This window comes from Scomber japonicus, chromosome 6, assembly GCF_027409825.1.
Source record: "Scomber japonicus isolate fScoJap1 chromosome 6, fScoJap1.pri, whole genome shotgun sequence".
NCBI classification, from domain to species: Eukaryota; Metazoa; Chordata; class Actinopteri; order Scombriformes; family Scombridae; genus Scomber; species Scomber japonicus.
Window position 1 is genome coordinate 18,955,809 of NC_070583.1, and position 72,089 is coordinate 19,027,897.

At 41.2% G+C, this 72,089-nt stretch overlaps 2 protein-coding genes and 1 long non-coding RNA gene across 5 annotated transcripts in view; all 3 read left to right on the forward strand.

Moving 5' to 3' along the window:
- The first annotated feature begins 9,993 nt into the window (after positions 1 to 9,993).
- On the forward strand, positions 9,994 to 10,930 carry LOC128360177 (uncharacterized). Its single transcript, XR_008321480.1, has 3 exons — positions 9,994 to 10,025; positions 10,613 to 10,722; positions 10,866 to 10,930. It is a non-coding gene; the product is annotated as an uncharacterized LOC128360177 (long non-coding RNA).
- A 1,471-nt stretch (positions 10,931 to 12,401) lies between these two features.
- Positions 12,402 to 47,248, forward strand: cdon (cell adhesion associated, oncogene regulated). Of its 2 annotated transcripts, none has more exons than XM_053320544.1 (19): positions 12,402 to 12,899; positions 28,211 to 28,349; positions 29,642 to 29,920; positions 30,445 to 30,591; positions 30,916 to 31,059; positions 31,145 to 31,435; positions 31,531 to 31,800; positions 34,915 to 35,195; positions 35,689 to 35,863; positions 37,067 to 37,192; positions 37,816 to 38,019; positions 38,619 to 38,800; positions 39,935 to 40,040; positions 41,930 to 42,052; positions 42,764 to 42,955; positions 43,898 to 44,193; positions 44,339 to 44,418; positions 45,604 to 45,860; positions 46,546 to 47,248. In XM_053320544.1, the coding sequence occupies exons 2-19, from the start codon at positions 28,277 to 28,279 to the stop codon at positions 46,698 to 46,700; spliced, it is 3,381 nt and encodes a 1,126-aa protein (XP_053176519.1). In that variant the 5' UTR covers positions 12,402 to 12,899; positions 28,211 to 28,276; the 3' UTR covers positions 46,701 to 47,248. The 2 variants fall into 2 exon arrangements, with proteins under 2 accessions (XP_053176519.1, XP_053176520.1); XM_053320545.1 differs by having other exon boundaries at positions 37,067 to 37,183.
- Positions 47,249 to 68,288: 21,040 nt separating this feature from the next.
- Positions 68,289 to 72,089, forward strand: part of bcl9l (bcl9 like) — a 32,366-nt gene continuing 28,565 nt past the window's right edge. For both annotated transcript variants that reach the window (XM_053320542.1, XM_053320543.1), the window contains exon 1: positions 68,289 to 68,765. The gene's annotated coding sequence lies outside the window, so the exon portion shown is untranslated. The remainder of the gene's footprint in view (positions 68,766 to 72,089) is intronic.

Sequence of the window (72,089 nt, forward strand, 5' to 3'; positions counted from 1 at the left end):
GAGCGACTGTTCTTAATATCTTAACATGAGGCAGATTAAAACAGAAGAGATTAACTCCATCAATGTGTAGTCCCTGAGAATTTCCTCTATCCCAAAATGCTCGTTCTGGGACACGTAACCTCTGTGCGTCTATCTCTACATAGCCTATGAGTGTATGAGGCCATAAAATCAGCAAGGAAGACACATGCAGGACTGTGTTACCTTGTCACCTCCTCAAAAAAAGCCTAAATATTTCTCTACAACATACAAACATTTAGCTTAATCAATACCATCTGCAGCCAAATGATTGCACTGTAGGTCCAAAAGTCTAGCATTTATCTCATTATCTCCTAAATTTTTCTGACGACGTGACAGCTCTCCTCCACAAACAGACTATACAGTAGCAAGCCTTTCATTAGAGTAAATATATGTGTGCAACCACAGCATAATCAGTAAGGAAAGTTAGTGCTGCTGTGGCTTGAGAATATTTATACTGTGCAGCTCAGGCTGTGTAGACAAACTGAATAAATTAGATTTTTAAAACTCCAAATGGATCTTGTTTTATTTTGATAGCTGTAGAGAAGGCAGAATTAGATCATGTATATGAAGATTATTTTTGGTGTTTGGGCCAAAGAAGGCATAATTGGATATAGATAAACAGCTAATTTGCACCTGTAATTACAATTAGACTAAAATGGCTCAAATGACTCATTTCTTTAGTTAATGTCCTATAAAAATGCTAAAATTCCTTTAGAAATAAGACCTACCAAGACAACATCATGAAGTTACAGACATACAGAGATTTTCAAATAATAGGAAACCAATATAGAATCAAATGGTGCCAAGTTCATTTTCTTTAAAGTCATCTACTTAAAACTAATACTATTTTTTTTTTAAATATTTCAGCTCTCTGACAGTGATAATTCTGGTAATTCTCTGTCTTTTAGTTTTCAAAAATATGGTAACTCATTTCAGTTGGCATGGGAATACTTGAATGCATTTTCAAATGTTTGACAAAGTGAAAGACATTTTTACCTCAACCTATACATTGACATTAACAGCCTGGAGTCCTAAAGCTAAATAACTACTGACTGCAGTCACATTGTGGGAAAATTGTTCTTTTTGACAGGGCTAGGTCATGTTTGCAATGCTCCTCTGATCCTGTGAGTAGATCTACTGTGAGCACCTGTGGTGAGATCAGTCACTATCAAAACAGCCATGTGAGGCTGTTATGACACTATACCTCCAGCAGCAGCATCAGATGGTCCTTCAATTGGCGCTCCTGTGATTCTCTCTCACCCTGACCCCAAACAGTCCTGTATCACAGCAGTGAACCTGAGATGTCTCAGTGTTCCCCGTTGTGCCATCAATCCACCCCGAGACTTAAAGAGCTCCAGATCTCACTTGCCTTGTCTCTATTTCAATCGATTTGTCCTGGCTGCTCAGTTTCTGTCCATATCTGACACTTAAAACAAGCGTGATCTGTGATACTGACTGTAAATCTGTACAAATGTTCACTGAGTTATGTGAATGTCTTGTTTGTCTTGTTTGCTCCACACGTTTATAGTCTGCTTACTTATAATGTGAGAGGCTTTAAGGACCCAATCTGTATTCTGACCCTACACAGAAAATTATTTATGTGTCCGAGCTAGAGTAAAATAAAATAAATAAATAGGCCTTTTTTATTTGTGTGTTAAAATGAGAGATTTTATTTGTGTCTACTGTTACTTTGCTTATTAAATACCTTTAAAGTCTATTTAAATGCTCAATCAAATTTAGACTGATAGCAGGGTCCACAGCTGACATTTGAATACTGGTTCACAAATTTGTTCTTTAAGGTTGCCAAAGTGATTCAAAGAAAATGACATGTTCTCCAACATTGTTGAGATGTGACGACAGAGTTCCTCAGAAAAGGAAATAAACTTTAGTGGCCGAAAAGACTTTGTTGACATGGTAAAGCATTTGCAATAAATGAGGCTTTGCAAAACTTTCAAAAGCAATGAGTGGCCCACCTGTACACACACTGTGACAATAGCAAAACGATTCAGTGCTTCATTTAGGTTGTGATCCTGCAGTCATTTATGTAAAGACTCACTAAATTTCATCTCTCCATTTCACTGCACTCCATTTCATTTGGAGTATACAACTCTGCAGTGACCTCAGTCCATCAGGGCAGAACGAGGGAGGAAGTCCAGTGAACTCATGCTGGGCTGGGACATTAACTGTGGGAGCACACAAGCCATGAAATATATGCCTCTTTAGAGAGAGCTTTTTATCCGCTTTTAACAGGGCTGTAAACTGCCTTTCAGTGCCCTGATCAGCAGACCACAGGCACAGTGACACCAGCTCAACAACAAGTGTCTGCCCACACTGCTGGACAAAACAGGATACAGGAAGTCGGATTCAACTTTGGGGTTGAGGTGACTTTTGTCCAGCAAGCCTAATTTGAAACACCAGCCTTTTCAGACAACTCTATCTGGCTCCCACTTGTACTGTCTTTCCACCTGTCCCCAGGGAGCTGCGATTTATGGAGCACAGCCTGCGGGATGGAGCAGATTGTTCACGGATCTAGCTTGTCTCTCTGGTATGAGTGGGAGAAAAAGGAAGAGATGGGCAGAGCTGGGTGACATGACTGAGAGTAGGAAAAAAACAAAAAACAGAGATCATTATGAAGACATCAGTCTTCACTTCACATCTGCCCAAGATTTCCACAAAACCCATCCTGTGTCGGGGGAAAGTCACTCCTCTGGGACTCTGGGGTTTGATTGAACCTAACAAATCTCTTGTGCCTTGTCACTGATTAGATAGCGGACTTTATCACAACATGAAGAGACAAAACATGCATCCGTTTGGCTACATATAAAAACAAACACAACATGGGAAATTTTTAAATAGACATGTACAGTTAATCTGCACATATAACATCACAGCACATGTGCTTCAGAAACACACACCCAAGCTTTCTTTGTTTACTGTTACACACACTTTGTTTACACTTAGTACATTTCTTGCGGCTCCACAGTGATTATCTGTTGATATTTTGCAGTGATTGTGCTCCTGGGCCCTGCTGGAGGCTCTAAGGCTCAACATCTGAAAAAGCCGAAGAGAGATAAATGCTATCTTCCCTGGACGGTGTGTTTGACCAGTGCGACGCACAAACAAAAGTGATACCTCTCTCAAGATGAGGGCACTGTCTCTGTTGGGAGACAGAGGCAAGAAGAAAAAAAAGAAAAAAGATGAGGGCAGCGGATGCTCTATCACACCCTGACATCCTGTCCACGGCCTCCGTTGTGTTTGCAAAATTCCAATCTCTGCATCTTTGCTTGAATCCTAACAAACAAACAAGCATGATGGCATGGCAAAATGTCCTCTGGAGGATTACACTTTACCACTCGAGGCCTCAACTGATACCACAGGATTTTGTTTGTGGATTATTTTAGCACCTGTGGGAATGCCATTATCCATATATACATTTTGGGCATGCGCTCTCCTTGAAGTTGACAAATGTGCTCTGCAAAAGCGGCGTACAGGAATGCATGCTGACAGCTTCATGGCCTTGTCTAAAACAGAGTCGGCATGATTGATGGTGTCCCTCCTGACAATGCCAGCTGGTAGATGTTTGTGTATTTGCACATTGACATCTATATGTATATGTGAATTTGTGTGTGTTTGCACAGAGAGATTACCAGAGATTCCTTTTCTTTACCTCTGTCCTTGTCTCTGACCTCTTCTCAAAAGATTTCTGGTGCATTCCCAAGAGCTGAGTGAATCCACAGATGTACAGTGGAAATAAATTAGGCTGTGGTAATTTCATTATGCGATGGAATAATGTTAACGTCCACTGGATTGTCTGGGTACTGAACCAGGTGTAACTAATTTGTTTTTATTATCTATAGCCTTGTGAAGACCCTGTGAGGTCTGAACTGGTTGATGGCCGACTAAATACAGACTTTTAATAGACATTTTATCTCTGGACATGCTTTACATTTCATCTTCAAGAGGTCACTGAGGTTCCCTGGATTTACTACATTTGAAACTAGTTACACACTTGACTTTTGTATTTATTTTAGATATTTCTTTGCGTGTTGGTTTTGAAATAAAACAATTACTACAAAGCAATTACCCTGTGGTTAAAGGGTTGACTTTTAACTCTTCTTTTAGAGTTTCACTGGATGTAAACACCCTAAAATTAAAGCTGAAAGTCAACAATTTAACTCCATTCTCATTGTTTTATTTTATGTCAAATTTGCTGATGTATAGAGCCATCAAATTGTTTTAATGTCTAAATCCTGTTTCTTAGGCTCTTCTTTTATGTCTCAAGCAGTATTTAAACAGTGAATAATATCCCAATCAGATCAGAACAGTGCCCTGAATCACTGCATTGCGGTGGCACGGCTCATCAGAAAACAAGGAGTGGTCATTGAAAAGTCAGAGTTAAGTTACTTGGCAGAAGAAAAACATGCTGAATGTGGAATTCAATCTCAGTTTGCCTTTGAGGGGTTTGTATGACCAGACGGGGTGTGAGTGAAAGAGAGTGTGGTGACCTCTAACAGCTCCACGACTCCGGTCTGGGGGTTTTAAAATCCACACGCCGGGGTCCTGGAATGAACCCACAGCAGACGTCACTTCAGTATAGACAAGGCAGCCCCAATGGGAAACTGATTGTTTATTTAACTACTGTTTTATGGAATACCTAGTGACAGGAAGTCCTTAAAACAGCAGCAGTTACTATTTATATAGTCCCTTTTTGGAGTAAACACTCGCACGCCCCTCCTCCCTCCAGCAGGCACCCTGCCGTTGAGGAATGCACCCATTCACAAGCTGGTGGCCATCTTGGAAGCTTGCCTCTCACTTCCTGTTTCCATGGCTACACTCCAGTGCTACGGGAGATGATAAGCACTCTGAGTCTCGGGTCCTAATCCTGTTCATCTAGCTCATTTTCTACATCACTTCATGCTATTCAGAATGAGCTGGAAAAGCCAGTTAGCCACAACAAGCGTCACATTTTTACGCACATAATCCCTGGATTCACATTCAGAAGCAAATATACACAAAAGAGAAGATGAGAAATGTGGATACTTAAAAAAAAAAATTCTAACAGCCGGAAAACCTCCAGTTCCAAGCTACTTTGATCTGAATTCAGACCCTCAATGACTACATATGAATGTTAGGGTTTGGTATACACATGTTTGTGTGCAGCTATGGGGCAGCTGTATATTGTATTCTGATCAGCTCCTCCAGCTCTGGCTGCACCATAAATCACAAGATCACCATGAGCCTGTGGAACCAGAGGAAACATCGGTGTTAAACAAGAATGATATTACTGCACCCTTTTCCCTGCTCCATTACTCCCTAGATACCCACTACAACCAACTCCCGAATGTTTTATCATGACAGCTTGACGTCAATGCCGATTCACACGTTGGGGATGAAACTTGTAAACCACTTAAAAATCAGTAGAGTTTGGTGTAAGTGATGAATTGCAGGAGAGGAGTGGAGAGGAGTAGAATAGTTTTCATAGTTTCACATGATGAATACTGTACAGAAATGGACTGTTAATGTAGCCTGTTACATTCAGAAAGCATGTATTTGGATGACACAACATTTTATTCCTATGCAAATTACTCATAATAACACAAATAGAAGAAGGTGTTATATATTCCTCTAATGATGAGCCAAACTGTGTGATCATACAAAGATATACAAAAAATCATACATTTGGTTTAAAAAAGTGTCATTATTGTAGCTCATCTTTGTGTGAAAAAAGTCATTAATTAGATTCATCTGTGTCTTAGATATAATATAAGTTTGGATACACTCAGCTTGAACTTGTATAGCTTGTATATGAGAATATTTTGACAATTCATTTTTACCTCAAATCTTCCTTTAACATAATACATTTCCAGAAATGTGCAGTTTTTCCATTTTATCATCATTACTTTTTCCATTAAATATGAAAAAGGAATCTAAGGGTAGTAAGAGCACATTATTGTATTTGTGTTTTATAACTTATTTAAAATTTGGTAAAGTCATAAGCAACTACTATACAGTAACAACCTTTGTGTTAAACTCCTTAGAGTTTTACTTTCCACTCTCCTTGTATCCAGGCAAAGCAGTAGCTGCATTTATGTCTGAACATATTTTGTCGAGCTGTGGACAACTCAGGCAAAACAGGGACCGTGTGAAAACTGGAATTTAGACAGTTTTATGCCCCGTACAGTTCTCAGAGAGACATGATATCAGACGGGAAAAGCTTTAAAGATGGTCAGAGGATGTCCCGGGTCATCACCATGTCAGGAGGGACCCTCAGGATTGTTCTACATGGTAAAGCCCAGGGAGATGTGTGAATAAGTGAGATGTTACAGACTGATGAAATTCCCAGAGAGCCTACGATGGATAATGTGATCCTACCACAGTGATGCAGAAACCAGATGGAGAGGGGTGCCTTCAAATTTCTCTTTCTCTCTGTCTTTCTTTCTTTAACACATCCACAAACACACACACACACACACACACACACACACACACACACACACACACACACACACACACACATCACGGCAGCCACATACCCACACGTACAGAAATACACACACACACACACTCATTGCACACACCTGTCTAAGTCATGAGATATACCGCACCTGTGGGGAAATCTTTTTAGTCTATGCTGTAAAATATTGTGATTTTTCTCACTCTCGTATATTTCTTCGCCCACACAGTTTTTCTTGTCTCATTCAAACTTGTAAATGGCTTAAAATAATTGTGCTTGTTTAAGCATCTTAGAAATTAAATATATGAACATTTTTTAAATGGACCTGCTCCATGCTAAAACACTTTATGAAGAAAAATGGAAGATGGGGTTTTTCATGGCATTTTACGATCTTACACAACATCTGCTTTCAATTTAATTACATAAATCTGGGTGTCAGATCAATTAGGGCTCTGGTTTATTGTCCTGCTGACCAATCCACAAACCATGACTAGCCCAAACAGAGGGATGGCACTCCTGTTATCTGGAAGTGCCTTTTAATAGCACTAGGAGTCAGGCGTCCCTCAGGCCCCTGCTGACAGAGTCAACACAACGGAGTGCTGCTTTGCAGGTCATAAACACTCTGTTGACAGTGGTTGGGGGCTATTATCCTCAGAGCAAAGGGCAGCAAGCTGGAGGTACCAACTCCAAACAATCCTAGCCTGCGAATTTGGGACACAAAGCCTTTGTTATCATGTCTCCTGCCATTTCCATTCCTTTAACTCCATCCAGGTATCATGCAAGGAAATTCAATCTTTGAAATCTGTATATGTGTAAACTGCTTGTGTTTTACAACCTCTGCATGATCTTTAACAAGTAATCTGGTATTGCCTAAATGTGTTGTAATCTATTGATATTTTTATCAGGTGTGCTATGACTAAGGAAACAGGCCTCATATCAGTTAAATGTGGGCCAGAGGTCACTGCTGCTTTGTGTGCTTAATGTTTCTGCTGCTTTTGCTCTAGGTGAGCAGCTCTCTGAGGCTGCTGTGGCTCGACAGTGTGAAGCTGGCAGTTCTGCAAAGATAAGTGAGTATGTACCCCAGGGGGCCAGAGACAGCCGAACCCTCAGTGGATGAGAAGTGTCTGTGCTGTCAGCTTTGGTTCCCAGCGTGGCCTCTCCTCCTTGGTCGCTTCTCCCGCCCCCACCGAGCCCCTCCCTGGCCTTTTGTGTGTGGACTCTGCTCCCTGTGGACTCGCAGCTCTCTGGCCTTTCACATGCGACTGTGTCCAATCACCCCACTCACCCCCCTCTGAACCCAGAGCCTCCGTCTCCATCTCCAACCAGCTCCTGACCCTGAGAGGGAGAGAGAGAGAGAGAGAGAGAGGGAGAGACAGAGAGAGAGAGGTTGTTGTCACTTAGAGACCAACCTAAAAGAAAATGAATCACTTCTGTTAAAGACGATGAGGGGAAAAAGTGAAAAACACCATATAAAGGGTTTATAAATTGTGACTGATTATGATTATTAACAGTCAGTACACTATGTATTTATAGTAATAAGATATTAAGAAAAACAACTTTTGGGTTGCAATATTGTAAAAAGTCAATTTATTGGGTGCTTATCCACCTCTGCCATCAGGCCTGCTGTGTTTATTAATTGGTTATGTACCATAGTCCTTTAAAGTAGCTGTAATTAAACCCCTTCTCTTCTTAAAAAGCCTTCTCTTGATTCAGGTGTTTTAGCCAACTATAGACTTATATCTAATCTTCCATTTCCCTCTAAGATCCTTGAGAACGCAATCACCAATCAGCTGTATGACAATAGTTTATTTGAGGATTTTCAGTCTGGATTAAGAGCCCATCACAGCACAGGGGCTGCAGTGGTAAACGTTACATATTACCTCCTATTTGCATTAGACAAAGGACTTCTCTCTGTCTTGTTAAATCTTAATGTTGCATTTGACACCATTGACCAACATATCCTGTTATATAAACTGGAACATTTAATTGGCATTAAAGAAACCGTATTAAGTCCTATTTATCAGATTGATTTCAGTTTGTACACATTTAAGATGAATCCTCCATGCACACGAAAAGTAGACAAGGTGTTCTGGTGCTTGGTTCTGTGAGTGGTTCTGGACCAGTACTATTCACCTTATCACCTTATATAAGCTTCCTTTAGGCAGTATTAGGTAATAGTCTATACATTTTCAATGATATGCTGATGATACACAATTATATTTGTCAATGAAGCCAAATGAACCTAGATGAAACATAATTTTGGCCTCCAGCAACACTGTGAGGAATCTGGGAGTTATTTTGATCAGGGTATGTCCTTCAGCTCCCTCATTAAACAAATTTCTGCCTTTTTTCGCCTACAAAATGTTGAAAAAAAATCAGGCACATCCTGTCCCAAAAAGATGCAGAAAAACTAGTCCACACATTTGTTACTTTTACTGCAATTACTCATTATCAGGCTTCCCCCGATTAGTCTCTTAAGACTCTCCAGCTGATTCAGAAAGCTGCTGCATGTGTACTGACTACTAGTAAAAACAGATCACATTTCTCCCATATTAGCTTCTCTGCACTGGCTCAAATCCTTATCCTCAGATTCAAAGCCCTTATTGGTCAGGCACCATCATATCTTATAGAGCTCATATAGTACCCTATTACCATGCTAGAACACTGCGCTCCTACAATGCAGATTACCTGTGGATCCTAGAGTCTCCAAAAGAGCCTTCATCTATCAGGCTCCTCTCCTGTGGATCCATCTTCCAGTTCAAGTCTCAGAGACAGGCACAATCTCTATTTATTTTTATTTTTAAATTTTTTTAGTTTACACATACACACATGCAACATGAAATGTGTTGGAGAAGTGCAAAAAACCCTCTCCAAACCCTCTTATTCCAGGCACTCTCCAGTGTGAGGATTACATTAAAGGAAAAAGAGAAAACTAAGATTGTTAAATTTCATAAACAAGTTTTTCCAACACTTTTCCTATTACAGGTAAAATTGAAATTGGTCTGTAGTTGTCAGACAAAGCTGGATCACCATCTTTGTATACCATTATGATTTTTGCTATTTTTAATTAATCAGGAACAACACCTTTTTGTAATGACAGATTGAAAATATGAGTTAAAGGCAAAAGTATTAGATCCTACCAGAAGACTACCATAAATATTATCAAAACCAAGTGATCTTTGAGATTGAGTAAAATCTCGCCCTCTCTACATTCAAGAATAAGCTTAAAATGTTTCTTTTTTGATAAAACTTATAGTTAGGGCTGGTTCAGGCTTGCCTTGGACCAGCCCGTTGTTATGCTTCTATAAGCCTAGACTGCCATGGGGAACTTCCAATGATGCACTGAGCTCCTCTCTCCTCCTCTCCCTCTCTGTCTGTATGCATTCATGTACTATTAATGTTACTAACTTGGCATCTACTTTGGAGTTTTTGCTCTTCTCGTCTCATAGGTTTTGTATGGCTTGATATAGTGGACCGCGTGGTTTCAGACTGTGGGCTTCCGTGGATTGTGGTTGCAGACTGTCCTGCTTGATGCTCATGCCAAAGAAAAAGTGTAATGTTTGTAGTGATTTGGCACTATATAAATAAAATTTACTTGACTTAATGAGTTTACTTAAGTGTAATAGATGTCATAAACTGTTAAGATTTACTACTAATATTAAAAAGTAATTACACAACAGCATTAACAATGTGCTTTACATAAGAGTGAGGGTGGTGGTGATATGCCAAAATACAGTAAACATGAATAAGTTATCAATAAACTGATTTAGGTATAGGTACTGTGAGGTCAGACCTGTAGAGGCATTTGTACACACCTGTGAAAAGGATTTTTTTTTTTTTTTTACAACTTGGCTAACCAACAGCTTATTACTGCTTTATTTATTATAGAACTAAAACTCAGTATGCCTCATTAGAGAGCAGTGCTGAAAAGTGAATTGACAGTACCTAGAGAAAAAAACTAAGAAGAAAGAAAAGCATACGTCACACTGACAGAAAACTGGCACAGTTAAACAAAAGTTAAAAAAGAAAAATAGCAGGACTGTCCACTTTCCGTGAGTGAAAACAGTTGAAGCATCCATCTTTCATCAGGCCCATCTCCACCACCTCCTCCATGTTGTTTTCCCTCTTCTTCTGTGTCAGAGGTTTGCTGGTTTGTTGGCTTTGGCCCTGACCGCCTGAAGGCCCTCAGTGGGTCGACCTCGTCTCTGGAGGATTGGATCACACCTTCCATAGGAGTCAGCTGTCAGATGGTGAGCTACACCTGCTGTCTGAGACAGGGTGGGCCCGCCGCCACCGCCCAGCCAATGCTGGAGCGCATAATTACTGCCTCAAAGATAATTACGTTGTTTACTCATGCCCATACACACAACAGATGACTGTTTTATGCTTGCAGTTCCCTCTCCGCTGCCTTTCTGTGAAGGCGTCTCACCTAGAGATGAGGAAACAGCCAGAACCAACCAACATTTAGCCAATCCAACTAACAGTTCAGATGCCAGAAATGACCCGTAGCTGTTAGCTGTTCAAACAACCCCCTCCTACACAACCTTATGTAACCGGTGGGCTTCTGTGTTGTATTAGTGTGATAGAAAAGATGCTGGGACATTGGGATCTTTTTTTGTATGGCTGACCTTTTTTATTCTGACAAATAAACAGGGAAACAAAACCTCTATGTTAATTCTACTGCACGCTCCAGCTCCTATCATATAAATAAACAAAAGAGAGTTTAGTTTGACACAACTTCAAACTGGCAGCACTCACTCTTAAAACAACTAATTTTAGGTGCCAGTTCGTTGAAATCAATACATTTGATTTGATGACAGACATTATAGCAGGAAACAAAGATCCAAACAAAAGAATAGAAGAAATAATGGGATGGATAAGGATGATAAATGGGCCAAAATAAAATGACACCCACTTCTCACACAGGGGGAATTATACAAAGGGAAGGGGCTAAAGTCATTTACAGTAGGAACGTCAGAAGAAGAACTGAAGGAGGTGGGCCTCTGCTCTTCAACACATGGAGTTTGGAGGTCATTCCAGTCAAAAATATACTGTAACAAGATATATTTTGTTTAATTATAACAACAAGATGATCCTGTCACACTTAATTCAACTTAATGGGCCCAGTAAGAGCTGGTTTAATCTACAAGGCAAAGTGTAGTCCTCAATTTAAAGAAAAAAGTACTGCTTTTGTGTCTTTGAAGCAATGTTGGAATTTGTGCTGTTGCATTGATTCAACTATTATTATCTGAAACAGAGTCAGATTTACTCTCAGTTAGTGAAGCTTTAAATATTAACACTACTGAGTGTGTGTGTATACGTCACTGTTTTTTATTCTGTTCTTGACAATTTAAAAATAAGTAAAACCATGTAAGTACTTAAATTCAGGCATGTAGTTAATGATAAACATTTTTTGTTATCTTTGGCATTTCATTCTTCTCTTGTATGCTGACACAGATTTCCATTACGTGATTACTTTGGTGCTTGTGTCAAACTGATGTCAGCTGTAAAGATTAGAGTTGTGCTTTTCTGGGAACAAACTATTTATTCACATCTGTGTTAGGTTTTCTTATGATTATTAATTAATGCTACTTTTTTAAAACACATGTGACCATGCTGGAAATGAAAGCAGTAGGCTAACTATGATTTAATTAATTCCTACATCATCAAATTAGCATTAAACAAGTTTTCAGGTAGGTTTACATCCTGATCACAATACAGGTGCGCAAAGGAGGAAGAAGGAAGTGCCCCCCTTCTTTCTCGTTGGGATTGTAAAAACTTCTTAATGCAGTATGTACAGGCAACACTCCCCTCTGCCCCCTCCCCTCCTTTTTTCTTCGAGCCGTATTGAACTGCGGGGCTGGGACATTCCTGCTTTGACGACCAGCCTCACCGCTGCCATGATTTGCTGAGCAACTCGACACTGGCTTCAAAGATGCGTATGTAGAGGAGGCAGCGACACACAGAGAGAGAGAGACGGAGACCGAGGGGGGAGAAGAAGTGTACAATAACGGGAGAGACAGACAGAGGATACATAGAGAGTGTGTGTATGTGTATGTGTGTATGAAAGAGAGACAGAGAGAAACCGGGACGTAAACGCTTTTACTCTGAAACACGGACTTCCCTGCAGAAAACTCTCCACCACCACCTCAAGCTCGAGTTAAGACCCAGGAGAGGAGAGGAAGGTTGTCGCACCTTGGCCCCGAAGACTGCGCTGCTCTGCGGGGCTTGAAAACTCTCTCTTTCCCCACTCTATCTCTCTCATTTGCTTCCACTCTCCACGTCTGGCTGTTTTCATGTTTCTCCCGTTGCCACGCACTTTGAGCCCGAGTGAAATGGAGGGCCCCGTACGGATTTGCCACCAGAAGAATGCGTTTTGCTGTTAATACAACCGACGGCTCGCAGCTTTTTCCCTCCTGTAAGAGAGGTAAGCACGGACTGAGGGGGAGTCCCGGCCCGGCCGGCTCGCTGGCTGGCTGGCTGGCAGACTGGGAGAGGGGAAGGTATAGGCAAGCTGGGCTTCTCTGGATGGAAAAAGTGACTGTTAAGAAGCAGATATATCCACAGTGCTGGTTAAATGTGTTTTCTAAACTTTACACTGTCCTCTAAACTTTGTATTGTGGTGAAAGTGGAGACCTACTGCATGCGCCGTCTGTGTGGCAGTCTGGTAAACGGGGGCGCCCGTGTCCGGAGATGAATATTATGTGTTTCTCCCACATTATAAGCTATATCTACAATAACTTATATATAGCCTCACTTTTAATATGCTCCATACAGTGAAAACACCTACAACACACAATTTAAAATTACACCCCCCTCCCCAGATTAGTGTCAGAATACAGTGTTGTACTGTAGTTTGGACTGTTTTGATTATATCCTACACACAGAATAAGTAAATCTTCATACAAGACTGTTTTGAGCAGCATTTCTCAGTAAAGCCATACTGTGTGTTCTGCTAAAATACACCCTAAAGCATTTAAGATAGCATTTGGCCATTATTCAACCATTATCTGCTATCTTTATGCATTCTGACACAGCTCAGCTTGGTTGTCTCTGAGGTGAATGACATACAAGAAAGAGCCTAAATATTTGTTTGGTAAACAGCTCTGGAAGGCAACGCTTCAGTGCACATTTAAGTCGAAATCAGATGGCCTGAGGGCTGTATTGAAGTTGAAAGAACATTTTTAGAAATGGCAAATATGTCCCTCAGCTGACACATTGGTGTCATGGTCATAAAAGGTGAAAATGGACTGGAGTCTGGGAATATGTGAAACATTTACTTTGTTCTAATGTTTACCACTGTGCAGGAACATGGAGGTTTAGACTAATATTTGAAGTTTTATTTTTTCTCTCTCTGAAGACAGAGAACCAGTTTGGTCCCCTGAGGGTGTCGTAAATGTTGGTTTTGGTAAATCCATTTTAGAAGTGCTTTGATTTGGCAAGTGCAGAAATCACTGAGCTGAAAAGAAACTGTACCTGCCTGCTCAGATGAAGGTGCCACTGTTTAGCGATGAGGAATGTGCATTTATCTGATTTTCAGCGTGACATTAAAGCTTTAGTTTGGTCACATAAATGATAAGAATACTAGAGGTTAAATGATGAATCTTTACAGACGAGAGAGTGCAGATGTGTGAGCGTAGTCTGATCGAGATCATCAAACAGATTCAGTTTCATTCATTTCTTCAGTGTCTGTCTCTTCCTCTAATCTTTTCCATGGGGAAAATATTTCTAAAACAAAAACAAAAAATGCTAGATTAGTCAAAAAACTTCCCTCAGTCAAAGCCCAGGACTGAGTGTACAAGCTGATTTTACTTAAGTCATGCAGTGTTATGATCTGCTCTGCTGCACTTCAGGCACTTTGAGGATAGCATCATTTTTGAATCATACACAGATTTTTAAAAAGTCATTTTAAGAGAAGTCCCCATTGTTAAAATGTCATATTTCTTCATTCAAATACAAATAAATAAAGATAGTTTTGTGCTTTTGTTGCAAAAACTTTGTGAAGTACAAAACACACCATTCATTCAAAAATAATAAAAGATGCAACATAAATGTTAAGAATCGTAAATATTCAGCCAGTTATAATCCAGGTTTTTCTTGTGTGTTTCTGAACAGAAATGAAAAAGAAAGTCAAAGTAAAAGTGATAGTAATGATGTGGCTCCAGAAACATATCTCTCTCTCTCTCTTTCTCTCTCTCTCTCTCTCTCTCTCTCTGCTGCTCTTAACCCCTATCATCAGCGCTTCACAGGGACTTTTGTTACATAGGGGCAACTCTCAGAAAAACTGAACACTTAAAAGTTATTGAGAGCAAAGTCTTGAATCCCTCCTCAAATGCATGACATCCAGTCAGTGGGACACACATGGCTGCTCCCAGATAAAACACTTTTCAAGTTCAAACAGTTGCTCGCACATTGTTGCATCAGTGGGGGACAAGAAGACACTTCCGATGGCTTTCAAATCCTTTCAGTGCTCCCCAATATTGGGTGAGCTTTTGACAGGGTCAGAGAGAGAGATTTGCTCTTTGTGCTGACGGTGCTCACTTTAAAAGACAAAGCTTTTTGATACTGAGTCTGTTCCAGGAAGAGGTTTTTTCATTTTTTAAATATCAAGGTGTTGTTATTTATTTTTTGTGGCCACTTTCCTTCAACCATTTTAACTTAATTCACTCAGTCATTTCCCACATTTCCTAGAATAACTTTCACCCCCCGCTCGCAGTGTGTGCTGTGGCTGCATTGCATTCTGGTCCTGAAGTCTGTGGAAAAACTGGCTCTGTGCCTCTCCAACATTGGTTTTTCTCCGTGTGTTTGTGTACAATATCGAGCAGGATAGAAGTTCTTCTTCTTTGATTCTGAAGGACCCGGAATGCAAATATGACAGTTAAAGTTATGGTTCATATTGTAGAAATATGTCTTGCCGTTAGACTTTTTTTGGATCAGATTGTCTTCAAGTATGGCTGTTTTTTTCTTCATAAAACATTTAACAAAAAGTCTTTTGAACAGCAAAACAGATCCAGAAATCCAAGCTCCATTACCAATAGATGTTGTATTTCAAGCTGAACATACGGATGCATTCATTATTTTTAGTATAACAGAGCACGTTGTTAATGGGTGGGTTTTTCCCCCTGCCATAACTACTTATTGGGAATGTGATTGAGTCTGACAACGACAGAGGCTCAGAGTCATTCTTTAGTTTTCACAGCGTGTTTTTGTGACTCACAGGGAAATTAATAAACCATTAGTGGACCGACTCTTATCTGACAGACCCGAACAAAGCACAACGATGTCATTAAGTGTGCTCGAATAATGTTTGAGCCATTAGAGTGCTCGCTAATGATAAACACATGTTGCTGTAGGAGAACTATGTTAAGTGGGCAATTTGAATGTAAGCATGTGTAATGATACCAGCCTCTGCACTCATAATGGCTCTGATGCAGTATTATAATCACACAACCACTTGCGCTCCAACAATGACAAATGGATGTGGAATAGCAGCAGTTGCAAGTAGGTCTATCTGCGGACTCACAGTGGTACGCTACACGACACACCCACTTTATTACACGGCACGCCTGCTCGGTTAGGTTCAGGCACGAGGATTGTCATGGTTAGTGTTAGGGTAAAAACATTGGTTGGGGGTTGTGTCGACTAAGTCTGCGGAACTGCAATAAGACTCTTCTCAGCAGTTGAGGTAAAGCATGAATTTCCATAGTAACGATGATGAGGCTGATATAATTAGTCGATTAATTATTGAGAGAAAAATATTTGATAACATTTGATTATCAATTATCAATAAGATGTCATTTATAAAGAAAAAAATGCCAAATATTTGCTAGTTTCAGCTCCTTAAAACTTGCTGATTTTTTTCCTGTTTTTATATATTTTTTAGATTGAATATTATTGGTGGCTAGGGTTTTATTTTTACATTTAAATCAATTAATCATAAAGAAAAATACAATTTCAGTTGTAAGTTGCAGCCCCATTTGTAGCTATAAGAGAATGTGAGTGAATGAATATGTATGTGAGGTGAGTGTGGTAGGAGAGGGTGTGTCCTAGATGGGTGACTTAAGTACGCTCTGGCTTGTTTTGTATTTATTTAAACCAATCACAATCGTCTTGGGTGGTGGTGGTGGCAGGATGCATTGATGGTGTCCTTGTGTACTTGTGTGTGTGTGTGGGTGGGGGATCTTGTTTTGTTTGAGCATTTACATGTGGAGAGATGAGACCTGGCATTAAAATGGCAAAATCATTGAAAGAACTAAGCAGATTTACCTTTTTATGTACATCAAATTTGCCATTTTCAGTGTTTAAGTTGCTAGCTTTGAGGATATTGTTGTTGTTTGCTGTCCGGAATGGGATTTTGAGAAATGGTCACACACATGCTACTGAAATAGTCAGCCAATGGCGGGTTATACCCACAGTCTACACCCGGTGAGTCAGACTACCGTGGCCTTAAAGTGAATGGAAGTGAGTTTAAACCCTAAATTACAATGTGGTTCAGTTGTTTATTTGGTTTCCCGCTGTGATCTGTCATATTACTGCTTTTAAAGGATCAACCTTTTGTTGGAGGGAAATGTTCTGAGAGTCATAAAAGAGGTGAGAAATCTGAATTTCGAACCAACCGCCTTGTTTTTCATCATCGTCTCAATATTTTGACCAGTGGAATTAAGTCTTAATCATTTTTCTAAATCTCTGATGGCTAATCCACTTCATCTCCTTAGTATAATAAAGCAGAGTTAAGTTGACTGTTTTGTGGTTGATGTTTGACCCTCCTAACAACTATTCCCAAACACACTATTGACACATTACCCTCCTTCTTTACTCCCATTGCTCAGGGATTGAGTCATACTGCGGCGTCTTTCCCATTTTCTAATGCTGGCCTTTACCCCTGTGAGCTTCAGCTCCCATTCGTCAAGGACAGACCCACAGCTCATGCCCCATTAGATGGACAGAGGGGAGTTTTGGGCAGTTTGCCAAAGGGTCCCCCCCCATGTTCAAGGAGTCAGAGGGTGCTGATTGACAACACCCAGCAGCTATGTGCAGGGGTCGATGGGAAAAGATGGGCAGGTCAGAAAAAGAGTTTGAGTTCTTGTGACTGCTGAGTTGGTGAGTGCACCCTACAGCTGCAGTGCTAACAAAAAAAAAGACTACTTTCCACCCTCCATTTCCCTCCCTAAATTTATTCTCTGTGAATGGAATTGACTCTGTGTTGAAGTAGCCGCAAAGGTAAACGCAGTAGCAGAAGGTGTCACTCGTGTTTATACAGAGCTGTCGTTAGTAGCACCTCTTATCTGCTCCGCATTCTCACTGTCATTATAACTACACAACACATATGTCTCTCAGTGGGACCACCCCCCCCGCCCCCTCTTCCTATTTCTTCTATGTCCCCCGACTCTGACAGATGATCCAAACAGCCCAGCACTGACTCGCTCTACTATGCAAGCATGTTACTCCAGGATGTTACGGATAGGCTGCATGCTTCCACTGGTAAAGCTCCTCCGAAATGTCAAAGGTGAGCTGACTGTAGCTCGATGTATACAGCAGCTTTCAACAGATGGTCGTATTGAGTTTCTAAAAGATTCAGAACCTGGAAGGACCTGAAACTGGATAATGACTTTTGAGAGATTCGAAAAATGAAATGAGAAACATCAGGGCGTAATTGTTAAGACAAACAAACAGTTTTTGGAGCAGCAGAAACAGATGTTCTAGCCAGCCACCGAAAATTCAGCGGGGCGAAGCCGTGCAGGCTCGGAGATAGGCAGGGGATCGGAGGTCTGCTTCTTCTCTGAAGACGGTTTGTTTTGTGTTAATGTAATGGAAATACAGGCTTCAACTAAATATATATGTCTGTTCTGAATATGATAAGGGAATGTAAACCAATACCACACACATGGTGCTTTGAAGAAAAACACACTGTCTAGGCGGTCGCAGATAGTGAAAATACCTCGCCAGCAGATGGTCAAGAGCAGTTTGTGTGACACGGGACACATTTTGATAGAGAGCATGATTTTTACTGGAAGGAAAAAATGATGTAGGGAAAGATCAAATCTCGATACGTACTGAAGCTGGTTGGCTTGATGAAAAGACCAAAAGACCATGACAGGCTGAAAAACACTTTGTCGGTTCTGCTGGCTGTTTGAAGCGTGGTGCAAGTCTTTTTCTAGCCTTACAATTTGAAGTTTGTTATTTTCTGTAAATGCCTTTTTATTATGTGCTCATAATCGTCCTAGGGAATGCTTTTTGGCTCATGTAGCTATAATGTATGTGCCTTTAATATGATGCAGAACACCACATGTATGCGAAAGAACAAAAAGTTCTCCAAGGAGGGTTTGACGTGGCATTTTTTTACACAACTCAACTCGCCTCTCACCAAAAACAACTATTTTTCTCATTATTGTCAAGCAAATACATGATGAGACCCATTGTTCCACTGCCTGTGTCTCATGTAGGTTTCTTATTGATTCCTCAGCCCTAGGGAAGATTTCAGGGAGTGAACTTCTGATCCGATCCCTTGCTGACAGCTCTCACAGTTCAAAACAAAGTATTTCAGAACATGCGAGGGGATTTTTTTTTCCAGCGCTTTCCTGTTTGCAAGATTCATTTCTTTTTCCCTTCCTGAAAACTGACCCCACTAAATATGCTTGACTTAGTCCGTCACCTCAGTGTGGGCCCCAAAAGTTACTGTCTTTTTCTTTCTGAAACTGCAAGCGACCGCAGCTTTCTATTTCAAATGTTGAACCAATAAGTCACATCTGACATGGGTTTTGTGCGAACCAGAATGTGTGTGCTGTTTAAAAGCCAGCGCGAGGATCAGCAAGACTATATTAAGGCAAAAGTAGTGGCTGGCACTCCCCTCTGGCTGACAAACAGGCTACTTGTTTGAAGGGCTGTTTTTCTCCCAGATCAGAGTGTGAGGCAGTGTGGGTAGTGCCGCTGCCTGCCTCCAGGCCTGTGGTTAAGGGTGCCATTTTGGGCCATCCCTGCACCGAGATGTGGCCCCCCTTAGGGAGCAGCAGAACCTTTTTATTTATAAAAGATATTCAAAGTGAGAGGAGGAATTTAAGCCAGAAGAATAAAACATATGGATGCTTCTGCCTGCTGGATTCTTCTGTGAATGTTTGGAGATGGATCAGATACTGTGCAAACGGTGGGGCGTGTTTCTTGTGCCTCGTGATGAATGGAAACACGTCTCTGGTTTGACTGACTTGAATCAAGTAAAATAAATCACTGTCATGTCATTGCGGTGCTCTTACACAGTAGCAAACACACAGAAATCTACACAAAGAACACACTGAGTTAGTATATGCCACCGGTTCTGTATTATTGCAATGTTTCGCTGTTGTCACAAGGTTGTGTTTCTTTTGGCAGCGTCACTGGCACTACATCATCTGCCAAAAGCTCTTCTCACCTCTAACACTGCAGCACTGAGCGGCCTGGACCCTAAACATGTTGGAGAGGTTTTTACTATTTGACCCAGAGCCAGAAGTGGAAACTCGGATGATGTGTGTGTTGATGTATCACCACCAAGTTTGTTTTGTGATCTCTCGATTGCCGCACAACAAGCGTGGAGTGTTACAAGGCGAGACGGATAAACATTTAGACAAACTAAATAAAGCATTTACACACTCTGTTTAGGATTGGATATTTAGCTTTGGGTCGTCAGACTTGTACGTACAAGGGGAGCTGGTTTGTTTGTTTGGGTTTTTGCAAGAGATTTGTGGAATTGGTGAAGAAGACTAATAACCTTTTTACACATGTTTGTTTTTGTTCTGCTGGCTGGCGGCAGAGTTCAGGTTTTCGCAGACAAGACTTGCTGTCCCGTAAATCCCTCTAACCCCCCACCCTCCATGAATATACGGCCATCACTCCATTATATTTGCAGAGTCAATTCATCACTCTGAGGAATGAAAATACTCTGTGTGTACTTTCTTTTCTCACGCCTCTCAAGTGACAAACAAAGCTGAGAAAAACACCCTCAAAGCAACCCCAATTGAGTTTTTCTTTCTGCTCTGGACTTTCTTCTTACTATCTATCTGTACACTGTGTCATTTTGTTTTTGTTGCACATGTTTGAAATTACATTATTTAATATATGTTTTAGTTTGAAAGTGCTTTTGGTCAGCAGCCAGGGACCTATCAGGAGGAGACTGAACAGACACTGTTGTCTGCCTCCTTGCCGCTTGTTGCCGTAGAGACACAAGCGGTGATGGAATCCAGGAGAGCTGGGGAGGGACTGGAGACTGCACTGAGGGGAGAGGAGTGGGGGGTGGCTGGATCAGATCACTGCATGCCCATAGTTCACAGCCCACACAACAGCATTTAGAAACACAGATAGCGTCCTGACTCCCCTAGAGAAAGGTTCGGACATTTTCGTTTTGGCAAACGTGATGGTTTTTCCTCCCCTGCATCAACGCGTTTTTTCCCATCATCTCTCTAATCAAAGCTGATTTTGAGGAATGTGAATCTGTGGCCTCTTCTGCCCCAGTGCCGTGGCTTCACAATCCCAGCTCCCCTCTCACCTGGCGTGATGAATCAGACTCTTGGCACATGTTGGAGATCAGTGTTATAACACACCCAGGCCCCGCGGGCAAGAAGGCCCTCTTGTGCATTCCTCCTTTCGATCAGAATTACCTTTTTCGTCTGAGCAGACGTTCCCCTGTGGGCTCAAAGGCCTGTGAAATCAGCCGGAAGGGCCCAGAGTGCTCCAACAATGGGGAAGGGTTGTTAGTTACATGCGCTTTGCAAAAGGTCTTGAGGTGGCCTTGTATGGTGGTGATACCCAGGGATCTGTTTCCAGTGTCCGAGGCCACTATTGAGTTTCACCCCTGTGGTTAATCCTGCTGTTCAGGACCTTGGGAAACAACCGTACCTCCCCACCCTCCTGTCTCCCCCCTTCGCCGATTCCCAGGAAAAACAAGACATTGCAGAACAATCTCCAATTAAGATGGGTCTTACATACTGTACCATTCAGTGCCCACTCTCTCTCTCTCCCCTCAGTCTTAGTCTTTCTACCACCCTCCCTTTCTCTCCCCTCACTCCACTCTCTGTTTGTGTCCTCGGCCAACAAGCCTCAGGGTGGAATTAACGCTGTCTCCCAGGTCCCGGCCCTGGCACTTTGGGAGGGTCGGGCTTTGGTGAACGGAGGCGTTGGAGGGGGAGGAGGAGGTGCAGGGAGGGGTTTGAGGGAATGTATGTCCTTGGTAAACAGGGCTTTGTGGGATGTGACTGTCTGATCCCCCGGGGCCTCTCCTTTCATTCCTCCTCTCGTCTGATCCCACACCACGGCACTGTCGTCAGGGCTGTGCCGTCACCGGGCTCTGGGACCAGCTTGGCCCCGATGTCACCCTGCGCCTCCCGGACTGCTGATGCTGTGTACTCCCGCCGACTCACACACACACACCAACACACACCAGTGTCTGAGAAGCAGACTGTCCTTTAAGTAGCGATTAATTTATCTTCTACACACTCACACATACTTAAATGAGTTATTTAGGAGACTTGTGTTACCATTTCTGCAGGATGTCAGGCAGTTATTTTTTATTATGGATCGACTAAACTCCTCGAATGTGATTTGCTCCTCAATTGTCACTGTAAAACAAAAAGGACCCCCTTCTAATCCCCTTGGTTGATTTCAAATCATGCCTCTCTTTTCTATTCTCTCTCTTGCTTTCTATCTGTTTTTTTTGCTCATTCTCCTTCTCTAAGTCTGTCCTACTTTTAATAACGTCTCAGTCTTTAATCAGACAGAGTTAGGCTGTACCAGAGGCCCAGTGTTTCCATTCATTAGTTTCCTCTTTGGCCCCAGGCTGCCTCAGTGGGCTCACCCAGACCAATAGAAGAAGCCCATAATGGTCCCCTGGAGTCTCTTCTCTCGGGAGTCTCTTCCCAAGTTTCTGGGCTGAGCTGAATGTAGTCAGGCTGAATCATCAGTCAGTTTTTGGCAGACGCGGAAACGAGCTCAGCCATTATCTCTACGTCTCTATCTTTGAGCCAAAAAAAGAGGGAGGAGAAATGAGTCGAGGCTTGGCAACTTTTCACCTCCCAGTGAATGTTTCACCTCTTTATACCCCCATCTCCATTTACTCCTCTCCCAGAGAGCTTTTCTTCCTATTTTCTCTCATACTAGTGCAGTGCCTGTTCATAACGGGCTGATTGCTTGGCCTCCAGTACATAGTAGAAAAATTAATACTGTCCTGTAGATAAATTAATGAGGTGTGAATGAATATATGTATACCTATAACATGAAAGAAACTAACATTGTATTGAATGCAGATGTAAAATGCTGTAATAGTGAATCTTTTCTCATATCATGTATAATGTGGGCTGCCTTTAAAAATAAAATAGAAAAACAGAGCCTTTGAAAAAAAATGCTCCTTCTAAAATAAAGTGGATCCATCATATTGGGCTCTTAGATCGTTTATTTTCTGTGGCTTCAGTTTGGATCATTGGAGTGGGTATATTTGCTCAAAAGCTTTGTGCTTATATGAGACATACTGGTTTTGAGCTGCCCGTGGGAAGTAGCCTCAGAGTCTGTCCATTCTTGATTAAAAGCTCTATTTTCGCTGTCTATTTTTCTCTTTTTAGAGCGTGCCCTGTGAAAAAAAAAACTTTCTCCGACATGGTATACAGCTTAGATCGCCAGCTCATGCTTATGGTTTTATTATTATGGAGTATGAAGAATCTGAAGTATAAATATTTTTGGGTGAAAACAACTCATGCAGGGATTTGAAGGTTTAATGAACACTCACACTCTATTCAGTAGTTTTGACTATAACACACATCATTTAGCCATTTCAAGTCAGACCCTTTGCAATTTCCAACTTCTCAAATTTTACCCTGAGTAAGAATATCCACTCAGACTAATCCAAATTAATTTCCATCCCACTCCAACCTACTTCTGCACACTCAGCACTCAGACACAGAACTGAGCGGCTTGCTGTTTGCTTGTTTGTTCAAAGTTTATTGAACCTGTTGCGTCTCCAAATTGCACCAAATCTGACACTGCTTATCTTTGGGCCGCGAGGGTTATGGCCGCCAAGTGTGAAGTAGATTGGATGACCAGTTCTCGAGATATGTGAAGGACATACATACAGACAGACAGAGAGTCCTTGCTTTATGGTTAGATGCTGTTTCCCCCATTGCCTCTCATCTTTTTGTTTTGAATTGATCTCCCATCTCTTGTGCCTCTCTCTTTCTCTCTCTCTTTCTCTGTGGAGCTGAGGAATGTGTGCACTGCAGATCTTATGTCAGTGAGATGTGGGGCGAGTGCAGACAGGTTTGGGGTATAGCATGTGAATCAGCTTCAGTGCGCAGGTCAGATTAGACCATCATACCAGAAAAGACTTGCTCTTTCTCTCACACCCCACTGCTCCCTTACCCTTTAATACCTTTATCTCTAACTCTGTACTGCATTCAGTTCCATCTATTTGTTTCATTTTTTAAAAAACTAGATAAACCTTTCAGATTTACTGGATTTGCACCAATCCAGTATTGATTGCCAGAGCACTCAGGATTGGCCCTTGTTATCGGATCAGCAGTGGAGCTGCTTCTCAATGTTTGCCATTGGCTTTCATTCAGCTGTGCAGTCTTGTGAAGCGGAGAGGCCAGGCCCCTGCCTCAGTCAGCAGCACCAGTTGTGACCTGTTCTTCCTATGCCCTCCAGGTCTTTGATGCTCCACCGCGTTGCTTTTGTCCCTGTTTACCCAATATGACAGGGATATGGGCCAGCCCCACATGGGGGCAGATGGGACTTTAAGTAGTTCCTGCCAAGGACTCCAAAAAGGCGTGCAGGTGCTAAACCCCCCCTCAGAACCTGAACCTCTTTTCTTTCGCTGAGGGCAGCCTGTCAGGGTGTTTATTTTCTTCTGTGTCATCACCAGGAATCCCTCTTGTCCTATGAGGGGATGGATGGGACTATTCCTGTGTCCAAGTTTTGTATTACTCCCAAGATGGATAAATAAAAGTGCTGTCTCAGGACACTACAGTACAGTATGAATTCTTCTGGAAGGGAGTATAGATAAAAATTAAGTAATTGAGAAATGCAAGTTGCCAAAAGTAGACTGCTGTTTTTTTGTTTGCTTTCACACACTTAAGCCAGGTGTCAGTCAAACATTTCCTAAACATACATGCTCAGTCCCTCCACCCAAGAAATATGAACTTTTCCACTTGAACTCACTGACCCATTTATTTTCATAAACTGTCCCTGTGCCTGTATATCAGCTTTCAGCAGTCCGGAGTCTGTGTGCAAGATGTCTCTTCAATTTATAGCTGGTTGACCTTGAAAATTGCCCTGCATCTACAACCTAAGTGTAAAAACAGAGTAACACAAGATCAGATTTTGGACAGGAGGAGGAAATCTGGAGCAGGACTTTTTTTCTTCCATTAAGTAGTATGGTCTGGAGTTTTGGATAAAGAGAGCAGAGCAGTGAGGGAGTGGGCTGGCTGGCTGCAGATCAACATGGGACCAGAGCAGACGGCTCTCAGGCCGATCAGACTTCATTTTACAGGGACTTCCCCTTTGTCAAAGGGCCACTCCAGCTTTTGTCTGGGCGTCTGCTCAGGAGGAAGCAGGGCTTGGCTTTCCATGCAGCCAATGCTGCCAGCATCAAGACGATTCTCTGTGATGAGGGATACAAGATATCCTCACAGTGTCTGTCTCCACTGAGGTGGCTTCATGGTGGCGGATGTCAGAGGAAAGCCAAACAGATAAGAGGGAGGAATGATGCCCCTGTGTTTCCTCGTTGCGCCAGATCAATGGGCCAGATAGGCAGCTGTGTGTGTGTTTACACAAGGGCACCCAGTCGCTGCTGCGGTGCCCATCTGCTACGCCCACTGGGAGGAAGTAACGGGTTAAAATAAGAGCAAGAGAGTGAGGTAGATAGAGCGGTTACTGTATCAGCTCCGGTTTCTCACACTGTGTGCCAATGTACCAGTGCCTAGCTGTGCATTTTTATAGCGGTGTTGTTATTATTGTAATTATATATCATTATTCCGGCAGAGAGAGAAAGATAGTTTCCACTGATGACATGGGGGCAGTGTGCGGGGCCTGTTGCGACTCGTGGGATGGAGAAACGCTAGCCTGCAAGATGTGGGTTTGATCTGCCTGAATGAGCTTGCACACATTCAAACTGGAGTAATGCAGCCAGTACAACACATACTGTATACTAGCCTGGCTAATGCCAGACCCTACCTCAATTGAGGAGCCGTTCTTTTCCTCGTATTTGAGGCGGGATCATCGAATCATCTTCTGTACGCTACTGGAAAACTTACAACCAATCAGAGCCTGTAGGGACCAGCGTGAACACATCCTTTTTATGAACTTGCCTTCCAATGTATTTAGCACACAATCTATTGCTGCTTCGAACAGTTGCTGCACATCCGTGGCCACCATGCTGGATGTAAACAGAGTCGCTCTACAGTCGTCATCGCCTTGAGCCCCCCTCCCCGTTCTGTGATTGGTTCCCTATCTCAGGCGAAGATTTTGTCTTGGTGGCCATGCTAACTTTCTGAGCGAACTGGAATGTCGCTTGAATGAGAGCATGGGTATACCCAGGCTAACTGTATACAGTATAGTATGTTTAATCCTAAAGTCACATTACAGATTGTTCACAGTAGCAGTTCAGTCTGACATTGTTGCTACTGAGAAAGAATTTTTAGGCAAGGCAAGGCAGCTTTATTTATATAGCACATTTCATACACAATGACAACTCAATGTGCTTTTACATAAAACTAGCATTTAACAGTAAGAATTGGAAACAAAAAACATAAAAACATGCAATTTGAGAAATAAAAATAAAACCAAACATTAAAACATACAATTAAACCCCACCCCACTAATAGTAATAAAAATATAAAAAATAAAAACAAAGTGCAGAAAAATAGGAAGAATAGAGCATTAAATATAAGGTTGTACTGTAGCATAAAATAATGATTTTCTTTAAAAGGACATAGAGTGCAAATGGAAGATTAAAATGTAAAGTGCTTTAAAAGAGCTCAATTATAAGCACAGGAGAAGAGAAATGTTTTTAACCTGGATTTAAAAATATTCACAGTTGGGGCTGATTTCAGTTCTGCTGGTAGTTTGTTCCAGTTGTGTGCAGCATAACTCGTTTTTTATTATTTTAAGTACTTTTACACCTGTGTGTGTGTGTGTGTGTGTGTGTGTGTGTGTGTGTGTGTGTGTGTGTGTGTGTGTGTGTGTGTGTGTGTGTGTGTGTGTGTGTGTGTGTGTGTGTGTGTGTGTGTGTGTGTGTGTGTGTGTGTGTGTGTGTGTGTGTGTGAAGCTGAGAGAGCCGGAGGTGACCTCGGGGGGCTGGTCCAGGGCCACCAGACACCCGCTGGTTCATCCTCTCTCTGCTCTTCTCTGACCTTTGACCTTCGGGTGAGAAGGGGGCGTGAGCCAGAAGCTGGGAGAGTTTATTATTTCCTGCCTCTTCTCTCCTCCTCTTCTCAGGATGCCATCAGAGGGAAAGAGAGAGAAAAGGTGAAGAGAGTGAGGATGAGGATATGAATAAAGCATCTGTGTTTCAGTGGAAAGATCATAAAGGAACAAATGTGCTTCTAGCATCTTTCCAAACTAGTACTGGAACTGCAACTCAGTTTGTCAATCAACAGAAAATAAATCCGTGATAATTTTGAGAATGTATTGATAGGTATGTGTCATGTGTTTCGCAAAATATGGCAACATTTGCTGCTTTTCTCTCTTTTATATAATTTTAAGTCACATATCTTATGGACTGTTGGTCGGACAAATACTTAAAAAACTGTGATGGCCACTTTGTCTTTTCAAAGTTTTGTTAGAGACTTGAATGTCATTGTAGCTCTACTCAAACTGTAATCCACTGGGACCCAGCAGTCGTGCTGCAACCTTGAGGGGAGGCTAAACAAACTGACCTGCTTGATTGTCAAGCAGATGAAACAATGTCTAGATTAGAGAACTAGTGTAAGAAACCTGTTCAACTTCACTGATCCCACCCAGACATCATCCTTTTAATTTGACCCACCCTTCAGCCCCGGTCGTCCCTTCCGCTAACATCTGCGAGCCACTGAAGCGCCAGTGTGAATATCACAGCTGGACGGCCATTGTCCCTCCGGCCTCAGGCTCAAACCCTGGTTACCAACCAGGAACCTGGGATCAAAGCCTGCCCGGATTACTCTTAGAAAAAGGAGGAGGAGGTGCCACAATCGGAGGGGGTCGGGTTGAAAAGGATAGAGGAATGCTCCTAATTACGTGCCCTCCACTCCTTTTCTGTCTCTCCCTTTGGCTCTTCTCTTGTCTCCCTGAGTGTGTCTGGGCCTGCACTTCAAGCTACAGTGAACCTATGAGGAAGCAACACAGTGTGACAAGAGAGTGATATTAAGAGTGAGGCGACAGTCACTCTACAGCCCTCCATTAGCGGGAGACCTCAGCGGCCCAGTGGGAGAGAGGGGCAGGGTGGCAGAGAGGCTGGACATTCCAGCTACTGTTTAGACACTGAAGTGGGTGAGAAGAGAGGGTCAGAGGAGAGGGTGGGAGATGGAGATCAAGGAGTGTGTAAAGGGGATGTGTCGTGAAGATTAGAAGGATTGTCGTGCAGGATTTATTTGGAACCTAATAGATTTTTCCTACTAAGGTCCACCTTTTAAATCCCCCCGCTGGCTTGTTTTGCCTGATCATTTTTCTTTTTCTCGTCCTTTGCCCATGCTGTCATGTTTCTGTGCAGAGTTCTGGTTTGATGTGTTTCTCCCTCTCTTCTGTGTGTTGCAGGTTTGTTGAACAGTCGAGGGCGTGCGTGCTGGGCAACACGGCTGCTGGCAGGGGTCAAAGTGCACCATGGACAGTGGCCTAAGGGTCCTCCTGTCCACTGTGCTGTGTCTCAGCCAGTCCCTGCTTATCAGCTGCTCATGTAAGTTGGTGTCCTACTCTGAGTGTCACACGGATGGGAGTGGTGAAATCCGTTTTCCTAAAATAACTTCCTAGAAGGTTGCTGTATGATATCTGAACTGGTTGGAGTTATCAAACAGCTTTTAAGTATCCTTCATGCTCTATTCAACAAGCAAACAAGCTCTGATAAATTCACTGTATACTGCCTACCCAGCACCAAATGGGAGATAAATAGTAAGGTGAGAATCGGTGAGGTAACAGCGGGGTCAATATTGGATCCATGATTAAGTATGTAGACCAAAGCATAACTCCAAATAAATGTGCTTGTCTGCTTGGTTCTGTAATGGGAAACTTTGCTACAATATTAGCTTTTACGGTAATAATTTGCATTATGATAAGGCATGATGTGAAGTTCTTCAGCCTCTAGTATCAAAAGTCAAGTATCACAGCTTTAAATTCATAACTTGTGATATTTGATATGTTTTTTCCTACTCATGGCTTATTATACAGTTCTTACATCAGTGTTTGGTAGGTTTGCTCAGCAGAAAGGTAAAGAAACAGATAGTTACTATGATAGCCATAATGGCAGCAAAGCAAAGGCTATTTAAGCTTTTATTAAGAGAAAGGAAAATGATGTTTGCATTAATGGCATAGTTTCATATATATATATATATATATATATATATATATATATATATATATATATATATATATATATATATATATATATATATATATATATATATATATATATATCATATATATATATATCATATATATATATATATATATATATATATATCATATATATATATATCATATATATATATATATATATATCATATATATATATATATATCATATATATATATATATATATCATATATATATATATATCATATATATATATATCATATATATATATATATATATCATATATATATATATATATATATATATATGATATATCTTTTCAATTTGTATGGCAAAAACAACAAAAGCCTCAGTTCGGTTCACCCAAAATACAAAAAAGCCCCCAAACGTGTGTTTCTCACTTACTGTAACACATAGTACATAGAGTTAGATTAAGCTGTCCAGGTTTTGAAATATCAGATTTCTTTGAGCACCACAAATGAATTTCTGTTCAGCTTTCTTGAATTAAGGTGCAGGCAAATCTATCTGCATGTTTTGAAAGCAGTAGAGGTCAATGAGAATGTAGTCTTATGTGATTTGAGTTTATTGACCAATGACCACAACAATACTTATTCAACATTCTTAACCTGTTTTTTTTCTCCCCTTTTGTTTCCTTATCAGCTCAATATCTCTCTTTCCGCTCTGAGCCCACCTCCTTGGTTCAGAGTCATGGCTCTGTTGCTCGTCTGCGCTGCTCAGCAAGTCCTCCATCTGCAGCGATTTCCTGGCGCTTCAGAGGTCTTCCCCTGGACCCTGACACCCTGCCCGGCATGGAGATGAATGGAGGTTCCCTCACCATCTCCTCTCTTAAGCCCATCCACACCGGTGTCTATCATTGTGTGGCACGCTTAGACCACGGGCCGGCTATTGCCAGCCGCCATGCACGTGTGGCCATAGCAGGTACGGATGTAGAGAATTACCCTTTTGTTCATACTTCTGCTCACTTCAAAGCGACCGGGGAAAGAAAGAAAGGGAGTTGCTTTGAGAAAAGGAAGGCCATTTTGTGAGTGTGCAACACTTAAAAGAATGGCTGTCCTCAGCTGCCTGCTGCTGAGTGGCGGAGGGAAGGAAGCAGTAGGAGTATTTTACTCGGGCACCCTTCCAGATGCCTCTCGACCGGTATCCTTAATGAGCCTTGGGCTTTCCTGTGTAGTGTGTTATGTTCCTGCTGGGATGCTGCTTGCCGTTGGACACTACACTAAGGGGTTGACCCTGATCTGGAGCTGTATCAGACATGAGTAGAATCACTCACTCCAACAATAAACAAACCCAGTGATCCAACACAAACATCATGACCCAAGTAGCACTATTCGCCTTTGTTCGGGCCTGCGCTGATTCTCTGCACATATTAAAACTCCAATATTCTGCATAGAAATTGAGTTTAACTTAAAGACTTTTCCTTTTCTTTTTCTTTGTCCTTGCAGAAATATCAGAATATGAAGATGGCCGACGGCGGTCATTATCAGTGCAGGAAGGCAGCACTGTCCTTATAGAGTGTCCTCTACCGCACAGTGTCCCTCCAGCCCTGCCTCGGCTAAGGGTACGAGGGGAGCGGATAGAAGTTTCAACAGGTATGTTTTTAAACCAGAAACCAGAGTATAAATGTAAAAGTTTTTTCTTACGTTTTTTTCAAATAATTTCTCTAGATATGACGATACATGCTGTAAGACATGCTTTACTGTTAATATCGTTCATATCTCATGTTGTATTAGCACATTTCATTCCTGGATTTGACATTTATTTGATTTTCCAGAGAATATCCTTCTTCACAAAATATATTAATGTCCATACAGTATATAATATGCACCATGTTTGAAGAATTCACTTATACTGCTCACCCCTTTTGGATAAAATATTGTGCTACCACTGAAGCTGCTTTCTCCTTCTCTTTTCAGATGACTACCTAGTTCTTCCATCTGGGAACCTCCAGATTATCTCTGTTTCAGCCCAGCACCAAGGCATGTATAAATGTGGTGCGTACAACCCTGTTACCGGGGAAACCGTGATGCAGCCTCATGGTACCAAACTCTCAGTCAAATGTAAGTCAGATGACATTTAATTGAAGTATCTCTCCTTGCTTTTTCTATTATTTTTGCTAACACACCTTATTATTTTTTTGGATAGATTCAGATACTTCCCCACCTGTGCAGATAGTTTACCCCACCACCCCCGTGACCATGTTGCTGCAGCAGTCACAGCCGCTCACATTGGAGTGTATCGTGTCTGGTAGCCCTGCACCAGCGGCTACATGGTTTAAGAATGGCAAGACATTCACACTGGGGCCTTCTCACCAACGACAGCACAACAACCTTGTCTTTGTTACGGTGACGAGGGCTGATGAAGGAAGTTATACCTGTGCTGCTGAGACTGAGAGAGGAACTGTGATGAGTGCCAACTATACTGTGAATGTTCTTGGTAAGAAAAGGATAAGAAATAGTGTTTTTTGTGTTTAGACTTTATGCAACAGAGACATTAAAATTTAAGTGGCTCTTCCATCCCTCCCTCTATAGAACCTGTGTCTGTCGTGGAGGGCCTGACCAACCAGCATGTCTCTCCCGCCTCTTCCACACGTTTTACCTGCATATCAAGAGGAAACCCCTCCCCAAACATCACCTGGATGTTCAATGCTGATCCCATCACCCCATCACACCGATTTCAGATCTTCGGGTCCTCACTTGTTATCACAGAAGTGACACCGCAGGATGATGGCGTGTATCAGTGTGTACTGGACAATGGAATTAGCTCGGCACAGTCATTCGGAGTGCTTACAGTGCAATCAGGTATGCCTCTATCAGTCATGTTATAATGATTGAACATGCAGTCTATAAAATGTAAGAAAATAGAACTGAAATTGACATCTTTTAATAGCTTGTTTTATCAAATCAACAATCCAAAACCTAAATATATATTATTTATGATTTTTTTTAAAACTTCCTCAAACCAACTGCTCTCCTTATTACACTTTCCCCTCAAAACAATATAACACTGGATACAGTGTTGCGTGACACTTTGTAACACTTTCAAATCATGACTAAAAACTTGTCCTGTGGGTTTGGACAAGACATTTCCTCATTGTGAGTTTGTACAACGACAGCTGATACCAAAGGAAGCAGCTCTAGAGAGGTGACATGAATATAAATTGTTACAGAAATTCTTGGTAATGGTAATGGAAAGGGTTAAGTCCTATGGTTAAGGCATCTTACCAGGCGGGATCTCTGTAGGCCTGCACATACAGTATCTGTAGGGAGTCCTTGCACTGTGAGTGTAAGTGTGTATGTGTGTGTGTTTTTCTGAGGGCCAGTAGGAGAGGCTTGGCCAAGGCCACCCTCCTCCTGAGCCTTGAACTGAGCTTGAGTGTGAGAGTGAGCTTTGTGCACGCCGTCGGGGATAAGCCCCCGGACGCTGGAATGTAAGGAGTAGCCGTGAAGGGTTATGACGAGGACCAGACCACCCAGCTGTCAACATCATACACAACTGCCTTTTATTTATTAACACATCACAAACCCCCCTCCCCTCCACCATGACTCTCTCTCTCTCTCCCCCCTCCAAGCCTCCCCTCTATACGAGGGCCCCATTACTCAACTCGCCCCTCTATCTGCAGAATGATTTATACAACTACATGCGGTACATAGGGAGTACAAATCAGACAGGATTGGGCGGGTTCACTGCAAAACATTTGCTCCTCAACAGACCACAGGAAGAAGGATGGGATTTATCCAGACCCCATTTATGCACAAAAAACTTATGTGAAGCTGATAAGAGGGATATACCCGGCAGAGATAAACACTCGGAGGTCAGTTTGTGTTGGGTTGTTTTTTGGGTACCAGGTACCGGAGCTTATCAAATGCCTGATGCGTTTAAAGTAAATGGTGTTGCCAGTGTGTGTTTTCTGTTGTTGTAATTAGTCACAGGAAAAGCAATCTGAAATATGCTCGCTTTTAGTGTTTTGGTATCATTGTTTCCATCACTGTGACAACCACCTGCTTTCATCAGTTTAGTTGAATGTGCCACAGGGGAGATGTGGTGTGGTGTCCTTCTTCCTGTCATTCCCATTAGCACTTACTGTGCTCTCCAGTTTCCAGATAGCGGGTCTACTAGGTTGGCCAAGACTAGTGCTGGAGTTGATATTTCATCAGCTGATTTAATGAAAACTATTCAACAATTGTACTTATTATTTAAGTAATTTATCAAGCAACAAAGCCAATTATTCTGTAGTTTTATCTTCTGAACTTCTAATATTTCTTGCTTTTTTCTGTTTTTAAATCACTTTATATTTGATATTTCGGGTTTTGGACAAGCAATTTAAAAAAAATCACTGTGTGCACCTTCTGGAAATTGTCATAGGCCTTTTTTCACATATTCCTGATATTTATAAACCAAATTATGTGATTAATTGACAAAACAACTGATAACTTAAATTTATAATCAAAGTAATCATTAATAATAGTCTTAATTGCAACTGCTACCTCTTCGCCACAACCCTAATAGAAAGGAGATCTTCTGATGTCTATAAAAAATACATCCAAGTCCTTAAGTGAGTTGAGCTCAGTCCAAACTGATGCTCTCATCTCTGCCAGTAATCCTTTGTGATTTACTATCCCATTTACTCCCAGGTGTTCTTCACTAATGGACTGAGCTTTTTTTCTGGGAAGGGCCTGGCAGCATATTTCTGTCCAGGTGTAGTAGCACTTACTCAATAAAGATATATCACTCCCCTCCATCAGATGGTGAAAATGCTGCCCGTGGCCTTAATTGCCTCCTCTCATATCTCAGTGTGGTGAAGGAGGAGCCCCGGCCGCCGTGAAGCCATGACTCAGAGCCGTGGAGAGGCGAGAGTGGTGCAGGGCAGAGTGAGGGACAGAGCGGGAGAGTGTGTAGGACTGGATGTAATGCTGGGGTCTGATTCTCTCCGGTATTTTAATGGTTGGTGTGTGGAATGTGTGGCAGCTGGCCACAGTCCCAGGATCAGGCCTAGTGTTACCAGCTCTGGGCCTGATTGTTTTTACAAAATGAACCAGTGCCGCACACACACACAAATAAAACCTGCCCAAAAGTGGACTCAGTTCCTTGCACTGTGTTTTTTTGGTAAGCCTTGCTGCTTTGTCCTACTTATTCACTGTCATGGTGCTCTCTGACCTCAGTGGTGTGGCTCAGAGTTGAGAGGTCCCTGCTCACCTAGGCTGTGCTCAGCGCTCCTCCAAACGTCTGTGAAAAAATTCCACCACGAGCTCTGCCAAAACAGTGTCAGCCATAACGAGGCTCACAGCTTGCATAATTTGCCCAGGTGGACTGCTCTGGCTCTGGCAAAGATTTAATGAAAAAAAACAAACAAAGCGTGATTGTATGGTGCTGCAGATATCCAGATTTTCTTGTTATTTTATGTAGATTTTTTTTAATAGGGCTTGTTCCAAATGTAAAACTTTCCAGTGTTGGTGTATCCTCTGTGGACATGTAGTGCCACCTCACTGAGATATATTTAGGAGTGGAACAATTTATAGTGGCACAATATACTGCATACTAAAACATGAGTATATGCAGTGTGGAGCTGCAGTACTAAGTAAATGTGATGGGTTGATACTCCCAAAAGTTAATTAGTTTTATTTGCATGGTCAATTAAATGTCACCATATACAATTAGATCCTGCTGTCTGCTGTCTGATTTCATAGCTCCATCTAGACATACTTATTCATCATGTTAGAGATTTTTAGACAAATAAATTTGCTTGTATAAAAGCTGCTTTATGTCTGTTTGTTGTATTTTCAGTTAAAACCTTCATTAACGACCGGTGAAACCTGAATACCTAAAAAGTAATCAAGGAATCTAATTCAGTCACAGTTAGTTTTTATTACAGCTTTATTAAACATACTGTGTATCGTCTTTTCTCCCCCTGACAGATCAACTAGTAAGCTCCACCAGCGGTGTGATGCTGGAGGCTTCACCATCGCTCCACCCCATGCAGAGCGACGAGGGCCATGAGCGCTTCCTAACTGAGCAGGAAGGCGTCCACGACACACTCAACCTGCCCGTCGACCGCAGCAGTGACCGTCCCACTCCAGAGGCGCCTATCATCATCAGCCCGCCTCAGACTCACAAACCTGATATGTATGACCTGGAGTGGAGGGCGGGGCGTGATGGAGGAAGTCCGATCAATGCCTATTTTGTAAAGTACCGTAAGGTGAGTTGAGATGAACTGTCAGTAAACTAAGGGGAAAGTTATGAGCTGCTCTGCCTATTGTCACCCTTACTACCCTCTACTTAAAGACAGATTTTAGTGTTACCGCAAGTACATCACTTTTCCCTGAAGTGTTTTGCTGTAATTTGTGCATTAAAATAAAAAAGGTATGACCAGGACCTGGACTGAAAAGGTTGGTCATTTCCGCTTTAAAACCCTGTGTTTGCTTCAGTAATAAGCTCACTCTGACTATAAAACTGCAGCAATACCAGCTAAGACTTTGCTGGCAGCAGGACTCCAGTTTAGCTGCAGTTGGAAATTATGACAGAAATCTCACAGGCATTGTTTCGGAGGCCGTTCCCTGTTGTTATTCAGGCTTGAATGGAAGTGCGGGGGATTTATACCGCCAGATGATTCGATTTTGCTCTTTGTCATTTTAAGTCACGTGTTTGTATTTGTCTGTATGTGTGTGTGTGTGTGTGTGTGTGTGTGTCAGGTCGATGAAATGGGAACAGTGGTGGGGAGCTGGTACACAGTTCGTGTTCCTGGCAGTGAGAAGACCCTGCGGCTGTCAGAGCTGGAGTCCTCAAGTCTCTATGAAGTGCTGATGGTGGCTCGGAGTTCAGCAGGCGAGGGCCAGCCAGCAATGCTCACTTTTCGCACTGGCAAAGGTTTGTGCGACCACTGGCTTGTAACGAAAAATCCACATTTAAACACTGTTAAAACAACAGATATTTGTGTACTTTGCATTCCTGTGCGCATTAGGCTGGTTAGTGTTTCTTGTCATGACTGACCAATGGAAGAAAACCACTTTAACACCTTTTCCAACACAGGAAAAAATTTCAGCTGCCTAAAAAAATCAACAATAAATGTCAGATTTTGGTCTGTTTTGGACTCAACATTTCAGTCTGACATTCAACAGACATTCAGGAAGATATTTATTGGAGAAGAAGCAGAAACACACATCGCTTTCTCCATTGATAATAGTCTCATGAGAGTTGAAAAAATGCTAAGTACAGTGCTTTTTTTGAGTCTTCTTACTGAAGCAGAAGCAAATTAAACTGAATGACTGGAAGCAGTTTTTTTTAGTTTTTTTAGGTTTTTTTGAGACAAATAAAAATAAGAACAACCGCAAATGTTCTAAAAACTAACAATAATGCTATACCGCAGTAGGGTTAAAAAAATGTTCCTAGGTCAGAAATAAAATGTAAAATACAGCCAGGAACCACGGATATGATTGTAGCCCAAGGATGGTTCACAGAATCCAGGCCTTTTACCAAAAAATGCCAACCAGTCCAAAAGCAGGCTCTTATGTCCAGCTGCAGCTGGGAACACCAGAGCACTGCTACCACCCTAAGAACTGTCCCCAAAAAGGCGTGGTATTCTCAGTAAAATGTATCTCTCTACATGATGTTCGTTTCAAATCCTCCTCACTACCAGGAATATAATTCTGGTGGTAAATACCACCCACCCACACACAAACAATGAATTACTATGTAAAGAAGATGTTACTTTTGTGTCTTCAGTGGCCTGTTTAAAAAGCATCAACTACTAAATTATTCTTCTTTAATTTGTAGTTAAGAATCAATCTGTTAAAACAGTGGTTTCATATGCTTGTCGGGCTACTGAAAACTTAAATTAGACACTCACACACTAATCCGAACAACAACACAGTGTAGCTGCAGAGCTGTGAAGTGGAAAGCTGAGACCCACCCTGATAAAACGAGAACAGCTCCGGAAACCAGGACGAAATTTTAGATTTCAGAGGCAAGATCCGGAGCTGCTCCGTGTGCTTTTGGTGGAAGTGATATCCCTGAAGACCTGTTGGACCTCGTTTTCTTACACCCACCTTTTTTCTTTTTTCCCCTTTTTAGAGAAGAGCACCTCCTCCAACAAGAATCCCTCCAAGCCTCCCGTCGTCTCAATGCCCCCCAAAGCTCCGGAGGACAAAACCCCCAACACACACTTTGGAGTCGTCATACATGACAGAGGTAACAGAGGTAGGGGTGGACGCATTCGTTTAGCTTTCTGTGGACTCCTGTTTTGCTGCTGCACTCGATGATTGCAGGATGTTTCTTAAGACGCTATTAGGCTTTCTGTCGTGTAGGTATTACCGAGTGGATGACCAGACTGTGTTGAGTGTTTCACAGCTCAATGTTTAGAAGTGGTCTGCTTTGTTTCTTTATGTCTTGGGAGTACAAACAGTGAAATGACAGTTGACACTCTGTAATGACTGTTTGAATGAAAGATGTTGTAAGCAGAAAGCTGTGAGATTGTACACTTGACGCTTTGGGGTCAGATCTAAATGTGTTTGTGTGGATGCGTAACAAGAAGGCCTACTTTGAATTCACATTAGTCTTTTCACTAACCTTTCTCTCTCTTGCTCTCTCCTGCCCTCTCTAACTATGTGGCTAAGAGCCCAGGCAGTAAGTACACATTCCTACACGCCATGCTGCTTCACTGTGATGTGTATTTTTCCTTCTTTTTTTTCTTTCTTTCTTTCTCTGCTGACTTGTCCTATCCTTATATGAATTTGGATGCAGTGATGTTTGCCAGTTCTCGTTGCATTGTGATTTTAGTTCTTCACAATTTAAACACTGTTTTTTATTTGTTTCTGTCTCAGTACCCGAGGCTCCTGATCGCCCCACCATCTCCATGGCGACAGAAAGTTCGGTTTATGTTACCTGGATCCCGAGAGCCAACGGCGGCTCGCCGATCACGGCTTTCCGTGTCGAGTACCGGCGGGGCCGCAGTGCAGAGTGGATAGTGGCTGCGGATAATATCTCACCACTGAAGCTGTCTGTGGAAGTTCGCAATCTGGAGCCCGGTGAGCTTCCACATAGTTCAGATCTTTCCTCTACAGTTCAGTGAAGCATGACTCTTCTGCTCTGATAAGAGATTCTTGTTCCTTCCCCCCAGTAATAAAATAAAATTGGAAAAAAAACACAGATGTAAAATTACCATTTGATGCTGTAAGACTAGACTTAAAGTTTGCTTATCATTGTTGTCTTTTATTTTTCTATTTTGATAAGTCAGTCCGAGTTCAGCATCATTACTTATGAGAGTGAAACATTCATCCGGCTTATATTTCATCGACATAGATAATGATATGAACAGAGGCCTTTTTGAGACTTTACTTTGGATCACCACAGTTGTTTTGCAGCCTGGTTACCATCAAAATATTTGCAAAAAGTAGACAAAATACACTGTAGATAAAAACCTGTAATAAGATAAAATAATACAGGTGAACTAAACAAATTCATTGCTGCACATGAGCAAAGCAACAAGGATTTATATAGACTTGAGCAGCTTTCAACTGCAACTAAGTTATAACAATAACATTAATTATAAGAAACATACAACCACAACAACACCTGCTCAGCTCCTCTCTATAACATTGTCTTTTTCGTCTTATCCCTCTCCCAGGCTCCACCTACAAGTTTCGTGTCGTAGCCATGAACCTGTACGGTGAGAGTCCTCACAGCATTCCCTCGAAGCTATACCAGGTGCCACAAGCCAGCCCTCGTATCGCGGACCGCCCCGTGGTCGGACCTCACATCACATTCACCGAGGCCTCGAGCGACACGCAGATCAAGCTGCGCTGGACTGTAAGTACACCAGAGACGCATGACATCCAGTTGTGCCTCTTTTTCATAGTTTGCTGCTGTCTTCAAAGCTGTTTCTCCTCCTTCTTATCAGGCATTATAACATTTTGTTCACCAAGTTAATTAATGGGATCTCAGAAAAGCTCCAGCATTACTAAATCAAAGTCTGGTAGGTGCAATTTGAGGAAAGCAAGCTAGCAAACAGAAGTGCATGTAGAGAATTCATCCACACACATAAAAAGCAATCTAAAAAGACAAATATGAACATTGTTAGAAATAATCATACAAACGTATTATTAAAATAATTCTACTATTTTGCTTCACATTTTTTCTGTGCATCAAAGGATTATTACTTATGTTTTGGGCGCAATTACCTCCATTTAACTCAAAACAAAGTGTTTTAGATAATTTGGCTAAACTGTTGGTTTGTTTAAAACCTGACTGATCAGATTATATAAGGTCAAAATTTTGAGACTTGAATGTTTTGTTTTTTCTTTCAGCTCGCTTTCAAGTCACATCTCACAGCTGTGAGTCTAAGTCAAGTCCCAAGTCCTCATTTTTGAGGCTTCAATCTGACTCCTGTCCAAACACCACGTGTCAAATTTGCAGCTGTGGGGTAAACAAACAAAGTAGCATGACACGGAAAGTACAAGTACCTTACTTAAGAATTGAAGTACTAAGAATTGTACTTTGCAATGGGACCAGCTGGTGTCTGAAAAATTTGAAAAACTAATTGGGCATTTTAGTGGCTGGCTGGTGGTTCTTTGGCAGTGGAGACTCATTCAGACCTTTAATTGAGCAGCTGGACTGATTAGAGCTCTCCTCCAACAGAGATTAAGAGGCCCTATGTGTATGCGTTTTGATTCTGCTTTCTTCAAAGCTGTTTGTCCTCCTAACAACAGTTTGAGCTACAGATGGATGCAGATAGTTCTCCACATTTACTTAACCTCAGACAGTCAGTCTTATTATCTCCTGAACTTCAGACAGACAGTGCAATCAGGATTTCGCTCGGTGAACTGTACATCTGCTGATAGCATGGGTCTGCCATTAGTTTCTGGAAAGTTTCTTGCCTTTGTGTAGTAATTGCCCACCAGATTGTTGTAGTCTAACGTAATCTTTTTTTCCATCCCCTTCCAGTATAGTCCCTCAAGTAACAACAACACTCCCATCCAAGGCTTCTACATTTACTACCGGCCCACAGACAGCGACAATGACAGCGATTACAAAAGGGATGTGGTGGAAGGTGAGTGGAAACGCTAATTTTGATGTCTGTTTTCAGCACAGATTTAGCGTATGGATGATGTGGTGTGGAGTATTTGTCGACAGCCTCCCATCCTGTCCCTGATGTTGGGAGGGTAATGGATACTCAGTGTCAAGAGTAGGGTGTAGTGAAGAGAGGCATTTGTGCTGTTTGATTTATTGAGAGTGCTGTCCCTAGGCAGCGAGGCTCTCTAAAATCTGTTTTTAATAAATGGTTGGCAGCTAATGGCCCAGAGTTGAAATATGAGAGCAGGCAGAGGAGCGGGGCTCAGGTTGCTGCGTGGAATGCTAACAGTCGAGGCTGGTACAGGAAGGGAAGGAGGGACGTCTTTTCACTCCGCCCAACTCTTTAACATCCGAAGGTCTGGTTTTACAGGGGCTCGTCACTGACGGGGAATAATGTATGCTGGGACTAGGCACACAGTGAGCAATGATTTGGTCATTTGTCTAAGAAATCTATGGTAAAACTGGGATGTATGCAGTTATTTTATTTTTTTACATATAGCCAATGTTTCAACAGCATTTAATGTACTCCAGTATATAGCTACAACCTTCTTCCAATTGATATTGAATCTTTTAAATGCTGTTATACAGAACCTAGACTAAATTTACCTGCGGTCCCATTAAAGCCACTTATTTAATAGATTCCAAATGATCCCCCCTAGTATCAAAGGACACAGTGACGAAAAAAAACATAGACTCCATTACTTTTTTGTACATGATTGTCTCATTTTACAAAAATGTTTGACTTGACAATAATTTTAAAGATGTCCAGATGTTTTTAGTTTTTTCTCTCAAAACACAAAATCAATACTTACTGGATGTCTTTTGGAGTTTTTTTGTGAATAAAATACATTAGTTTCAATACCAATATAATACTTTTTCAATACCTTTTAAGGAATAATACGTTTTTTACAAACAGCGCCCTCCCATCATGAATGTCTTAACACAAGTAGATATACATGAACTTTGCCTAAAACAGGTTTAAGGCATAGACTATATAAATATTTAATATAAAGTTTATATACAGTCAGTGTTCAGTGCTAAGAATCTGACAAACCATCCAGCACCAACTTTAAGTATTCAGCAGTCTTAAATACTGTGTTATGGACACATTTAAATTGGCTGCTGAAAGTCTGTTTCCTCTCAGTCGTCTTTTACTTAAAATCTGTGATTGAACACACACTGGAGCTTAAAGTGTTGTTTATTTCTGTATTAAACATCTGCTACATACTGAGTATATTTAGCTGTAGCAGCAAGTTTCTTTTATTATTCCCACTTACAAGAGTTCAAATCTACAAAGGTGAAGGCAAAGGTAGAACATATGCAGTGATTTATTATACCTTATATTAAACCAAACTCAGCAAAAAGCTTATTTCAGCCTCATTTGTTGGAAATGTAGCATTTCCATGTCAGAGATTGTCGTATCATCTGTGATTTCAGAGCATGTAGTCGTGTGATTGTGTGTGGTAGTGCAGCGGTGTGTGTGTGTGTGTGTGTGTGTGTGTGTGTGTGTGTGTGTGTGTGAATACTGGAAGAGAGCCAGGACAAACATGAAGCTGCCATATATGGAGCTTGTCTAGAGTAAAGCAACTGTCTGAGCCCTCGTGGGACTGACAGATTAGGAGAGGAGGAGGGTGGTGGTTTTCGGGGGGGGGGGGGGGGTTCAAGCAATGACAGAGGGAAGGAGGTGAAAGAGAGAAAGAGAGCATGAAAGAACATGACCTCCACAATGGTGTGAAACATAAAGAGATGGAGGGGAATGAAGATAATACTGACTGGAAGTTTACACAGGATTTAAAACAACGTGAGTCACCGGCCTGTAGAGGAAGTGAAGTCTCACCTTTTATTCCTGTTTTCTTCTCTTCTCAGGTGGAAAAACCTCGCACCTTATTGGACATCTCCAGCCCGAGACCTCCTACGACATCAAGATGCAGTGCTATAACGATGGAGGAGAGAGCGAATACAGCAACGTCATGATCCGTGAGACCAGAGGTAAGAAAACACAAACTGCACATTAAATGACTCACACATCCATCAAATCTCAACTCCATCAGAAGTTCAGACATGTTTCTGTGAAGGGCATAACTTTAATGATGGGTATGATCACCACAATTACAACACATATATGTTGCTGTATTTTATGAGACCAAGAACAATGACACCCATTTTGTAGTTTAGTACTGTAGCTGTGTTCACACCTGGCATTAAAATGCGTCTTGGGTACACGTTGATATTTGATCGCTCAGACCACTATTGGAGGGAGTTATAACCACATTGTTTTAGCAGTGAGTATGTGAATGTGTTCTGGACCATATTGAAAGACCGCCTTCTTAACTGGAGTCCTCTGTGTAAGTAGGCGTCATATTAAAGTGATCCTAAATAAAGTGAAACGACAAGAAGCCACAACAATAGGCAGAAAATGGATGCTCCGACAATATTCTTAAATTTAAAGCAGACTAAGTACAGAAAACAGAAATTATGTATGTTTATTTGCATATAGAGCAAGGAAGTGAGATCCAATCACAAGTGGTCACTCGAGACGCATGTGGAGACTTATACTAATGCCAGGTGTGGACTGTCTACTTGTGATCGGATCACCCGAGACGCGTGTTAATGCCAGGTGTGAACAGGGCCTGTGTTATTTTTGTCTTCTCTTGTGGGTAAAAAGCTGTTCCTCATGTCTTCTTTCCTCCTCTGCTGCAGCACGTCAACCTCCAGGGTCGCCTAGCCAGTACCCCATCACTCCACCTGGCCCCCACCCACAGGAGCCCCCCAGCCCTCCTGGAGGACTGCTGTACCTGATTGTGGGCTGTGTTTTAGGAGTGATGGTGCTCATCCTGCTGGCATTTATTGCCATGTGTCTGTGGAGGAATCGGCAGCAGAACAATATGCACAGTGAGTTTGTAGGCAAAGTCAAAGCTGGCATCGAAAACCGAAAATATAAAGTTTCTGCTTTAAACCGTGAGAATTTGAATACAACATATGCAGTGTTCATTCCAAGTTGTACTGCAGTTCAATGAGTTTAGCACCAGCACCTCCGGTCTCATATATAATGATAGTTGGCCCCAAGACAGCGTGTGCAGCATAGTCCAAGTGATCATAGTGTATATATGGATCCCACAGCACTTGCAAAAGTATTTGCCATTGCTGGATGGATGCTTTACCAGACCTGTTGGATCTGTAAATAGGTGTTTTTTTTTGTTGTTGCTTAAAAGTGGAGATTGAGTTACAAGTGCTGACTTTTCAGAGTGAACTGAACTATACGTAGGGCTGAAAATGTTTAAACCTTAATGGTAGTTTGATACCCGAGTTTTAGTTCTAATAATAAAATGACACTTTCTGCTTTCTACCACTTAAAGAATATAGCGTTTAACATTGTCTTAACCCAAGCAGTCTTTCAAATAGTCGATATCAATGACAAAATATCTGATAAAGATAAAGATGACAAATAATCTGACAAATGTAGATATTTGTCCTTTTGCTCTATGACAAAAAAGACCAAAAAACTTTAAAAATGCCCTTTTGATGCTAAATATACACTTATTTCATATCCTGTATATGGTTAAGTGTGAAAAGGGAATACTTATATTTAGGGTATTTTAATTAGGCCAATATATAAACAGAAATAGTTTCATATTTTAATTTCTTGTGTTCTTACAGACCGATTTTGGTCTGTTCTCAGATTAGTTGATTAGAGGTTTATTTTTCATGTTTTGTAAAAAATTGTTCCTTTATGACTGTAGACGAGACAATACTCTTGGCTGGTCTCTGACTCTCCGTCACCTCCTCCTTCTCTCTCTCTCTCTCTCTGTCTCTCTCTCTCTCTCTCTGCTGTAGAGTACGACCCTCCCGGCTACCTGTACCAGCCAGCAGAGATGAACGGCCATGTTCTCGAGTACACCACGCTGCCTGGCACCAGCCGCATCAATGGTAGCGTCCACGGAGGCTATGGGCATAGTGGCCCCATGTTACCCCAGGGGTGCCACCACCTCCACCACAAGCTCCCCAATGGCTTGGCACTGCTCAATGGCTCCAGCGGCCTGTTCTCACCTGGCCACCCACACAGCCACGATGGCACCCTGCCTCACAGCACCAGGGACTGCGAGCACTCCCACCCCCACCACCACCATAACGTGAGTCCATAAATCCAGACACCATAAAGTAACCCAAATGTAGAGGCTGGGTGTCAAATTCATCATTTTACTCATGCTTTAGAAGTATTAAAGGTGCAAATTCAGTTTAGTTTGGCTAAATCTAGTGTTGGTATTCTCTTGTCAGGGTGGAGGCATGTACACAGCTCTTCCCCAAACAGAGTCATCTGACTGTATGAGCTGTCAGAACCTCTGCAACAATAACAGGTAAGAGAAGAAGTCTTTTTCCAACCATCTGTTAATGAATGTCTTTGATTTGCTGCTGACACCTAGGACTCATTATCTAATTCTTTTAAATGGGTATAAAATTGGAATTTGGAACGAAAATCTGGATGAAAATTGAAGCTTCTTACTTTTTTTTATTCTAGTGCATATTTCACAGTTTGATTTCTATTACTGGAAGCTTTTTTTAGCTGTGTTTGTCACAAGAGCACCTCATTTATAGTAATCAGTGTCTTCTTACAACAGGAAACACAACCACTTTAATATTTTTGTGGGAACATAAAATCTGGATAAATAAAAACTGCTTATTTTAATCTGGATGGTTGGGGTTTTTTTGTTTGTTTAAATTTGATGAATTTTATGGATGCTACAATGAAATGCTGGCTTAAATCTTAGCATCGCTCATATTTTGTAATCTGTTCCTCTTTTTCTCGTGACCTCACAACTTCAAAGATCTCTTCTTGCTCCAAACACACACACACACACACACACACACACACACACACACACACACACACACACACACACACACACACACACACACACACACACACACACACACACACACACACACACACACACACACACACACACACACACACACACACACACACACACACACACACACATTTCCCCTCCTGCTAGTCCTGTTTATGTACTCAAGGGTCCCCAGCATCACAGTTTACTCTGTGTGCACCCAGCCAGCAGACCTAATGAGCCCCGTATTTATTTACCTCCGGCTGCTGGGAAGAGAGGAGGTGTGGTCACAATCCAATCATGCACCGATAGAGGGACGCTGGGTTCAAGGAAACGCGGTGAAATTCGCTGCATGCAACTGTCTGCATTGGAGAAGTTCACTGGAGAGGCAAAAACCACAATGTGTCAGTTATTTAGAAGCAGTTAGACTGGACCTTTAATCTCCGGTTCAACTGTTGAAAACGTTCTTTGCAGCTGTGCACAGAGTGTTCCAGTTATGTTAGAGCTGTCATTGTTTTGTGCACTGTTAGGGGTATTAACACAAGGATTTTCTGTGTCTGGCAGAAAACCCACAGATATTTGGAGAGAGGAATAACCCAGTGATATGTGAAGCACCGCTGAGGGTTGTCAAATGGTCACCTTATAAATGAACGTGTCTCACTTCTCTTTCCATCTCCCTCTGTCTCTGTGCAGATGTTACAACAAGACCAATGGCACTTTCTCCAGCGGGACTCTGCCTCTAATGCATCGTGTGGCGTCCTGCCAGCAGGACGGACTGGAGATGGTGCCTCTGGGCCAGGTTTCGTCGCAGTGCTACGGCCCCGACAGCCACTCTAGTGACCAGGAGGCCGACCCAGGGTACCACCCAGACGAGAACGGGGAGTCTTCGCCCTCACAGCATTCTTGCTGTCTGATCGGGAACAATGAAAACTGTCCAGCAGACAACACTGGTGAGACACAAATGCCCACAGAAGCTTTCCAAGTATTTTCCCTTTTGTCTCCCCCTCAACTTTTTTTTCCTCCTTCTATTCTCCTTCTGCTGTTTTCTCACTTCTCTCAGTTATAAAGCATACATAGGTTATCGCAAAAAACATTAAATTCTGCATTCATCTTTCCACAAGACATCTCTCGTAGCCAAGAGAACATCCGACACATAACCTTTGAAAACTGCTATGGTTGTTTTTTTGTGCATTTTTTAAAGTTCTAGCCAGGATAGCTGTTTCCCCCCTATTCCAGTCTTTGTGCTAAGCTAAGCTAAAAGGCTTCTGGCTATAGCTTCATATATACCAAACAGATATGAGAGTGGTATCTATCTTTGCAAGAGAACAAATAACCATATTCCCCAAAATGTCAAACTATTGCTTTAAGACATTAGAGATAAGAAACTAATTCCACGTGGATAAAGTAAAAAAAAAAAGTACTTCCAGACCCTCGTGGTTGTACTACTGGGAAATTGAACTCTGCCTTTCGAGTATGTTTTTACATCACTACCAACCCTCAGGTTGTATACAGACAAACAATGCAGCATCACCACAAATTACACTGTGGGCCGCTACAGAACCTGTACTTGTCTTTTTTAATGTGAAGAATAAACCAAAGACTCTCTGCTCTCTCCCTCTCCCTCCCTCTGTGCAGCTGAGGAGGAGCTGGAGTGCGTGGACACAGAGGGGCCTATGGTGTGTTGGGAGAGTCTTGGCCTGCCAGACTTGGACTGTGACGAAAAGCCTGGGTGGATCTCCACCAGCAGCCTGGCAGGAGAGCTGATCCAGCCCGGCCCCCAGGAGGTCTGAAGGCGGCCCACACACAAACACACTCTCCCGCAGTGTGAAGATTTAGGGAAGAGGGACTGGATGAGAGACAGTGGTGGAATAATATCACAGAGGAAGGAAGAGGGCCAGCGATGTGATAGTCAGAGACACTGCATGTTACGGTGACAAGGAAACAAAACTGTCAATGGACTGAGCCGAGATGAGTGTCATGGGAAAAGAGAGCGACTACAAGAGACTGAGAGCAAAGCCAGATGGAGAGAAACACAAAGAGAAAAGGGAGCGTTGCTCAAAGACAGAGACTGTATCCCATTGGAGGGAAGACCCTCATAAAAGATCAAAGACTCTTTAGATGACTTATTTATTTTTTGTAGTAGTAAAATATTATTTCATATGAATGTATCTGTTTTAAAGAAAAAAGTTGTCTTTTATATTATTTATGCCTTTTGGATGAGAAATACTTTTTATTTTTTGTTGTTTTGTCCCCTCTGTGTTCCACTCGAGCGTGGAGATTAGCAATTGTCTGTGTAAAATTTTGTAATAATATAAAGAGAAGATATGGAAGAGTAAACAACAACTTATTTTCAATATTCTTTCTTCCCCCCTTCATGCCTGATGAATGATTGCCAGAGTTAAACTTCCCAGCTTTGGTCCAAACCCATCAATATTTCTGGCAGGTCTTTGATGTGGCTCTCTGATGGGCTGTTCCACTGCAGTGACCCCTGAATGGGGTGAACACTCTCTTCACTGTTCAGATTAAGGCTGCTGCTCTTTGCTTCAGTGAATACTTGATAGCTCATTACTTTACTCAAAATGGACCGTTGCTTTGAGAGCATGTTGACCTACTGGCCCCAATCTGTTGGAGAAGTGGAGTAGTTACATTAAAACCGAATTGTTAAGTGCAAGTAGCCCACACACACACATACACACACCTTCATATGTTAAATATTCCCGTAATGCTTGTAAACACAGAATACTTTCCCATCCTTTCTAGTTGGAGATCATACAGATGACATTTATCTGACCAGGTACAATTCTGGTGTCTTATGTGTCTTACATGATGCAAATGTCCCCCATACAGGAAGTGTTCAAGCTAAATCTAGCAGCATCACAAGCATTCAGAGAAAACTTTACACTCCCTCATCAATTTTGCATCATCAATATTAAAGGATATGTTTACCCGAATACAAGAAAAACATAGTCCATAGTGAAATCTAGTCATGCTGATGGTTTAATTTCATTGTACCATCAAAGAAGAAGTAAAAAATGGGTACAGCTTATGGGAAGATAAAATACTATTGCAGCACAAATAGTATTTTGTTCACCACTGTTGTTTGTAGTTGACAGCAGAAATGTCAGTAACTTAAAATTAAAGCTATCATGATTATGTACTAATTTGGACTGAGAGGGACAATTTGTTTCTTTATGGTTTAGGTGTACTGACCCTTTAAGCAGCCACATACTGCTTGGTAAAAATGACAATTTGTCTGAGTTTACTGAGATCATATTCAATGATTTCTGGGTCCTAAAGGTTGATTTTATTCTTTTTTAAAGTTGCTAGTTGGAGCTGCCCACATGCAAATTTACCTGGTGTATCTTTAATATCTTGCTGTAAAGAACAGAGTGAGCCTATTAGAAGAACAGGAGAGAAGCTGAGCGGAAATGTCACTGTGATGATCCTGATGTATGAACGTACCGCTGATAACTCATTCATAAAACGGTTGGAATATTCTCTCCTCAGGTTTCAGTCTACGTTGGCCAAACCAACCCCATCTCTAAAGGCTTAAACCCTCTATTGGTTTTAAAGTAATCTCCATGTTGTGCTGGCAGATTTGACTTGATATGATTGCAGCGGGTAGATGACAGTGCTGGCCTTGCTTCAATGAGGATGGCTGTAGTGCAGGCTTCCCATGCCTGGTGCCTGTCTGCCTGTGTTTGTGCCAGAGTCTGCTTGCCAGTCCTCAAGTGCTGGCTCGCCTGGCATCTCTCCTCCCTGTTGGTATATGGGATATTCCTGGCACACGGATTTACTCGCCTGCTGCTGAGGCATGGCGCTGCCTCTTCCGGCTGTTATTTTTAGTCTTGATAGAGTCTGGTGGCATTTGCTCAACTGACTTGAGCTGAAACCGGTCCTTTCTTGTGAGGAGTTACTCAGCCTTGAAACCCTTTGTAGTGTTCTAGATGTACACTGACTCGAGAAACAAATTGTTTTTGAGGTGTGAATCCAAAAACAGTCTGTGACTCAAGGCCCCAGCGTGATGGAAAGAATTGCGTGTTTTCTGCACTCATTAAGTTTCCTTTAAAGTTTTCTTGTCCTTGCAGCGGCTCGTTCCAGTCTTCGTTATGATTCCCGCGCTGCCATTAGGAAGAAAAGTAACAAAACAATGGGGTAGGAAATGAAGCTGGAAATGAAAGGGACATGGGAGGGAGAGGGGATGCTGACAGATGCTAGCTGGGCTGATGAGAAGAAGATAAGGGCAGGGTTGTCTCTAAATGAGCTGCTTCTCCATCTCCCACGTCTGTCAGTCGGCACCCTCCCTCAGCCCTGCCCTGCACCCTCTACCCACGCAGCTACACCCCTTCATTAAGGAGCCCATGGGAACAAGAAAGCTCATTGTCTGTCCTGGAATTTCTGCCCCTTGCTGCAGAGCCGACCTGTTAACGGCAGTCCCTCTCCCCTCCGCCCACCATTCTTCCTCTCTCTCTTCCCTCTCCAGCACACCCTGAATGAATGCAATTCTTATGAATCGGACAGTGTGTTGTTAACTCACTTGATTCAGCCTCGAGCAGTTTTATCCTTGAGATGTCACAAACCACAAGCGAAGCATGTTGTGGTTGGGTGAACTCCAACGGCATTCCAGTGGGTCCCTGCAAATGATGAGGTCATAGGCAGTATAATACTTATAATCTATACCTTCCCTCAAAGATATCTGCTATTTATTTGTCATCACACTCAAGTCTTGATGCATGAACATGACAGAGGCAAATTACAGTTGTGTTTTTATGCTGATATCACCACTATAATTGCACTTGCACCTGTTGGACACAATCAAGGGGAAATAAGTAGAAACACAGTCTAATCTTTTTCCCAGCTGCATCCTTTTAACTGCCCTCATTTAACTCACTGTCAGCAGACTTCACCATTTCAGTGCGATCAATACTGAGCCTATTGATGACAAGCAGTTTGAACGTGTTGACATGAAAAAAACCATCAGGGTGAAAATGATGGTTTTCAAATGGATCAGAAGAAATTTCGTTCTTTTTTTAAAGCCACATTTGCTAGTAATTAAATCAGCTATGCAGTCATTTTTATTCACTTAACGCTCAAGGACACTCATGTGCAGACACATGAGTAATTATATATTTTTTAAGGATGAATTATTTAAGAGGATTTCTGCTCTGGGTGTGCTGCAGTCTCTCACTTTGCTGAAAGTGACAACACACAGTAGTTTAAATAAGTCCAACACATTTAAAGAAAGAAAAACATCACAGCAGGAAAGGTTATTGGAATTAAGCAGAACCAGAAACAAACATTTTTTAAGAAAAAGTGTGTGTGTGTGTGTGGGGGGGGGGTGTTGTCCAATGAATCCAGACGTTTTTAATTATCAAGACAATATAAGACCGACTAGGTATTTGAGATCAAAACCGCAACCTCATAGGTCTACATGGTGTCACGCTTCATAAGTTAATATGGCTACAAAGGTTGCAGGAGACAATAACACAGTCTTTTTCTGATCCGTGGTTACAGTGTTACAGTCCAGTCCGGAGTTAAAAGGTCAGTTCTCACAAAGTCTCACAAGATCAAAATAGAACATATTTTCTCACTTAACTCTGGTATTTAGCCATGCAAGTAGTTAAGGTTTTATTTGCACAGGTTTTAGGTTATCTGTCTTTCCTTGCAACCCAGTACAATGGAATCAGTTACCTTTTAAAAAAAAATGCAACAAAAAAAGTTAAAAAATGTAACAGCAGAGTGTGTCCTTCACAGAAACACTCTCCCAGACACACTCTTATCAATTTTGAAAGACTACTATATTCTTCAGTAGGAAGAAATTCCAGTGAAACAGTTACACAGTCACAGGTGTTTAAATTATTAACCAAGACTTTGTTTCTGGAAAAACTCAAGGATGGTATTTATTTTAGAAAGGAATTCAAAATGGTTTACATTATCCAAACACCCAGTTTTTTTATTCCTTATTATATGTCATGCTCCAAATATCTGAATCCTCCAGTTCCCATGATGCAACCGTTGGTGACCTACTGTACTGCTTTTCAAATGCCACCCTTCCTGTAAGTGAAACAGTCCCTCTTTTAAAAATTAACAGTGTAAAAGCCCAAACCATGTTAACCCCCTGAGAACAGTTATTTTCTCAAACATGACAGATCTCCTCCAGAGCTGCAGGCGACATTATACATTACAAATAGTTGCCATAGACGGAGCAGTATTCTCCATGAGTTGACTCATTTTGAGGTGTAAAATTGGTGGAATGACTGACTTTTCACAGACTTCTCACATTTCTGAACCACAAATATATTATTCATTATACAGTAAATACCTAATCAGTCATTAATAAATGGCTGATTCATTCTTAATTAAGCTTTCAGAGATCAAAGAGGGTATGTTGTTTAGGTTTTATGACTGTGTCTGTTTGTTTATGGAGAAACACTTTCATGATCACACTACACTACTATTACATTGATTCACAAAAATGAGCATTAGCTGCAAAAAAGTATGACATTTCAGGCTGTTTTTACTGTTCTCAAATGTAAAAATGAAATGAAAACCATGTTTCAGTTCTGTGAGCGCTACACATGAAATCCAATTTACCTTCACTCTATCATGGTGAAGGCAAAAAAAACAAACAAATACTGTATCATAAAACCCTGGAAAACCAAAACGTTCTAATTATCTGCATGGTCTGATATCACTAGAAGTTTTTCTTATGTGGATGAATGAGCTCTTTAAAGGAATCACTTTTTTTTTTTTTTAGATAAGCACAAAGCTCACACTTATGTGCATACGATACACCAGAAAGTTATCATCAGTCATCCTCCACATCCAGACGGGTGAAGTAGAAAGTTACTCTGGCCCCTTCGTCTGTCTCATACAAAGCCTGGCAGGTGTACATCCCCTCTGCATCCTGCTGCAGCCCTTCTATAAGTAAAGCTGAGGTGTTGAAGGGCACCTGCATGTGACCCAGGCTGCTGGACTGAGACTGGAGCTTAGGGCCTTGGCCGTAGTTGTAGGCCACTGCCATATTATTATCGGATCCTGGTTTGGTAAAGCCCCAGATGAAGATGGTTGGCATGGTGGAGCCACAGTCTAAGGTTACTGAGCTTCCCACTGTCGCTGTAACATGGTAGCGAATGTATTCCACCTCCTCAGGGTCGAGTATCTCTAAACCTGGTAACACAAGACAGCCGGAGTCAGTAACACTGTGAGGAAAGAACAGCTATTATTGTTTTCTACACAAAAAAGGGCTCAGTAGTGTCAGATTCTAATAAGTATCTTGGGCAAGCTTTTGCAAGACCTCACAGTTGGTTGGGAATGGACTGTGTTAGTTCTTGAGGATGAACAACACATAATTAAACACACTCATAGTTTATCTGCCTGTAGCCTGTCTGATGGATTTTATGACCCTCCCTCTGGCTCAGCTTAGCAATCTGACAAAATCATGACTGCGCTTTCAGAGAGCAGTTTTTCTACTCGCCTAGACTTGCCTCCAACTCGACACCTTTGTTCTTAAAGGAAGTTAAAGTACAATGAGTCTTTACCTTTCAGAGGAAGAGCCAGCCAGCAGAAGAGCAAGCAGAAAGGGACCATCCTCAGACTCTCTTTGGTGCCACAAAGCTTCTATTCTCAAGTCAGGAGGCTATTTAAAGCCTATAACAGTGGTGAAAGCGTGTCTCCTTCTCCAGTCCACACTGCTGTACACACTGAGAGAGACTGAGCGACGCTGAAGGACTGACAGGGAGAATTCTCTCAAACTACATTCGATTCACTTTAAATTATTCATCAACGCTTCCACTTCCCCAGTGTCGCTCCGTTTTGCCTGTCTCTCCAGCTCTTCACTCTTGACTGGGCTAATGGCTAGACCTGAGAGCGAAAGGTGTAGGGTGTCAGGATGATGCCATTGCTTCATATATTATTGAATAAACAGGCGGAGATAGCCTTTTTAGATATTCCATCACTTCCAATGTAAAATGAAAACCAGGGCCCAGCAGGGTCGGAAAATGGGCGCCGAGGCTTCCACGCAAACACATGCGAGTTATTATTTACCCTTTGAGAGGCGTGCTGCCAGAATAAAATCACCACTGATTCATGTCATCTACTGATTGACTGCTTTTTCTCATGAGTCAGTAGACAGCCATTTATCATCTCCAAGCTTTTTGTGGAAGTATATCCCCAAAATATTTAAATGCTTGTTGAAATAGGACGCTCTTGTTGTAAAGAAATAAAATTGTGTTTAGACTAGATTTAGCAGGAGACTAACAGTGAGCTTCATTAGTGGTGCCACACAGCAGCCACCAGTGAAAAAACTCCTAACCCTAACCCTAACCCGCTGCAACAGGAACATGCTGCAGCCATGCTGTGCGACCTTGCAAGCAGCCCATAAACTTGCTCTTACTGGAGGCAACCCCAGACTGAGGAGAAGGCTCTAATTAGTAAGGACTTAGAGTTCAGTTTTTAGGGTGGGGGGAGGAAGAGGAGGCCTATATTTAGAAGGCTGCTGGAAAACAGACAGATGTAATAAAAATGCAATATAAAACAACATGGTTTCTAAAGGCAGTGGACTTGGAGAAGAAGTTCAAAGATGTGTCTGAGAAACATTGACAAGCTCATAAACGCGTTGCACAATCATATTTCTGATAAAATTGCCAAGAAGTATCTCACAAGAGAAAAGATTGAATTAAAGAAGAACGGAGGGTCATAGCGTTCAAGTGTTCATAGCGTTAGCTTAAAGCAAGGCATTAAGAAACCGTGCTAACCAGCTGTGTCGTTGAGAGTTGGCTATATGAACGTCACAGGCAAGCATCCATGATGGTTTATGCCAGTGTGGTTGTCAAGAGAGAGAGCTCAGTTTGTGTTGCTTTCCAGCAGAAAATATATGAAAGACAAGCAACAAATTTAAGAAGAGGATTTGGGAAACATTTACCTTAGTGTTTAATTTTTTAAACAATTAAATTATTTGTGCTCCAGTCACCCAAACATCTGGACAGACCATAGATATTGCTTGCAGTGAATGGTATTAACTATAGAGGGCAGGATTCAGTGTCAGCCGTTTATACAGCCTACCAAAAACTTGGAAGACCTAATACATTCATACAGCCTTTACCACTTGTGTCCTCAAATGTCTTATTTCGCTCATCTTTATAAGGTGCAAACAGCACAAAATAGAATATTTTGAAACAGACTAACAGAACTTGGTTTTAGCATTTGCATTCCCCACTTTTGAAAAGTGAGTCTATATTGTGAGTTATGACCATACATTAGACCTTACATATGGAATAAAATCATCCACAACATATGGTAATACATTTAATTTTTCCGTAGTAAAAAAAAAAGTAAACCCGTGCCAGAGCAGCTAGCCTACAACCGTGAAATGACCATCCTGCAGCTGCTACATCAAGCTGTAATGTCCAAGCTACTACAAAGGAGAGAAAATGTGTGATTTGTCATTAATGGGACCAGTAAGTCCTCTTCTGTTGGAGAAGGAGCGGACCAAATTCTTTACTGGTGAAGCACATCCTTTCTAAGGGTTGCAGTCCTGCACACAAGGGCCTGCCACATCTGCTGGCTGCCTGCCTGATTTGCTGCCTGGCTGCTTGCAACCTTTTAAAAAATTGAGAAGGAAGAAGACCAGGCAACTGGAAAATGTTAGTCGTTGAAAAACAAAATGTTTTTTAGACGGTGGTCGAGCACGGGGGGGACTTGGCCTTGGTGGATGCGAGTTAGCGACAAACGGAAGGTTGCATCTTATCTGGACCCTCTTAGCCCTGTAAAAGCTTTCAGGTGCAGTGCCCCATTGAGTGGATCCGGCCGGGCCAAGCTTGAGCAACTTTTTTTGTTCTTGGCAGCAGATGAGAGAACAGAATCAGACCCAGATAGCTGGGACTATATAGGGATCTGGGTAACACATTACTGCCACCCCAACATGTGCCACCCGCCCAGACTGTGAAGGCTTGGCAACACTGCACTTTATGTGAGAGCAGAGCTGGCAAAACAGGTGGGTTCCTTGAGTGTGCCCTATGATTAGATCAGTCATTACCAATGGCATTGTTGAAAGCAAAGCTAACATCTTATTTCAGAGGACCACCTGTATTGGAATGTGTTACTAAGTCTTAATAGCACATGATCCAATCTCTGGATGAGAAAAATAGTCCTTGTTGGCTTACAGTTACGATGTGTGTTTCCACTTATCATCTAATGAGATTCTGATTTTCTTTTCTTTTCCTCTACGACAGAAAGCACTGTACAACCACCATGTTGTTGTTTTTGTTTGAATGTTGTTTGTTGTTCAGTGTCCAGCAAATAGACTTCCTCTCCTTTATAACTGTAGCTGTCCTCTGTGCCCCACAGCCCTCAGACTTGAGTCCTGTACGTCTCACGCTTGCTGCAGCCATGAGATTTACTCCACTTCCCTGCTTTCTCTTCAGTTGACAGTTGTGTCAAGGACCACACATCGAGGAGGTGGAGCGAAGCTGTTGTACCAATTTGGTTGACAGGCTAACATATATTAGCGGGCCTATGGTATATTTCTGCTCTATCATCATTTATCTGCCAGGCAGGCAGAGCGGACGTAAGCAAGGCTGTGCAGAGGCTTGTGCTCGTAAAGTGCGGAGGCCCACCCCCATGACCTCCATTTCCCTCCTGGCTCACTTCTCATCTCACAGTCTCAAACTTTGCCATGCTGGCCTCCTCTGCAGAAGGCTCCCTGTTGGGCCTCTACCTGAATCACAGAGCAGAGCACAGCCACAGCTGATTGGCCTTGGGACAAGGGCAGCAGGAAGGGGCCTCTCTCCTCATCAGAGCCCCAGGAGTACACAGGCACAAAATATTAAGGAAAGCAAAGGATAACCTCTGCAGTCTCGCAGTAATGCACAGTTCGTTTTTTGACTGATTTTCAGGTTCAGTTTGGCACGAGATTCATGCTTTCTTAAAGCAAGTAATAAAATGGGGCCACTACACTTTCAAATACAAATAAAATGCTAAAACAGTACTTAAAATATTACAATCAAGTCATTTGCATCAGAGACAAGTACCAAAAGTAGAACATCACACCTTCATCTACTAAAAGAGATTGTTTGAAAGTTTGGGAAATACATTTTTTTAATTTTTTGCAGACAGTTTGATAAAAAGGTTGCTTTTATTTTTGCTCTGTACTGTTTGTTATTGTGCTGTTATGTTTTAATATGAAGGGACTGCAGATGAAAATGAGCTATAGGCGAACTCTGGTACAGTACATCAAATGATAGTCCCAATATACAAATTACTACTATTAGGTAACAAACCCAGTGCCTCTAAAGGGTACTAATTAACACTATATGCACATTTATGGGGGACTTTCTTTTGGCCAAGTGCAGTAACTTCTTGTCTTCATGCTAAGCTAAGCTAGCTGACTGTAGCTTCATATTCACCATAGAGACAAGGTGAATATGAAGCTACAGTAATCATCATCCATTTCATGGCAATAAAATATGCATATTTCCTAAATTGTTGAACTAACAGATGGATATGCAGGCTTGTAGGAATACACTCTGTATTTATGAAACAATTATTTTATTCATTCCCCCAAAACACGTTTGTTTATATGGACACATTGCAATCCCAGGGTAAAAGTCAAAATCAAACACTCAACCCTTGAGAGCCCCACTGCTCTCAGATATTACAAGCTTTGTAATTACTGAGAAGACCTGAAGCTGGTGTCGAATGGATGAGCTCAAGTACCCTTAAACAGCCTGTATATATAAATAAATTGAATTGTATATAACTTGACTGCATAGAAAAAGTAAAGAGGTTTCCCTGATCTCTCTGATCTCTTGCATTGCACAAAATTTACATCATAGTGAGTTCATGAATTTAATGTTCAGTTCTGACATGTTATTTTCCCACACAAGAATAAATATCTGTCATCGGGGTGAGAGTATTTAACTAGTCCCCAATTAAAATCAACTTTTGTAAACAATTTACTTGAATCAATTGCCATTCTCTCGAGACTAGTGGAAAGATCTGCTTACTCTGACTTGTTTCAGCATGTTTATATTCACAGAGTCCTGTAACAAGAGAAACCACACTGTATCCAACAGGAGAAGTCTCAGTCCACTGACAGAAGTTTTATTTTGGATCAAGAAGAATATGTCATAATGCTCCAAGGTCTCGAGCATGGGAATTTTTTACAGTGTGCTGGTCTGAGTGGAACTGGTGACATGCAAGGCTGTGTATGTAAACCGCAGGACTACAAAGGGCCTGGCACTCTCCCCTCTTGTGAAGCAGAAACCAGGTCCATGTCAGGGAACGTGTGTGAAGTCCTGGAAGAGCTGACCTGGAAAGAGCCAGATGGGGATTGGAGTTTAAGCACCATAGAGGCCTTCTGCAAACAACATGTGGAAAGGCTTTGGCAGCTAATGTAGCGTGGAGTATTTATGTACTGAGCACAGACTTGACCACTGTCCATCAGGATCCAGGCAGCAGATATGCCACATACAGCCATGACCACTGCAACCAAGACCACCTCGTTTGGACCGGCCCCCTCCGCCCCCTTCTCCCCGCGGGACCCTCGCACTGCTCCTGGTTCAGCTGTTTAGTGTACAGTAGCTCATACCCACAATCCTCTCTGAGCAGGTGGTCTGTCATAGGCCTCATTGTTTTCAAGACTCTCCCATGGCAGCTGAGGGCAGAGAAGAAGAGGAACATGCAATAATCCCACGCTTCAGGGTTTTTTTGGCTGCACTCTCCACGGTTTAATTCATTTAGCCAGAATTTCATCATATCAGATTAGGAGAGTGAGCTTGACAGAATGGTTTGTTCGATGAATATTTCATTTAGAGGTTTTACATACTGTGCTTTACAAAACCCTGCGGTCATATTAAGGTTGAAAGTGGCAGTTTTCCTTTGGAATATGTGTGTATTGTTATGAACTTCTAAAAACTCTTAATTAGATCTCAAAAACCTAACTTGTGCATGTTTACAAGATGCTAAGGAGTCAGATGAATGTGTGATTTAGATGATTATCCTTTACTTTTATTTTGCTTTTTAACAAATTATGTTACATAGTATTTAACCTGCCAATCCAGACCCTGATATTTACTGGCCATAATGTATGATTTTATGTAAAATCAAAGATTCATAAAAGATTCTTAATGTTTCCTTACATACATTTCTGCATTATAGTTTATTCTAAAACATTTTGATAGGAGGCTGATTAAGGTTATAGTGGGTCATAGTGATCATTTTAAACAACCATACCAGAGTTGTTGCATGTTTTGCCCCGTACATACTGTATGACCACTTCCTAATAACTCAACTGTCCTGATAAGAGTGTTGAGTCTTGATTAGTCTAAATTATTCTAATTCTCAAGAAAAAATGAAACAGTAAAAAGTAAAGTTAAAAGAAATAATAATAATGATAATAGTGTAGCAGATGTGTTTTTTTCAGCTTTGCTTTCCTGCTTATGTGAAAGCCCATTACTGTCACTTAAAAAAGAAATCGACTGATGTAACCAATTTTAATTATTATTAAGTGTTTCTCTCATAATTCACTCAAACTAATTCACTTAATTATATGTTACTGTCTTATAATTATGAAATATAAAGTCTTGATTAAGAGGTACTTATCTTATCTTCTATTCTATAATTACTACTTATCTCATAATTATTATGACCTTTTAATATGTTGTGATCTAATCATAATTCTCTCAATTAGAAGTCATAACTATTAACGATAAAGCTGAATAATGAAAAATAACCTACATGCAAATCTAATTTAGATTAAATCTTGCTCTTGTTACTGGAGGCTGAATTCATTTTTTGAGTTCCATTTCGATGAAAACATCTGTAAATGAATGTAATGTAACATCATCCATCATAGTGTGAATGTTTCTTACTTTTGTCAAAGTTATGATGATAACACAGATAATTCAGTGTAGATGTTTATAGTTAATCTAGTTTTATACCTGCATTACTCTTCAACAATGTGACAAAACAGACATAATGTGCGCAGTGATGGATTAACTCAGTCCTACATGCTTTCAAAACCCTTTAGCAGTAACATTAGGTGTACAGCATGTGATATGTTGTAAATGGGTTAAAACATGCAGATACACTGGTGCTTAAATTGCTTTAGGCAGATGCTAATTCAATTTTTTCTCCCTCTGTGTCAGATAGCATATTTCACTGTCACTGTGACCCGTGTTTTTCTTGTTCAGACTGTTTATACTGCACCATTCAGGGAACACTTTGTATTATTATCCAATTCATCACCAGATGTACGACAGTAAATTATCTGACTAACCCTAACCTTCTCTCAACAGAAGCACAGCACTGTGGCATGTCGACAATTTAGATGTTGAGACGTTTCCCTAAAACCAAAAATTAACTCCGAAAATGCTTCAAACATGACAGTGAAATTACTATTTTGTTTCCACTGGTGTAATGCAGCAGTCAAACATGGTTTAACTCTTTCGTCCTCTGGGGGGAAAAAAGATATACCCTGCGTGTAATTTACAAGCCCACCACTAATTTGTGCTAGTGGGGGTGTGAACATGCATGATGCTGGTTGGCACAATGTTCACTGAGTTAAGACTGGCAGAAAAGGCACAGCCTGAGAGGAAGCCTGATAGTATGTATTGACTGCAAGGTTTCCCAGCTTTAGTCAGGACCCCATGAAGTTGTTTGATTTACAGATCGAGTTTGTTGTATGTTTCAGGAAGAAGATTTAGAGCTTCTGCCATTCTCTTAAAAACAGATTGTACACTACACGTAAATCCAAAGGGCAACACATTAATTATGTTGTTTTTCTTTTTCTGGGAGCAGACATCAGAGCAGTTCATAGCTCTAGCATGTACATTATGAAATATGTATAGTACTGAACATACATTATGATGTCTGATTACTGAGTGATTGCACAGACAGACAGTTCAAACTAAACATGGTGAAGCAGCTTTTCATTTTTAAATCCAGGTTAAAAACACTTCTCTTCTCCTGTGCTTATGATTGAGCTCTTTTAAAGCACTTTACATTTTAATATTTCATTTGCACTCTATGTCCTTTTAATGATTTTAAAGCATATCATTATTTTATGCTGCAATCTTATACTTGATGCTCTATTCTAGCATTTTATTTCTCTCTTTCTATGTTTCTGTACTTTGTTTTTATTATTAGTGTGTGTGTGTGTGTGTGTGTGTGTGTGTGTGGGGGGGGGGGGGTTAATTGTATGTTTTAATGTTTCTCAAATTACATGTTTTTCTGTTTTATGTAAAGCACATTGAGTTGCCATTGTGTATGAAATGCGCTATATAAATAAAACTGCCTTGCCTTGCCTTGCCTTAAAATACAGTTCACACAAATCAATTCTGCATTTTTATGGGTTACATGAAGCAAACATATATCTTTAACAATTTGTATTTCCCTCATGGCTTGTTTGTAGTAGTTTTTGCTTGTTGAATGCTGCAATACCTTGTGGGAACCAAGGAGGAATAAGACAGATAGTTTGATTGTCCAAATCCCTGTTTCCTGCTTTTCTTTGTTTAATCTCAAAAGACATTGACTTGTGCATACTTTGTCTATTACCTTACCTGCCTGTTGGCTCAAGTCCGAACCACTGCAGCTATTGTTGAACTTTTACGCTGACATATACATTCAAGATTCTGGCTCTTTAAAATAAGACTAATAAAACACTTTTTGCAAGAGTGGGCTTTATGATTTTTACATCATAAAGCCATAAAGCTCTAATGTTTTTAAGAAATCCTGCCAGCACACATAAAGAGAGAACAGGAGATACCTCTCAACTGTTGCTGTCAATCTTAAATGTTAAGGGTCAGTCACATTACATTTTTGTGTTTTATTGATTTCATTTAGATGATTTCATTATTTTCATTTACTGTATGCTGTCTATACATGCTCAATAAAGATCCTATGAGAGATTTAATTGATTTATTTTAAAAAGGGTACATAGTGTGGTTAAATTTGATTTCTATATGTTTATTGTCTCTCTGCACAGTGGCAGAGTTTGTGGAGCATGATCTCTTATCTATCTGTGCCATTACAGTTTTAATTTACTGCAGTATTTTATCAGTGTTTCAAAGGATAATTGATGTATAGGCTAGAGACTAAAACCTAAGCAACCTTCCATCCATATAGATCCTGAGCTTGAGAGTAATTAGTATTCACGACAAGGCAAAAGCTTAACACCTTAATGTAACATCTGTACAGATGTTTTCCATGTAAAACAAAGATAAAACCCACCATCAGTATGAGACTGCTTCTTCTAGTCTCACTGTTCCCCTCTAAAATGGATATGTGCTCATTTTAAAGTGGGTTCTGGTTTTTACTGTATATGAAGGAGGTCTCAAGAGCTTTTGGGGTGGGAAAGGTGACTGTAAAGGGGTCAATAATTTTTTCAAAGTAACAGTTGATTTTGTTCCTTCCCTCATTATTTGGATCCAATGAATGTTATGAGAAGAAAGAAGGTTTTGTTGCCACAACCCCGGATGTATTCTTTCATTCATGAATTTTAAAATGGTGAGGGTTATTTCCTCTGAACCTTAACAAATGACGGAGAACCGGGTGTGTTCAGAACAGATTTTCAGCAACATCTATATTTCATTTTCATATGTCAAATGTGCCCCAAAGATGAAGAATAAAGGGAAACAGACTAGGATGTGTGCATATGTCTGAGAACAGATGTAAACTAAATAATTCAGTCACAGATAATTTTACAGCAGTTCATGTTTTGCACACATCAATGACAATGTGGAGTTGTAGTCAGGAAAGCCGTAAGCTCATACTTTTGCCACATGCTTAACCACTAACACTGTCACAAGTGTACTGTAATGTGCTTCCATTCATGCACACACAGTAGTCACATAAACAATCACAGGTAAACAACAAATTATCTGCAATGCCTATGAATTTCACTGTGAGTGACATAAATCAGCGACATGCTGTATGGTGTAGGCTTCTCCTCTTGCTGCATGGTTTTTGTAAGGTAAAGACATTAAAGCATTACATTTTTTTTTTTTTCAAAAAACAAACTTGAACCCTGGAGTGCCTTCTCCATCTGGAAGCAGTAGAGGGCTTGTCTAAAAGATAAAAACGATATGAATCGCTGCTGGCAACTCAAATGTCCAGTCTGGGATCAATTACATAGACAGGATTCAGAGAAAGGAGGGGAGCTGGGGGAGGCACAGATTCTATATCATGGTCAGGTCCAGCGCAGGCATGTAGCCCATATACACCCACACACAAACACACGCTAAACAAACTGCTCTGTGACCTGCAGCCTTGTGCGCACCAGTTCCCAGTGTCTGGTTATGGATTGGCTGAGACCGCATGCTGCCATGTTCCCACCCCGCTCGCACACTGCATTTAACAAGCAATGATGGCAGTTCCAGATGAGGCCGCTCTCAGCCAGCTGCTCTGTCATGTGGGTTGGGGCAAGGATTTCTACTTGGATCAATAGAATAGGCTGGTTGTCTCATGCACAGCTCTGCGTAGTTTTATAGTTTAAAACAATCACATACATACGTGCGAATTATTCAAATTTAAGTCTTACTTCCCAGCTCAGTGTCAAGTTTGTCTACCATTTCTGTCCCCAGAATTTATTCATGAAAACATCTGCCTAGCAGTCTCAACGAAATGCATTGTGGGATGCTTAAGATGGAGGGGAGGAGGGTCGTAATGGAATGAATATGAATAACACAAAGTAAAAACAGACCAAGAGGGGAGAATGGGAGAAAGACAAAGGGATTTAATAGGATCCAGACTGTTTTGAGCTCTCACTGGTTCAAAGGGAGACACTGCCATATGTACATATACGCTTACTGTGTTTGTTTGAGACCTGAAAAGGCATGGCCAGACATTCACAGCTTTGCAAAAGGTCACGGCAACACCTCCAGTCCCCATAACCTTTTTTTAGGGTCAAGCCTCAATTCACAAATAGTGCAGGACCTCACCTCATGTGGCCCCATTAAACTTCATAGGCTCGGCCTGCGCTGTGTCACCTATTACCCTCACAAATGTAAATACAGTTGCAACTGTGTGACGCACAATTGTACAGTAATAGATTTGAACACCTTTTACATGTAGTATAGACAATATGAATGAAGATAAGACATTATTTATTAGATGAATTAGTTAAAATTAAACAAAAAGCTCAAATAAACCTGCCACAAGAACAGAATAACATATACAGTATATTATCCTTTTTTTTTAAACTTCATATTTCAAGTTTTTATCCTTTTTATGTACATTTGTGAAATATTTCATGTTTTCTGTGACCTAGTGGTTTGGTTTATCCACAGAAGATAAATATATGTGAGCACTAACCCAAAACTAAACAATCTTGAGGAGTTTACACTGTTGCAGAGGTTGAGGAATGCTGTACCAACATGCCACACAAACAGCAGAAAAATCTGGATTTGGTCTGATGCAAATAATCTTGGACTGTAACTTCACTATTAATTGTTTCTTCTGCTGCTTTACAGTGAGTCATACCTGTGGTTTATGCTTTGCAAAGGCCGTCAGTGAATCTCAGGAATGGTGAGGGACTGTGCATGATTAAAATTCATCAGAGTAACTCTACTGCCATCTACTGTCTACTCGTGTTTTGCACAGTGAAACGTGTGCAGATGTTCTGTACAAACATGACCAGGAGGACATTGTTCTGACTTATGATATGATAGTTATATTTTCTAAACTTGTTATATTTTTTTGTGAAAATTGACTAAAGCACTTATAACAGCTTGTCCAGTCCAAACTTACTGTAAAGCTCAAAATATGAGCTCCTACCAGAACCATCTGTCACTTTACCTAAAAAGTATCTCCTCTGTGAAGGGCTTTCACTCAGTCATAGAAGACCCAGACTTATATTTGAGTCATTAACATGTGTTTATTCTTGCTATCAGTAACACATCCTATTGATGAAAAGGGTCTATTCATGAAGTGAGATGGTATTGATTCCATCCCAGTGTTATTTGTGTTATTGTGCTTTAATAGGAATTCTGCTCTCAGTGTGCCAGTGTTGAACCAAAACTAATACATTGTTGAAATACACCATCTACCTGGGCCTAATTCAAAAAAATAAGGTGTCCATATACTGCAGAGTATTGGCTTCATGGGTATTTAGGTGTGCCAACAACCTTCATCGTAACACAAACAAGACTGTGGTAATTAAGTTGACTTCAAAAACCCAGATGCTCATCTCTCCCTGGTAATTAACAACGATGCCTTTTGCACACAATAAAGTCTATTAAATTCATCGAGCCCTCAGATCAGGTGAGGACATTTCCTGACTGACTTGAAAGATGCTCTTCCTCGTCTCGGCACAGGCAGTGGAACATGTCACAAAAAATTCTGGTCCAGATTCTCAACAATGAAAATCCGCTCAGCATCCCTTCACTGCTTGCTGTGATGCTCTGCCTCTCCCGCTCTGAGCAGCTTGTCATTTCTTGTGGGCTGCTGGCTGCCCTTCATCTAAGCTATATGATTCCAAATTAAAGTAGAGAGGAAAACATGATTGTTGCTGACTTTACCCATATGGGAAACCACCTGTTTTGAGAAAGCGGTCCTGTGCATCAGTGCCTTGCACCAGCCGCTACGGCAACGCCTTTTCTCCAATTACAATTACCCTCTTCAACTAAAAGCGCACACAACAAGCAGACTGAACAAACAAATCTGCACACGGCTGCTGATTATTTGGTTATTTGGACTATTTATCACTGTCAGACATTGATGCATTATTGTCACTTTTTCTTTTGTGCTTCACTGCTTTCTCAGGTTTATCCTTCTCCTTATCCTGTTTGAGGTATTTGTAACTGTTTATTTGTACAGTTTATGTTTCATTGTACAGTATAGAGTTTAATGTAGCGCCAGAAGGTACATTTTCTCTGCCTTGTCTATCACACAATGTAATATTTTGAATATCACCTACTGTGTCAATCCTTACTGTGTTACTGTCTCAGTATGTATAATGTACTGTATGCATACATAAACTGATGAACAGCCAAATGGAAAAAGGAAATATGTAGCTACTTTAAGCAGATAAATGTGTAATGCAGGAAGAATAATTACATTTTTGTTCATTTAATATGACCTGAAGATGTGTGACATTTTTGTACTCGAGCACACAGAGATACACGCATATTAGAGCACAGTGTATTGTCTGTTGAGTACATGGTGTGCTGTGCTTCCACTCTGAGAGAGAGGGGTGGTTGAGATTGTAGGTGAGGGACTTGACTTTCTACATTGCTACTCACAATGGCATGGGTAGTGTTTGTCACCACGGAAACCATTAGTTTCTTGGCAACATTCATATCATCTCGAGCTGACTCTAAAATCAAATCTAATGATGGAATTCCAACAGTTGAATGAACGAAGAATGTGTGTGAGTAAAGTGATGGGGGGGTGGGGGGGGGGGGGTGGGGGGGGTACACAAATAATTATGAGGTACACAAAACTTTTTTCCTTCTTCTGTTTTGGTTTGTTGTGACACCCTACAGCTGTTGAAAGAGGGCTTTTTTAAAAGAAGAAAACCAGCAGTCTTGTCAGGCTTGAATTCTGTCATGTTATTTTCTTGACTCATAAAGCGAGAGGTGGCCAACATGCATCTTCATCATGAAATGTCAATCTGTTAAGAATAAAAAAACAAATAAAATGCAGGCAGCAATAGCCAAGCCACAAGTTGTTTACCCACATTAGTAATTCGCCCACTCAGATTGACCTCTGCCTCCCAAACTAATGCATTTTATAATTAGTCATTTGTAAGTAACTGTGTTCAGCTGGGTTTAAGATGACGGGTGATACTCCCAGCCGCTGCTGCTACTATCTCCATTACTAACATTTTGTGGTAGCTCTAATCTGCTGTATTGTATGCATTGCTTGGTGTTATTACATTGAGCTACACAGTTTCATCACCATCATTACTATGATAAGTCGCCCCCCCCCCCCCAAATCCCTTTATTTGCATATATTGCTCTGGAAGGTCCCCCCTTAAATACATTTCCCTGCTTATTTCTTCCCTGTAGCACCATCACACTCCCTAAGGGTAAACCAATTTACATTCTTGTTTTGCTCTTCAGATCCATGCCAGTTTCCATGACAACATAGTTTCACTTTCTCATCTTCTCTGTCTCACTCTCTCTATCTCCCTCCTCTCTCACTCTTTCTCTCTCTTACACACACACACTCTCTCCTGTTCTCTCATTCCCCTACTGCTCCTTTCTTATGTTCTCTTGACCTTCCTCCAATGTTTAATTTTCCTTCTCTCCAAATACCAGGGTCCAATTCCTCCTCTCCTCTCATTTCCTCACCTAATTGAGCTCATTCCTCTGCTTGCCATATACCAGCGGAGAATAATGGAGTCAGATAAGAACATATCTCAGGGGAGGAACGGGGGGATAGAATTCACAGCATCTCATTGCATTTTTATCATAACACACAAATGCAGCATACTCTGTCTATGGGCTGTTTCATTCACTCTTAAAGTATCTTTGGGCTTGTATGTATAGGGGGGGGGGGGGAGAGATGCCCAGAGCCATAAATTACTGACTAAAAAACACTGTGCAGCTAAGTATACCCCTACCTTGATTAAAAATACATTTGTTTGGCAATTAGTGTTAACACAATGCTCAAATAAAAAAGAACTATGAGGAAAAACAAGATGCATCTACCAGATAAAATGTCAATACTCTTTTATTTAGATATTTAAACAAACAAAAAAACAAACACCTTAAATTGAGTCTGAGCTTATTCCCACTCTAATTTGGCAGATAATGACAGAATCATAAAGAGCGCACGTCTCTACCAAATGGCGTAATTAAAATCTCAATTACACAATGATTAAAGATATCTGACGCCAACAGGTGTAATTGTGCTTCTTCAGCTCATTAATGTTAGCCCTTTTTCTCTATCTTTTTCAGGACTTTGACCACGTCTGCAAATCAGGCAGTTAAAGCAAGTCACTTTTATGGTTTGTGATTAATTTCACTTCCTTTGTTCTCACCCTCAGATACTGCCGCTTTGCGCTTTCTTCACACCACTCCCCATTATAAATCATCGCTGCTTCTTCCACATAGATTCAACATGTGTAGACTGTTTGGTGTTCCCTAATATTCGACTGAATGAAAAATAAAATAGATGAAGGCTTTCTTTGTCACACCTTGAGCACAAAAAAATCTGTCTCTTACATTGTAGGTGGTCTAAAAAAAAATCTGCATCCTTTAGGTTTGAGATGCAACTGGTGCAAATCCTTGTGCCAGTGAATATCTACAGTAGGCAAAGTTTATGAGATGTAATGTCTTCCCTAAACAATGTCTCATATTCTCTTAATCATGGAAATGACTTTGGGTTAAGCAGTAGCCAACATTGTAAAGGTATATTCTTAATTATTCAAAACTGTCAATTGCTGGAGTAAAACATATGCTTAATCAGCCTTTTCGGTAACTAATTGTAAGAAACAAAACATAAGTTACTACTTCAACCCCTTTTCTACTTCAAAGCACAGTCAGTAGCCTACATTTACACTAATACCCCCCTCCCCAAGTTCACTTGAGGGCATGTAACCAAGCCTACTTGTTCTATCTTCTACCCACACCACCAGAGGGAGTATTCATCTTAAAAAAAGAGAGCAACTTTAACAGTGCAACAACTGGATCTTCACTCTGAATAACTTTATAATGCTTCCCCCCCCCAAAACCTCAAGTGTCTGAGCTCAGTTTACAGCGTGTCTTCTCCTTCGAATATGAAAGAAAGTTTCAAGTTTATATTATTTTATATAATCACTTTCAAAAGCAAACAGACTTTGCACCATATACCAAAGTGCTTCACAAAGGCAGACATAAGTACGCATATACAAGCATGAAAGAAAAATAAACTAAATGTAAGCAATCAGATAACAACAACAAAGCACAGGTACTGTAAGATGAGGTATATTACACCTGTGATCTGATTTTCTAAATGTGTAAATACTATTAAATTTAATATCAGTTTGTTGACTTCACCATCAACTGAATATATTTTTAGAGATACTGATATAATCATATAGTGTCAAAATGAGTGTTAGACAGCAGTGGATTGATTGAGTGATGTTTTCCCCTAAAGTTGAAGGAAATGTAGACTACATTTGTGCGTCTGCAACACTAAATTTAAAGTCAGGGTGTTGACATCATCTTATCTGAATAGCTAGGCTATATATATATATATATAAAAAAAATACTGATATAATCATTAGTGTCACAATGAGTGTCACACATTAGTGGATTGAGAGATTTTCTCAAGTTTAAGGAATGTAAACTACTAAATGTAATGTCAGGGTGTTGACATCACCGCCATCTGTAAATATATCTTTAAAAATACTGATATAATGATTAGAGTGATTATAATGAGTCTCAGTCCGGTTTGACTTATCAGTATTGTACAGTGACATACGGATGCCCGTGTGGCCACATTATTGTGAGCGGCTTGATATGGACTCGTAGAGAAATGCAACGTCCTGCCCTTTTACATCTTGAATAGTGGGAGTCATGAACCGCTGCAAGGTGACGCGTCCTCTGATTTCAACCGAAACTTCAACCTAAGCCACGCCGTGTTATTTATCACCCCCCCTCCCCTCCTCCTCCTCCTTTTTCTTTCTCCGTCCGTCAAAAAAAAAACAAGAAAAAACCTGCACCAGCTACCAGCTCCTTTTTCCTTTTTTGCCCCCCTTTAATCAAACAGGACGGGGGAGATCGGGACCCATCTTGCGCAGTGGTAACGTTAACAGCGAGTGGCGGCGGCGGCGGCGGCGGAGGAGGCGGCCACTACTCCGGGGAATGTAGACTGGCCGTCAGTCCTGACATCGGCCTCTTCTGTCTCAGACACACCAGCCAAATGGGGTAGAGTAACAACAGCATTTATAATAAAAAAAAAAACAGTGTCACGGAGCATGCATGCTAGCTGTCGCATATTTCAGAGTGTTGTCTTCCTTATGTGTGGTGGTGGACTCGTCTAACTTTCTCTTCTGTGTGTGCTTTTTCTTCTCTCTCTCTCCTCTCTCTCTCTCTGTCTCTCTCTCTTTTTTCTTTTTCTTTTTTTTAATCGAGTCGCTAGCGAGCACCGTAACAAAGTTCAAACCCCGTTAGCTATAATAGCAGCTGGCTTGGCTGTGTTTTTTTTTTTGGCAGATGTGTGTGTGTGTGTATGTGTGTGTGTGTGTGTGTGTGCGCCACGGCAACGTCAGCTTACAGGCAAGTATAGCCTAGCGAAGACATGAATTAGCATGCTAAGTTAGCTGGCTGGCGCAGCAAGTCTCCGCTGAGAATCGCCGGCCGGGGTTCACATCAGGGGCATGTGTCCTTAAATTCTCTCCCTCCTCTTTCCCCTTCCTCAACACAACAGTGCGGTGCTTTTGTTCTCCCCCAACCCCTCAACTTTATGCTTTAACGTGCTCCCCCTCTCCTGTGCTTTAAAAATCCAGATGTGGTAAAATGACTATAATATTAGCCCCCTGTCAGCTAGCTAATCTGACAAGCCAAAACAGCGTTCGAGAGTTTTTTTTTTTTTTTTTGGGGGGGGGGTGACAGCCTGCGTTAACGATACCTGTCACTTAAAACATAAGCAAGAGCATGCTGGTGTGTGAGGCATGCATGTAAGAGAGCTACTGAACACTTACCACCCAATTTTCTTTCATAATAGTCAATGTTGTGTTAATAGAGGAAAGTTAGATGTGTGTAATTTAAAGATATAGTTTATTTTAATGAGTAGGGAAGGGGAGGGGGAGTGTCTTGCCCTCTGCTGCACCCTGTGTGATGACAAGTTCTCCTCTCATCTGACACGCTTTTATTGGTTTAAGTTAGCAGTCAAAATCTGTTACTGACAGTTTAAACCCACTGTTATAATTGTAGTTGATTTATAATTTTATAACAGTGCTTTCATACAGCTTGAGTGTGTGTGTATATATATATCTATAGATATATAGATATACTTTTCTGTATCTCCTCTTGTGTGACTAGAGTGTCATAGGCTACTTTCGGGGACAAAGTTCAGACTTTGGGACTAGTTGATGTGTCCAACTAGGGACACAACGTATGTCCCTAGTTTTAGTTAAGGTTATGGTTAGTTTAAGTCCCTAGGAAATGAATGTAAATCTATATAATACCCCTCTAAAGTGAGCATGGTCTGATATGTGTGTGTGAGTGTGTGATTGCACTTATATCAACCCCATGACCTTACAGTTCACAGGGGTTAAAGTTCACAGCCACCATTAGCCTACTCATTTTGTAAGGCATTTCTTAGGCCTTCATATAACATTTAACTCAATGCATCGCACACATTTTCCTCTTGGACAACTTTTTTCAGGCTCTCTCAAATGATTTCTTGCTTTTATTCCTGAGTTCAGCCTGTTGAATGTGGCTGTGATAACGCTGCACTCAAACTTGTTCAGCATCGGTGCTACTACAGCTTTTCTCTTTCTGTGTGTGTGTTTGTGTGCGTGTGTATGCGTATGTGTGTGTGTCCAAAGGAGCTTAATGCTGTGTGTGTGTGTCTGTGTGTGTATCTACAATATCCTGGTGAGCTATATATAGCACCTAACAGAGTTTGCAACTTGATCCGAATTGTCTTTCAGGGCTACAGTACACTGTGAGCCGCTTTCCACTGGAAGTGAAATATCTCCCTGATCTTTCTCTCTCTTTTTTTTTCTCTTTTCTTTATAAGGACAAGTCACTACACCTACCTGTAGGCCTTTGTATAAGCCTTTTTTTAAATTGTGCTTTTGTTTTTTAAGTGTTATTTCCTCACACCTCATTTCCTACAAATGAAGTTGTTGCACATAATGATGGAAGCTCTGTGTGAGACAATTATTCTAATCTGTCCAGGATTAATAGACCAAATATTATTTATCTATTTTAGTCCAGCAGTTTATAAGCTGCAGGGTAACATTTTAGTAAGCACGTCTGTACACTTGGTTTGAATAAAACAAGTGGACAGAAGAGGTGACGGTGAAGCAGACCTCCTGCAAATGAGAAGATTATCATATCAAACATTTATGTGTAGCAAAGTTTGAGGGCTTTAACTGACGTATTCTAAATATGAATGAAAACCCAAATTTTGCCCAGAATTGATTTGAATGAATAAGCATGCGGCAGCCACTGCATGTCTGCACAGACTGCTCTGGTGCAAGCAGAGACAGATTTTGGTGAGCTGCTGACAAAGTGTTTCTTATCTAGCAGGGTGATCTGAGAAGTTTGGGGTGAGCTACCGGGAGCCCTGCTAAGGTGAGCTATGAAAGAATAATGTGATACTGAGAACACGTCCACATGACAGAAAACACTGAGACGGTTAAGTACTGAGCCGGACTGGACTTCAGAGGTCTAAGTCACAGTCTAAATCCCTGAGCAGAAAACATTTAGGTGAAGCGTTTTTTATGACAAGTTTAATTCATTCTGGCTCACTTAAATGTCTGAGTGTCTCTAGTGGTTCATTGCCTTTCGGTGTGCTTAGTTTTTGCATGTTTTTGCATACGGTCTTTGTAGACAAAAGTACTCTGTCTGCTGCTGGTCCTCCAACCTTTTTAAAAGACACGAATACATTCAGTCACTCTGTAAGGGCCGCTTGTTGTACGACCGCGTCAGAGAGCGAAAGTGTTTATAGCCGTTCTGAGTAGCCACACTCGAAGGTTGGAGTGGAAAGCCAGCTGTGATAAAAATGGGGAGAGGCGCGATAAATATCTAAATAAGGGGATAAAGTAAAGTTGGCTTTTGGATTGATGGTTTCCGATAATTACAGAAAGTATTGGATGCAGTTAAAGCCACAGTGACAATCAACTAGCTTTTCTGTGTCATAAAGTGAATATTTAATGATATTAATCATTAGTTGCAGCCCTGGATGCAGGCTTCCCTAATCCAACATCAGGATGGGTTGAGGTGAAGGGGTCTCTAAAACTGCTCGACCATCCTGCAAAGCAGTACTGATGAAGCATACTGGAGCCTTAAGCACATATAGGGCAGCATTTTCAGGCTCTTTAGCTTAAATTTGATCAGTTCGGTGACAACAATGCCATTTTAACTCAGGTGTGGATGAACTTTCTGAGCAGGAATACATAATAATATATAGATATTTGTTCATGTGTTCATAACTGACATAAGCACCAGAATTTAAGACCAGTCACTGAAAAAGCTGCTGTGATGTTGATTTTTTTATTTTTTACTGCACAAATTAGT

Excerpts from the sequence above, each read along its gene's own strand:
- cdon (XM_053320544.1), top strand. The coding sequence starts at position 28,277 with ATGGACAGTGGCCTAAGGGTCCTCCTGTCCACTGTGCTGTGTCTCAGC. Across the intron at positions 31,436-31,530 it reads CTATACTGTGAATGTTCTTG|AACCTGTGTCTGTCGTGGAG; the intron begins GTAAGAAAAGGA and ends CTCCCTCTATAG. Across the intron at positions 38,020-38,618 it reads AGTTCGCAATCTGGAGCCCG|GCTCCACCTACAAGTTTCGT; the intron begins GTGAGCTTCCAC and ends TCCCTCTCCCAG.